Genomic DNA, 72,089 nt, shown 5'->3' with positions numbered 1-72,089 from the left:
TCATACATACCTGAGGTCCATAGGTTTGTTGATGCTGCTAAGAACCATGTTTTGAGAACAAAGACGAAGCACATATATTGTCCATGCATCGACTGCAGAAATATTAATATTTATGAAGATACTGAAGCAATCATTTCTCATCTGGTATGCCAAGGATTTATGAAGGATTACTTGATTTGGACAAAGCATGGAGAGGATAGCTCGGTGTTGACGGTCCTTAAGTACCAAAAATAATCATCAAATAAATAAAGAAAAGGATCCAAATGCAACCAACACCCAGACTTAGGGTTTTATCTGACAGAATTCCACAAGTTTTGGTGTTTGTCTAGTTCTGCAGGGGGTTATCAGGAAATACGGAAGAAAGGCCCACATGTCGGGTTTACATAGAGATATTAACGTGTCACGCAATTTTCTGTCATCTAGAAGACTCCAGAAGCCACGGGAACGAACGGGAAGGCGAACGGGCCCGGGGGCAGGGCGCCCGCCCTGTCGCAGAGTCCAATCAGGACTCGTTTCGGAGATTACGCTCCACCGACTTAAAGAATCAAGGATAACCGTTCAATCAATGTCGGCTTGATCCAACGGCTCATATTCACTTGAAAGGACTATATAACCAGACCCCCTGGTCCCTAGAGGAGAACAAGTTCATCATAGAGTTGAGAGAAGCCTCGAAGGATAACCTCTCCTCTAAATAGACTTAGGGCTTAGCATCCAATGTGAGAGTAGAATTAGTTCTTCTAAGTTATATTAGATTGAGAGAGATAGAGTGGAGGTGTAGATCGGAGGAAGCCCGACATGTCGGTGTCTACTCCGAGGTTGCACCTGCGGGATCAAGTCTCCAAACCCGAGGATTGCTCCTAGGATTCTTCAGTAATTCGACTTCTAAATTCTAGTAAGTTATTGTTTTATTGTTCTTTGGTTTATGAGTTTACTTTAATCTCTTCTGGTTGAGTTTAGAGTAATCATTGCTAGCGTAAACGTGGTGTTTCGGCTAGGGTACTCATAGATATCCCCTGACTAGCTGGACCGTGGTAGTAGCGAGGAACGTGACATTTCTGAGTTACCTTTGCATCCCACATCTCGTTAGTAGGATGAGTAGGGTTTATAGGTGCGGGTCGAACATCCTTTGTGGTGTCTAGATTCCGTAAGCTTCCCCAAAAGAACAGTAGATCATCCTTACCAAGGTTAGAACGAGACTACGGTCGTAGTCTTCTCTATACATCGCTCACATCGAGTCACATTCTTTGTAGCCTAAAGGGTAGTAGCAATAGATTTAATTAGTCAGATGCACGCTTTCTCCCAGTGGTAAAAATATAAATACGATACTCTGGATAATCTCCCGGGTGAAATGCTCACCGATATCCGTGCACTTGCGGATCATTTTCTGATAGCGTTACCAAATATCAACAAGCATTTCTGGCGCCGTTGTCGGGGAGAAAGACGGTTTGCTGAGATAACTTTGAGTCTTGCTATTATCTTGTATTATACTTTTATACTTTTATTCTTTTATCTTTTTATTTTTTCCATCTTTATGGATAACTCAAATTCCATACCTATTATTGAATTCTTTGCACCTTCGGAGACCAGCCATTGACCATGGGAGTCAACAAGTCCTGCCCCTAATTATGATCTGTGTCCGGAGTTGATTGCAATAGGTCAAAACCAACCCTTTCCTATAGCTGAAGTCCTATCTTTTAATCAAGAAGATAATGAACTTTTTGCTACACTTAGGGAATCTTTTAATTTTTCTATAAATTCTAGTTTAAACCTAGCCCTACAAGACCATATTTTTTCTCGAACTTTTCACATTGGTCTTAATCATATAACCTTTGGTAGAGTCTTTCTTTCTTTATCTGTTAGTAAAGGAAGGTATGTCTTCATTCGCGGACATCCTTCTTGCACTAGTCTTCATAAAAAAATCCTAGAGATAGAGAAGGAATCATCTCCCAGATAAGGAAAGGAAGTTTCAATAGCCGATTTCCAAACATTTCAATCCCATGATTCGGCTATCCAACCCATCCTTGAGCTTAATAATTTCTACTATGCTCTTTCTCTTGAACCTCCCGATGATCCTATGAATCTCTCTAGACATCCCATGCATAAGAGTCACCAAGACCATAAGGAGGATCGAGAAGAGCAACATCAATGGCTAGAGGGCATTAAAAATCCATGTGCTATCACCCTTGAATGGATGGATAAAACAAACTTGAGAGACGATCCTAGAGGAATTTTAAGCATTCATGAAGAATCATCCTTGGAGTTTGAGAATGAGAGAAACAACAGTGAGCATGGAAATTATTTCATAAATACCTCACCAAGTCCTTGCTCATATAAAACATCTCCCCAATCAATTGGTCTCTCCAACCTCACCACATTTGAGATCTCCAACCCCCTCTTCCTTTCTATTTATGAAAACTTTAAAAGGGCTGTTGTCGATGCATATGTCTATAATAAATATTGCACATCTCGTTGAGTTGATCTTGATATAGGTCAGCGTTGGAAGGGAAACCACTTCGCTGACATAAATTGATGGTTTCCCAAGGATGAGCTTAGTGTCCTAAAACAAGCACTGATCAGATCGTAACATGAACTTCTAATTACTTGCAACATTACCTTGTGTATTGAGCATATAAGATAATTGTAGAAATATTCCTTCGGGTATTCTTGTCACTAACCTTTCTAGGATTGGAGCAAGAAGATCGGATGAATGACAAGCACAAGGTATGTCCAACCAATCATCATGCAACATTGAATTAAATTCATCCAATCTTGAATTTTGCAAAATTCAAGCTTGGGGGAGTACTTCACATAAAAACATATTTTGCCAAGTTGCTATGTTGGTTGTCCTTACCTTTGAGACATGCTCAATTTGTTAAATACTAGTCACACTACTTCATCTCCACCTGAGTAGATCTCTATAAAAGCCATCATGCTACCTATGTTTATCTTAGTAAGTGTTAGTTTGGAAGTACTGTACATACTTCTATTGGCTTTTAAATTAAGCGTGGTGCTTAGGTTAAATAGCCTTCCTTAATCTGATTAAACATGGAGTCTAGTTTGGTTACTGAACTAAAAACTGCTTGAGTAGGCATTGGTATATTTTGTCGGGCTAACCCCAGCAGGAAAACTTTCAATATCAACCTGGGAAGTCCTGAGATACAAACTCACATTACAGATAAAGGAGACACCTGAAATTTAACGATTTACACAAGGAAGACATAGCTCATTCATCATAGAGAGATGATCCATGGAAGGAGAAAAAGTACATAAACAAGATACACACCCATTACGAATGGGAAGCTTCCACAAGGTGAGATGGTACCATCACTCTTCAATTAAGGTAACATCTTAAGGTACTTGACTATCGCTTTTATAAGCTTCTCCTTGGTTCTGGCATACACATGAATAAAAGAGACAAACATGTATGATTTGTAGCTCCAAATTAACCAACCCAATTAATTCAACATGTTTAGTCCTTTAATCTTTGTTCTTAGTACTACCTTCGTGATCCCACACTTGTAATCATATAAGCTAAAATGTGGCACATTCAATCTTTGGAAGATATAAACAAAACATAAATATAGATAGATTATCTTTCCATTAGGTCGAGCGATCTGATCTGACAAATGTTTTAAATGCTACACTCATGATCTTATTATCCATCAACTTTGTCTTGCTCACTATGCTTAAGGTTAGAGAAGAACAAATACACTTTTGGTTCTGTTGGTGTTTTTCACCAACAGGGCCCATGCACTTGATCTCTGCCTTTTATCTATGAGCAGGTACACTTCGAGCAAAACATGGAGGATTTTACAACTCCCAGATTCCACCAAGTGAAGGACTTGGATCTACGAGCACAAGCACACTGGAGATACTGGACACTCAGGCAATCACTGCCCTGAGGTGCTTGAGGACGTAAACTACATCAACAACAACAACTACTAGTACTACTACAACCGTCCTCAACAAAATCAAGGTTGAAATCAATAGAGGCCTAACTACTCAGAGAGGCGATCTAGGACGCCCCGTCATCCCGATCTCCATCGGCATGGTGGACTTCGTAGAAGCACTCTACAACTTTGGCTCCAGCGTCAACATTATGCCCAGGGTTGCAGATCAGACACTAAGTTTCCCAAAGGGAATATTGAAAAACCTCTACGTCTAAGTTAGTATCTTGTACGCACCAGCAGACTTCGTGGTGATAGAGACTAGTAGTGAGGACCCATCATCCTAAGGAGGCCATTTTTGAACACCTCGGGAGCTGCCATCTACGCTAGTGCTGCCAAGATCAGTTTCTACATCAAGGGGAGGAAGGAGACGTTTTCCTTCAAGAACAAGACTACACAAGTCTCAGAGCAATTCCGACATGAACCAAGGAAGAGGATCAACAGGAGGAACAGGAACAAGCTAATGTGGACCAAGTCAGCTAAGATGGTCACTGCAGTTCAAGGAGGTTATTGACATGGGAGAAGACAAGTACGATCCACCCATCATCCTTGGGAGACCGTTCCTCAGCACTGTTAAAGCAATCATCTACATTGGAACCAGAAAAGTCCACATACACTTCCCCTCTGAGAAGGTACGCCGCTGGTTTACTGACCCTAACTATATAGTTGAAAACTCTAAGTAGGTCAGGACAAGAAGAAGACAACGCAACCGTAACCAGAGGAGGCAAATCTTCAAGGACGGATGGGCAGATTACGAAGGAGAAGTGGTAAGGTCTGAAGACATACAGCTTGAACAGAACTGTCCTAAGGAGACCGTAGCATCAAGTCTGGTGTGGAGAGAGAAGATAGTTATACACGAAGAGGAGGCGCCGCCGGAACCACCGACTACGCAATCCAGCGAATACTAGGACGAGTGAGAAAACGGAGAGTCCCGTTCGGAGGACTTAAAAACACCGAACGCCTTACCAAGATGTAAATTTGGTAGTTATCCTTTTCCTTTCAATTATTTAAAATAGTTTGCTTAGTTAATCAGGTTCATGCTATCTTAAAAAGAAAATAAAAATGTTAAAAATAGTAAGCCCCATGTGAATATACTCATGGCATAAAACCCATAAGTACATTCACTGTGGTGGCATAAAGATAAATTAAATATATTCCTGTCCTATAAAAATGAAAATATAAAAAAAATTATGATCCTACCAAGTAATATTTATTAGGAGGAATCTCAATATGATAAAGGCTAAGAGATTTTATGCTAACACTTAACCAGTTCCACAAAGCTTTGTTGTCTATTTGAGCTCCACAGAATTCAAGGATCAAAGGAGACTAGCTGGCAGAGGACATAGTAATCGCTGTCAAGGTGCTGACGACATTCAAATACACCTCCGTCACTTGCTAGCTACATCAGAAGAAATTACGTCAAAATCCAGCTTGGGGGAGAGCACCCCCATTTATCCAGCTAAGTGTTTCTACTCGTGTTTATACTTTACTCAAATAATAAAAAGATGCATAATCATAAAAAACCCAAATAAAGATTTTGTGCTTTTATATCTTTGTTTAGTTTGCTAAATAAATAAATAAATAAAGTTTGCTATGAACCCTTATGATAAGCTCTCATATGGAAATGATGAATAGTTGCTCTGCCATGACTAGTTCTTAAAATTGAAATCTCTCTCAAGTTTAGACATAACTGTTATAATTTAAACCTGCTCTAAACCTGAACTTGTGGGAAGACTACTTGATCTAAAGTCTAAGTCGTTAACGGATATGATATGGGAAGGTTGAGCTACTGTTTATCTGTTCCTAGAGATGCTAGAATTCTGGGGAATTTTATCTTTGAAAATCTTTAAAATAACACATGATGAGTTCCTATATGATGAGAGTTTAAATTTCTACCACAGCCATATATGCATGCTTGCTAGACTTTGAGCCACACATTTACTTTTTACTGCTTATGAGCATTGAGTGTGGTCAAGCTGTATAGACCCTTAGGAGCTTGTCATGCGGTTAAAATGAAGATTCACTTGCACGTTCACTCACACATGCTGCTTCTACTCCGGAAGTACGCATCCACATATATCCACTCACTTCCATCTCTAGAGCCACCCAAAAGTATTCTACTCCTATCCAGAGAGAATAGCCAAAAACATTCTCCTATTTCTGTTTTCCCCTATGGAATAAATGCTCGAGATATTTTGGTTACTACCACTTGCTATATTATTTCAAGAGATGAGTGATCTAAAAAAAATAGAGGATACGAGGAAATAAAAAGGGGCAAGTGCCCGGAACCTCGAAGAAAAGAAAAAGTGAGACGAGAGGTAAAAATGGACAAGTGTCCGACAGTAGAATTTGGGGTACAAGATACCCACCTAAGAGAAAAGAAAAAGAAAATATAGAGCATCTCATTCTCATCGAAAAGCTTCAAAGTGCAAGAAAGGTATGTATCCCCTTAACAGAGCAAAAGTAGAATTAGATTTTCACCATTGTTATCACCATCATTACCATACACCATTCACTTGCCACACATGCACATCTTGATTTGATTTATTGACTTGTTCTTCTGGATCCATGGTTTGACTATGCAATAAATGTTTTGTAAGTATGTATTAGCTGTCTTCCACCTATGAGCTCTAGATATCAAAACCTTTTTAGAGTAGGGTGAGAGAGAAGGCAATATCACTATGCCTTATACCAAAAATACCACATACTTTGAGAGAAGGCATATACCATTACTGCCTTGGTAAGGATCCAGAAATGCCACAAAAGAGAGATCTAAGAGAGTCATACAAGGAATCTCTAAGTTTTATTTGAAAATCTGCAAAAACTCCAGAGCTATAGTTAATCAAACAACAAGAGACATGGCGCTTAACTTGACCGTTCTATCTTTTAACTGCTCAAGACACAAGTGACGGTTACAAGCCCCATGGTGAAAGGTAAAATGAGTAAGTTTTAAGTCTTAACAGTTTACTCTAACTCAGAGATGAGATCTTACTTTTAAGGCATGAAACCACTGCATGAAACTCTTGAGTGACATTTCCGAGTTACCTTTGCATCCCACATCTCGTTAGCTGGATGGGTAGGGTTTATAGGTGCGGGTCGAACATCCTTTGTAGTGTCTAGATTCCGTAAGCTTCCCCAATAGAACAGTAGATCATCCTTACCAAGGTTAGAACGAGACTACGGTCGTAGTCTTCTCTATACATCACTCACATCGAGTCACATTCTTTGTAGCCTAAAGGGTAGTAGCAATAGATTTAGTTAGTCAGATGCACGCTTTCTCCCAGTGGTAAAAATATAAATACGATACTCTGGATAACCTCCCGGGTGAAATGCTCACCGATATCCGTGCACTTGCGGATCATTTTCTGATAGCGTTACCAAATATCAACACTCGGCACCATATACTATTGGGGACCCTGCGAATATTGACACCGACGGTCCAGGCATGCTTGATGAAGGATTTCAGTTTTTGCACGACACACACCAAAGTGAACATGTTGTGCCAAATGTTACTGCTGGTGGTTTTGCTGGGAGAAATGCTGCTGACAGAACTCATGTCTTACCAAATGATACAGCCGCGGAAGATTTTGAATTCATAGAGGCAATGTTGCATCATCATACTGAACCATCAATGTTATTAATGAAAGGGATGGAGGCCTTGAAGAAGGCGGCTGAAGAGCCTCTATATGATGAGTCCAAGGGTTGTACCAAAGAGTTCACGATGCTGAGATCTGTGCTAAAACTATTGATGGCAAAAGCCAGGTATGGTCTATCTGATGTTGGATTCGATACGTTCTTAAGTATTATCAGAGACATGCTTCCGAAGGAGAACAAATTGCTTGCTAACATGTACCATGCAAAGAAGCTGATCAGTCCGCTCACTATGGCTGTCGAGAAGATCCATGCGTGTAGGAATCATTGTATCCTATATCGCGGTGATGAATACAAGGACTTGGATAAGTGTCCAAAGTGTGGTGCAAGTCGGTATAAGACAAATAAAGACTATCGACATGAGGATTGTGCTGCCTCCATGTGTAAAGCAGGGAAGAAGCGAAAGAAGACCCAGTAGAGTTCAAAACCCACCAGCAAAGATAAAGAAGAGGTTGATTATTATGCGCAGAAAAAGATTCCTGCTTTAGTGATGTGGTACCTTCCAGTGGTAGATCGACTGAGGAGTTTGTTTGCTAACCCTGATGATGCAAAACTTATGAGTTGGCATGCTTCGGATGAGCACAAAAATGATGGCAAGCTTCACCATCCAGCCAATGGAAAGCAGTGGCAAGATTTTAATGAGAACCATCAAGACTTTGCCAGCGAACCAAGAAATGTTACGTTTGCACTGAGTACCGACGGAATGAATCCATTTGCTGAGAGGAGCAGCAAGCACAGCACATGGCCGGTGATTCTCACCATCTACAACCTTCCTCCATAGTTGATGCAGAAGCAAAAATACCTTTTGCTAACCATACTTATCTCTGGACCAATCCAACCTGGAGTTGACATGGATGTTTTCTTGGAGCCCTTAATGGAGGAGATGAAAATGCTATGGATACAAGGTGTTGAAATGATGGACGAGTATCACAAAGATTCATTCACACTAAGAGTAATTATTTTTGTTACGATCAATGATTACCCTGCTCTCTTCACATTGTCAGGGCAATTCAAGGGAAAGGTTGGTTGTGTGGTGTGCATAGATGGAACCCATTATGTGTCCCTTAATGCATCTAAGAAAATAGTGTACATGAGGCATAGATGCTTGTTATCAAAAGGGCACAGGTACCGCCTAAAAAAGATGGATAAGTACTTCGACAATAATGATGAAAGGAACTCAGATGCACCATCAGGTAATAGCAAAGGCCAGAGAGTTTTCAAAATAGTGAGCAACATCAACTTTGTGTTCGGAAAGAAGACAAAGGATGGAAAACCAAGAAAGGATGTCAAACCAACTCCAGGGGCAACATTCAAGAAGAAGTCCATTTTCTTCAAGTATTTGCCATACTGGAAAGAATTGGACATACGACACGTGATCGATGGTATGCACGTCCAGAAGAACCTGTTCGAAAGCCTAATTGGCACATTGCTAGATATCAAGACGAAGACAAAGGAAGGACACAATTCACGCTTTGACATGGTACAGTTAGGTATAAAAAAGAGCTTCATCCTGTTCTTCAAGAAAATGGAAAGTACCATCTCCCAGCAGCAAGCTACAACCTCAGCATCGATGAGAAACATGTGATGTGTGAGTGGTTGAAGAATTTGAAAGTCCCCTCTTGATTCTGCTCTAGTATACGGAGTATTGTGTCAATGAAAGACCTTACACTCACCAACTACAACTCACATGATTGTCATGTAATGCTGACTACTTTCCTCCCTATTGCAATAAGGGCTATAAATCCAGTGTTCTTGGAGATGGCAGTCACACGATTGTGATGAGTTAGAATCCCTTTAGGAATTCGCAGTGGAGACAGTGTCACAGTTTGAGATGTGTTTTCCCCCATCATTCTTTGATATCATGGTGCACCTTGTGGTGCACTTGGTTCCACAAATATAAGCATTGGGTCCCATGTACCTGCATGAAATGTGGACGTACGAGCGTTTTATGGCAATACTAAATGGCTATGTATCAACTCGTGCTCGTCCGGAGGCATCCATGATAGAGGGGTACTGTACCGAAGGGGCAATTGAGTCCGGAGGACCATTCTGCAATAGTGTCCTAAAATACCAGGTCGCAATAGGTTTGCCTCCGTCAAGGCATGAGGGTAGGCTGCATGGAAGTGGGAGGATTGGACGGAAATCATTCATCCCGCCAGATTACAATACAGTCCTTGAGGCACATCACAGCATCTTACATCAGCTCTCGATAATGGAGCATTTGCTCGATCAACACTTGAATGAGCTTCGAGAACATAATCGTGGGCAAACGAATGATTGGGTAATGAAGGAACACAAGAAACAATTGTACACATGGCTAAGGGAGCAGGATATTCCATCTGGGGATACAATTGAGGAACAAACCATCAAGGCTTTGGCATCTGGACCATCACACCAAGTGACAACATGGCAAACCTATGACATAAGTGGATTCACATTTCATACCAAATCCAAGGATAAAAAGAGCATGACACAAAATAGTGGTGTTCGATGCGAGGCCATAGACGACAAAACTGGTGATATTATTATATACTTTGGCTTCATCGAGGACATATGAGAACTAGACTATGGTATATTTCAGATCCTCGTGTTTCGATGTCAATGGGTAGAAGATAAACATGTCACAGTGGATAATTATGGGGTCAGAGTTCTTGATCTAAGTAAAGTGGGATACAAAGATGACCCGTGGATCCTTGGTAACCGTGCTGCACAGGTGTTCTATGCTGAACAGATCCTTTCTAAGAATGAGAAGAAAACTACTGACAAGCTGAAGCATGTAGTTTTTCCAAGAAAGCAACAAGCAATAGGAGTTGACGGTGTAGCGGATCTGGAGGATTTTAACCAGTTCAGCGACATGTCCCTCTTTGTGGACGACTATCCTGCTAAGATAAGAAATGTTGAGCGAAGCATCTCACAAAGTTCTTTGCCTTGGGTGCACGCTGATGGACAAGGAAGAATAGTAACTGCCTAGATTGTATTTGTCATTCATCATGTAAACTCTAGTCATCATGTAATCTCACTCAAATTTATGAAACTATATGTGAGACCTTTCGATTTAGAACTACAGTTTCGTAACGCTTTGTCAAATGCAACATAATTTTGTTACAAATAATGTAGAAACAATATAATTATATTATAATATCAATATACAAATAATATATAACACTAAAAATAAAAAAGAAATTTAGAAACAATATAATCATATTATAATATCAATATACAAATAATATATAACACTAAACATAAAAAAGAAATTTAGAAACAATATAATCATATTATAATATCAATACATAAATAATATATATAAACAACATAATTATTTTACAAATAAAGAATATAGAAAAATTATGTTACAAATAATGTAGAAACAATATAATCATATTATAATATCAATATACAAATAATATATAACATTAAAAATAAAAAAGAAATGTATAAACATTATGTTACAAATAATGTAAAACAATATAATCATATTATGATATATTATAATATGAATATACAAATAATATATAACACTAAAAATAAAAAAGAAATATAACAGAAATTATTTTGTACAGGCGGTTGGCATTGACCACCGCCTGTAGAAACGATTTCTACAGGCGGTGGTAAATGCCAACCGCCTATAGAAATGCCGCGCATATAAAGGCCGCGTCCAGCCCCTGAAATTTTTCAAGTCCGAGACGCCACGAAGTTTCAAATCGACGCCGTCAGGCTGCCCATTTTCGCCACCGCCGCCGCCGAGCTCGCCGCCACTCCGCCTCCGGTCTCCGCCGCCATTCCTCCGCGCCCGACCCCGAGCCCACCAGGTATGCACGCCCCCCTCTCTTCTCCGACCCCGCCCTGACCCCGGCTGTGCGGCCACCGCCACCGTTCCTCCTCGTCCGCGCCTCCTCTGTCCTAACGGCGCCCTCCATCGCCTTCACCACTGCTCCACCAACTCGGTGCGCCCTTTCCTCGCCTATCCAGCCGCCGGAGTAACCCCGACATCGGAGCGTCAAGGGAGCAGCCGCGACTGCTCATGGCCATGGCCACCGGGGGTGTGCTCTTGCCGAGCTGAGCCGCTCCCTACGTGCGCCCGGGCCCCCTAAGGCTCCCCATCAACTTCCCTACCACCGACGAAGTCCCTGCTGGCCGGAACCAGCAATCCCCCTCCACTTCCTCTGTTTTCCTACCGACTAGGGATCTTGGATAGAAATTCGACTAATGGCCGGGGGCTAAGTGCACAGCTTAAGACTCAGATGAATAGTGTCTGCAGGACTTGTTTGCTTAGGTTGATTTAAGTTTCTTCCAGGTCCCCGATGCAAAGTCATTTACCTTTGCTTTTGCAGATTTTCAGTTGAACTTTGATAATTCATTGTAAATGCTAGAAAATTCGTAAAATAGTAAATGAAGGATTTTTGGAACCCTTGTAAAATTGTTTATCCAGTAGATCTATAATATGGCATGTTTTAGTTTGAAATTTTAGTTGTAAAAATAGATTTAGGCAGTTAGGTTTGTATTGCTTGTTGCATTTATCTTTTTCATAACTGTAGTAGTAGTGCTCAAATAAATATGAAATTATTGTGATATGCTTTTCATATGATATTGGAGGTCTGGTAATTGTTTCATGAATTTAGGAATAATATATTAAGAGATATAAAAATAACAAATGCCCTGTGTTGCTTTGCTCTTATTCTTAGTAGATTTACATGTTTATATTGTTTGGCTCAGTTAAGATGTGAATCTTGCCTTAAGGTAAATATATGAGTTGTAGTACTTTTCATAAGCATTCCCAAAAGCTAAACAACACAATTTTTGGTTAAGCACATGTGTAGTTATAATATTTGAAAGTAATATTTAGAACAAAATTGTTCACAATTTAGTAAGCTTTCTAGAAAAGATGTAGCAAATATTTACTTTTAATTTAAGTGTCTATGTATATACATGATGCTTATGCGAGGTTTGTGATGCAATTATTTATAAGTCAACGGTGGACTTAGAGTTTTATCTTCAGTGTTCATACTATACTATATAACATTTCTGATAACATATATGCTTTAGAATCTTGCAATGACGACTTCTCCAAGTGAAAACACAGAGCAGACACAAGGGTCCGGCCCCCTATGGAGCAAGCACCAAGGTCCGGCCCCACGGTGCAAGAAAAAGAGTCAGACCGCACCGAGAAGGCACCAGGGTCCAGCCCCACGGTGCAAGAAAAAGGGTCAGACTGCACCGAGAACGCACCAGGGTCTAGCCCCACCGTGCAAGAAAAAGGGTCCGACCGCACAGAGCAAGAAAAAAGGCCCGAGCACACAGAGAAGGAACAAGGGTCCCACAACACGGAGCAGACAGAAGGGTCACGTGAGTCAACTCCTTCGTACGAGACCTCGGTAAGCGACATTTCTGATCCTCGCATAGAGAGGAACGGCCGTCGTGAGTACGCACGTGACCCCGATTACAACCCAGAGATAGAAGAGGTGAATTACTCATTCATAATTATATGTTTCTATACTTTTATGCGCCTCGGTATATGTAAAGAATAATACATGTATTTATATGAATAAGAGGTGCTATCTCAATTGAAAGAAATGGAGAAAATCCTATCCCAAGAAGAAGTTGCACATGAAAGTGCACCTGAGCCGACGACGGAGACGACCACTGAGACCGGGAACAAAAGGAAACGAGGTGAAAGAGGATTGAATCAGTTCCCAAAAGTAACCTATAGAGTTACAGATGTCAGTGTGACAGGACAACCCTTAGCTCCAGAGGAGACCTTACCTACATGGCGTAACACACTCGGTTTCTTAGTTAGGGACCATCTTGACATCACAGTCAGGGAGTGGAAAAATGTGGACAAAAATGAGATCACAAGAATGTGGAACAGGCTACTTACGAGGTTTGTTTTACCTCAGGGTTCAGAAGACCTCGTAAAAGAGCACACATTGAAGCAATGGGTGATCATATTTAGGAATTACAAGTCTGAGTTGAATTCAAAGTGGGCAAAGAATGGGTTGGACCCGACAAAGAGGTATAAAATCACGGCTGGTCAGTGGGCAGTGTTTCTAGAGCAGAGGAGTTCTGATGACTTCAAAGCTTTGAGCGAATCCAAATCTGAACTCGCAAAAAGGAACAAGTACCACCACCACCTTGGCATAGGTGGTTACCAGCGCAAGCTTGCCCAATGGGAGCAAGAGGATGAAGCGCAGAGGGCTCAGGGTTTGCCGGCGCTCCCTGATCAACTTGGTCGCAGGGGCTCGCGGTGGGTTCATGCTTGGGTATCGGCAAAGAAAGCCAATTCTGGCTTGTCATTTGTTGATCCAATGGTCGAAGAGGCTGCGAAGAATATTTTCAAGGTGGCAGCTAAGCAGCAAGCAGGCGAATTTAAGCCACAAAGGGAGAAGGATGTTCTTACTGTTGCTCTGGGTAACCCAGAGCATCCTGGTCGTATACGAGGTATCTCATCCAAGGAGGATGGAAAGAAGGATTCGGACCAGAGTGGGAAGGAATGTATAGAAAACGCGATCGCTACAAGGAAGAATTGTCTAATTTTTTTAAGGAGGAGGCTAAGAAAGAAGTCGAACAGGTGATGAATAAAATGCTCTCTGATCCTCCTCCTAAGTTGATGCAGCGATTGGCGTCTGCAATGTCTAGCCAATTAAGTGGTCAGCCTCGCCAGATGCAGCTAGTGGTCGCCCCGACAACATCACAACAGGATCCAGTTGTCCCAAGTAGTGTCGCGTCTACTGGAAACAAGGACCGCTATCCAGTTGACGAGATTGAAAGTCCTATTCGTTGCTCTCTAGTCATAAGGTACGGTCTTAACAATAATCGTACAAGGGAAGTAGCCACAGGACTTGTAATCCCGGGGCGCCAGTTTCATGGTAGCGAAATTCCAGAGGACTACTGTAGGGTGGAAGTGCTGACAGTTCTCCAAGGATATGAGGATGACATGCTAGAAATTCCTAGTCCTGAGGGTATTGAGAAGCTAGGACAAGCTATCAAGAATTTCATTCTTTGGCCTCGACAGATGTCTTGTTGTCTGAGCTACCACAACCTTCATCCCAAGAAGTACCACTGACTCAAGAGTTGTCCCTTCCAGATGTCGGTGGTACCATATCTCTTCCGAGTCCACCACCCTCTCCGATCTTCACTCCACCATCCTCACCTATAATGCCTCACCCACCATCCCCACCACCATCACCTAAACCACAACCTTCGCCAGCACCACCAGAATCTTCCACACCACCACCACCCAAAAATGCCGAGACACCACCACAACCAACCAAAGATGACGAGACGACACCACCGCCATGAAAAAAGTTAAAATTTTCGGTGCCCAAATTGATTTCTCCGTACGAGCCAAAGAAGAGGAAGTCTGCTGGTACTGCCATATTCTCGCTAGCTATATACATAGAATACGCATCATGTTGCAACTCACAAATATGCTCTTTTTCTTTATATAGTGTCACAAGCAACCACTAGGATCGGTCTACTGTGGATTTACGTATGTGAGTTCATGAGAGAGGGCGGAAGATATATGACTAACCCTTATAAGGTAATTAATGCTCTAAGTAATTAAGGTTGTTAATTATGTATTATGAACATTAAATATATGATGTTTTCTAACTTCCTATGCAACAAAAAGACTTTGAAAAGGCGAAGAGCATGAGTGAAGCCACTTTATACAACATAGTTGAGGACCTCTGCAAATTCATGTTGCGAGAAGTCATTCCCAGCGAAGGGAAATATCACGATCGGACCAGCGCCCTAGCAAAGCCTGAATACGGAGCGCTAAGGGAGATTAGTAGGCTAAAGCTAACTCGATCCGGTTATTAGAGCAGAGGATTCAGAGGTGAAACCTCTAATGATGTGTGATCATGTTTGTAATTAATGTAACCTTATGTATAAAGTAACAGTATATATATAAATGAATTGCATGTTGCAATGGTTGACATGATCTCTAGGCTTTAGTAGTTTGAATAATACATGTATATATATATATATGTATGTTGTATGTACATATTAAAATATAAAATGAAAAAGGGTCTGGTGGGAAAATTTGGAATTGGGCGGGAGATTTAAATTTTTTAACACAGGCAATTACATAATAAGAACTGCCTGTAGAAAGTTCATTTCTACAGGCGGGTTGCATAGCTGAACCGCCTGTAGAAAGTTCATTTCTACAGGCGGGTGGCATAACTGAACCGTCTGTAGAAATCTATTTCTACAGATAGTTCTAAGTTACCCGCCTGTGGAAACTCTTGATTTCCACAGGCACCCAGCGCAGGCGGTTCTCCAATCCGCCGGTGAAAAGGGGTTGGGAACCGCCTGTATAGTGGTTCTGTATACTAGTGGACGAATTTATTAAGCCTAATAATCCATCATTAGTATATGTAGGTTACGTAGCACTTAAGGCTAATCATGCACTAACTAGGTTTAAAAGATTCGTCTCGTGATTTCTAACCTAACTGTGTAATTAGTTTATTTATATATATATATATATATATTTAATACTTCATGCATGTGTCCAAACATTCGATGTGATGAGTGAAAAGTTTTTGGGTTAGAAACTAAACAAGGCCTAACATGGAAAACACAAAAATACCATGATGCAGCAAATCCAATTGACATCCAAAATGTACCAAGTTAAAAGTAATCCAATTATTCTTGGATAGTCCAAATCCAATCATAGCTCTACCAATAATCATCAAAAAGATTGGTCGTAACGGTGGATGTACTGATCAGTGATTGGTGACTGCGTTGTATCCACCCTACTAATGCATCGACTTTTTCTTAGCTACACTCACACAAAAAAAACTCTCCCCCCTGCGGATAGACGCCGAGTGCGGTTTCTCCTCACCCTCCCAGCAGCTTCCTTTCCCCCCCCCCCCCCCCCGGCGGCGGGCCCTGGTCTCCTCGGGGTCCTCCCCGGCGGGCGGACAGGTGAGCCGGCCCCCTCTCTTCATCTCTTTTCCCCCCTTCTTCTCCTTGGAAAAACCTTTAGCCCAATAAAATCTATATAGTAGAAGTTTTGGAGAAAGATGAGAAGAAGCAGGCCTCCGACGGATTCCACCCCTCCCTCCCCTGCAGCGCCGCCAACCACTGTCGCGTCTCCGCCCGTGCCGTCCTCCATCTCCATGGAGGAGAGGGAGGGCTTCCTCCATGGTCGAGATCTGGGAGCGTTGCGGGACCTCGAGCGGAGGGTCATGGCCGGGGACCCAGATCTCGTCTCCCTGCGCTGCCTGCTCTTCGACCTGTGCAGCGCGGGAGCAGCTGGCTCCGGCTCCCTGTCCCTCTACTCGCGAAGCCGCCGGTGCGCCTCGCGGAACCTGGCGTCTTCCTCCGCGCCCGCCACCCCGTCGCCGCCATCGGTCACCCTGTCTCCACCGTCGACGCCTGCAAGCTCCATTCCAAGACGGTGGTCTCCATCTCGACGTCCAGATCTCGTCCGGAGCTTGCTGCGGGACCCGCGTTCGTCGAAGTGGAACCCACATCCTGTGAGATGGGACCCCCGCCCGCATACTTATGTGTGCAACTCCATCTCTTCTCCTTTCTAGTTTATTTTCTTCTTTTTCTTTATTTATTTCTTTCATTCCACTCTTGCATGGCTTCAGGTCTTCATCCGGATAGAGACGCCCGGTTCTCTTATCCTCTTCCTTTTAGTGCCTGCATAGTGTCTGTGGTCCTTGTTTCCTTTGTTTCTTTTAGACAGCTACTTCTTCGGCGTTGGTTCGACGATGCTGCCTTCATCTGGGATATCGGTTCAAGCTCCTCCTACCTCTGGCAACGTCTTCAACATCATCTTTCGGTTGCCGGAATATGTCTTCTTCGATGGCTTATCCGATTCCCCTTCAACCGTCGCAGTGCGCGGTCAATCCATCGGGGTGCAAGCGTCCTGGACACCTCTGTGTATTCCGCTCGTTGGCACGCTAGTTTACCTCGACGCCTTAGTCGACGCTGCTGTCTTTATTTCTGATCACAGGACCTCGATGTATCATGGTATCCCTTTGGAAACCTCCTTGTATTACGTTTGTTTTAATATACTAGTAGACATGCACGTGCGACACGCACGTGCAAAACCAAAATATAGGTAAGAAAATATTTTGGACTGATACTCAGCCTTTTCAAGTGCTGTAATAATTGTACATAAATGGTTTACATTATAAATATATAAGGAAGGTATTTGACTATCTCTAAATCTGAGTATATTTTATACATCTAATGAGGTCTTGAACTCCAGTTGGTAAGTTATCTTCACATTCATTTTCGTTGATAGTCAATAGCTGTCCCAAAAAATGCTTTCTGATACTGTAGGCATCCTGTTTTGTAATGAAATAATTAACATATAAGCTTCATACAAGTGACAGAATTATAATTATATTATAAAATATTAAAGTAATATTGGTATTAATGTTTTTACCTTTATTTCTGTAATTTCCAGTGCTTCATTTTTCCATGCAGTCATGAACATGGAAACGAGATAACCAGATAGTTCCCTGTTGACACAAAATTTATTTAACTAAAAATCAATCTATATCTATCTATCTATCTATAAACATAATGTTTGTTCAAAATTGAACATGTAAAGTAATAAGTAAGCTTACCTATTGTAAATGGGAATATCAGTTAAAATAATTTGACGCCATAAGAAAATATCTTCTTTCCATTTAGGCTCTGGACATGCTTTTGCCATGGCTTTTTGTAGGTTTTCAGAAATGCATTGAAGTATCTTCACATATTTTGCGTTTGGATTGTACTTGTAAATTGGATTAGGAGGATTAGGGTCCAAAATGTATACTGTTTTTGTCTCTTGGTTCAATATGATCAAAATGAAGGCACCACCTAGTTGCGTTATTGGTATAAAAATCTGCAAAAGGCTAATAGTTAAAACTTATTTAGACCAAGATTATTATAAGGATGATGTAAGTCATCTTACCGATTTGCACCTTGAAACATTGTATTCAATTCCAGGCCATTTATGTATGGACTCTTTTAGTTTTTCCATATCTAACTCTTTACGGAAGTTTGGATGTCGTCCAAAATCAATAATCATCTAAAATATTAAATCAGCATTACAAATTAGTTATAGAAAACACAGAATATAATTTAATGAGTATATTAAAAAGAGCAAATGTTAGATTATCGTACCCAAAACTGCAAGTCTAGAAAATGCTTTGATATTGGTCCTTTGATTTTCTTCATTTGCTGGATGTAATCAGACATGTTTTTTTCGTATGAACAAATTGAAACATTCATGGTCCATGGGCTCATCGTCCATTAATATGTGTTGTAGGTTCTGGAGAGTCAACCTGATAGAATATGGCTTGGAGCTTTCCATCCAAATTTTAAATGCAGGATAGATTCAGGTGAACGACTGGATTGGTTTTTGGTCAGTTTAACGGAGAATATTTTGATTTTGCATTCTGTAGGATAGATTGACAAGCTGGAAAGTTTATGAATAATGAAAAACCAAAACCAATCTTATGAAAGGTTGATCTAACCTTTGGAGCAGTGTTTCCAGCACTATTTGTTTACCAAAACCACTCCCGCAGGAGGTGTGCGGCTCTATCAACACTCTTGCCAGTATCCTCTCCTTCAGCCTTCTCAGGATAGTTTCAGTAGATGACTGTATTTTGATTTTGCATTCTGCAGGATAGATTGACAAGCTGGAAAGTTTGCGTAATACTGAAAAACCAAAACCAATCTTATGAAAGGTTGATCTGACCTTTGGAGCGGTGTTTCCAGCACTGCTTGTTTACCAAAACCACTCCTGCAGAGAATTCCTGTATTTTTTTTTTGCTGGGCAATCATTTTGTCAAAACATCAGTGATGTATTGATGCGGCGTCTAGGATGAATGTACAGGGTTCATTCGCAGAAAAAAAAAAGAAGAGATAGCTTCATTTATAATCTTTTATACAATCCTAGTACTTACTGAAATGTGCTTTACTGACATAAAAGCTTCAAGTCACTAACTGCATCTTAACATGTCACTATCTTTCAATGGTGCTTATGTTTGAAGAACTGAAATGGCAGGTTGGAATTAGTATCTTATTTTTCTGTATATACAAAACTGTTGGAGTAATGGTTTGCTGTCCTAGGAGTCCCTTGGCTGTACAGCTTGTGATGCGGCTGAGTCATAGCAGCAACTTTGCTCTTTCTGCAGAACTTTATTAAATGCTTTATAAAGACTGCTTGCTTTATTAGAAAATAGAGAAACCTCATACTGAAACAATACTCACTCTCATGCAATGTAATGTGTTCACAGGGTTATGGCATGACTGAATCTGCTGCTGTAGGAACTCGTGGCTTCAAAACAAAGCAGAAGAAGTATGCTTCAGTAGGACTCCTGGCTCCAAACATGTATGCAAGAATTGTTCATGTGGAAACTGGTTGCTGCCTGCCTCCAGGCTCTTGTGGGGAGCTCTGGCTCCATGGTCCATCAATAATGAAAGGTACATTCTCTTGAGCTTATCGTTGTTATTCTGTCACTTGATTACTAAAAGTAGTACTCCATTCCAAATTTAAGTTGTTCTGATTTTTTTTGGAGGTATAGATATAGATTTTACTATGTATCTAAACATAATGTATATCTAGGTACATAGCAAAAACAATGTACTTAGAAAAGCCAGAACTACTTACAATTTGGAACGGAGCAAGTAACATTTTGCATGCACTCTATTAAACTGATGTTTAATTGTCAATTAGCATTCAGATGCTTAGTAGTTTCAAAGATAATGGTAAGAATATTGCTAATTTGCTATACAACTTAAACAGATCTGATTGTACTTATTTATGCTGTGAGCTGGTGGCTGAAATCCTAATAAGATTTCACATATGTGTTTGGATTCTGAAGCACGTTTGTTCACAGGTTACTTGAATCATCAGGATTCACGTGCAAGGCCTTGTTTACTTCCAAAATTTTTTGCAAAATAGGAATAGTAGCACTTTCGTTTGTATTTGACAAATATTGTCCAATTATGGACTAACTAGGCTTAAAAGATTCGTCTTGTCAATTCCGACCAAACTGTGCAATTAGTTTTTATTTTCATCTATATTTAATACTTCATGCATACGTCTAAAAATTCGATGTGACGGGGAATTTGAAAAATTTTGCAAATTTTTTTGGGAACTAAACAAGGCCTAAATGATGGCTGGCTGCGAACCGGTGACATTGCTTACTGGGGCCGCTTGAAAGAGGTGATCAAGTACAAAGGATTTCAGGTATGCAGGCTTCCTTTAGCAGGCCCAGCTAAAGTGCACTATTTTCTCCATTTTTATTATTGTAAATATTGTGTGAGGAAAAAGCTTCGTTCTAGTAACAAACTGTTTTTCCATTATTTTTTCTGACCGTCAGATAGCTCCAGCTGACTTGGAAGCAATTTTGATCCAACACCCTGGAATTGTTGATGTGGCTGTGACATCGTGAGTTTTAAAGTAGCTAGTTCCTGATGTGTACTTCATATTTTGCCGTGTGCTTTACCATAGTCCTTAGTATCTTATGGTTCGACTGATAGTACTGAGGATGAAGAAGCTGGAGAGATACCAGTTGCCTTCGTGGTGAGGAAATCTGGAAGTGGCCTTTCATGCACGCAAGTGATGGATTATGTGGCCAAGCAGGTAAGGAAAATACTAAACACCCTGTTCTTTATGCTTGAATTTGCCATGTTGTCACAGTATACACTATCCTGATCTAGATCCTCATTCATTTTATTTCGCAAGAAAAGTTAAAAAAAAAGTAAGGCCACCACCGTTGCTTAATAATAACTAACAAATAGCAACAAATAGCAAATGTCAACCAGAAAGTAGCAGGCACAAATCCAAAAAACTCCATTATTTTACCTAGAAAAGAATCGATGATTGAATCTGGAGACGCCAGCAATGCCTGCAAGAAACAAAAGCAACACGAGATCCGGTCAGGCAGTTGGCTCCTCCTAAGAATAGCAGAAATCGAATCTCCCTCCCAAATCGAATCTCCCTTCCCAGTTGCTTGCCTATGAGTTTGGGACGCCGAGCCTGATGGGGCGCCGCCGTCAGCCGCCTGTGGCCGAACGGAAATTGCTTCGCCGTGATGAACTTTAGGCAGGCGCCGCCGTCGCTGGGAGGTTGTCGCAGGGCAGGGTGATGGAGTCCGAGCGACGGGCGCCGGCGCGCCGCCGTCAGCCGAGAGGTTGTCGCAGGGCAAGGTGATGGAGTCCAGAGCTGCTGGTTGCGAAGGTTTGGGAGCGGAGAAGAGGAAGCGAGCAGGGAGTGGGGCTGTTCCTTCCGCTAGGACAAAAAAACAGGCGCAGACCACACAGCACACGATGGATTCTTTTGCGTACCAAGCGACGCGATGAAGCGCAGTGTCGAGGAAGAGGACACGGGTATCCGGGCGGGTAAGGAAAAGTCACGGTGTGAATTTTTTTATTTTTTAAGGAGAAAATCTCTGCTTTTAAGAAAGCACCAAATGTTTAGGTACAAAGACTGGGGATACCAGTGTCTCAATCAACCGAAAACAGGCTAAACCTATTACACAGATAGGCAAAGAAAAGCTCAGGAGGCACTCAGATCTCAACAATGTCAGTAGCCATCACCAAACTTGGCTCAAAACTTCTCAACCAGCGCAAGAGCATGACATTCGCCTGATCCACTTTTTCCTTGTCGATCGCCTTCAGCAGTAAAGACCACCTCTGCAACAATGACAATGCATCATAAAGGACGTTAGCAGGACCCTTAGGATAGCTCTTCTCAATTGCCATCTTATTTCTTGTTACCCATAAGGTCCAAGCAAAACCTGCGAAAAAGAACATAATATTTTGTTTTGGCAAGGGCCCCTTACCCCACAACCAACCCTCAGACAACTCCTGTATAGAGTTAGGAATATCCCTCGCATAAAACACTTCCTTTATTACAGACCAAACCCATTTAGCAAGGACACATTCAAAAAGAAGATGGTTTATCGTTTCCAACACCCCACAAAGACAACATTTGCCATCTCCTTTCCAACCTCTTCTTAACAGAGCCTGACCCACTGGCAGCTTGTCATTACAGATTTGCCACAGAAAAAACTTTATCTTTAATGGAACTCTACATTTCCAGATTATCCCCGCCACTCTACTAGGCATGCCCCTACTGGATAAAAATCTGTATAACGACTTAGTAGTGAACGTTTTAGTTTTCTCCAGAGCCCAGGACACTCTATCAGAACTGACATTATCTAAACTGATATGTTGGAGTTCGTCATAGAGAAGAGTCCATCTCTGGAATTCAACACTTGAAAGAGCTCTCCTAAACTCAACAAACCAATCTTGATTAACCCAGCAATCAGCTACAGAACAATTGGGGTATCTAACCATTTTGTAAAGGTCTTCATAGTAGATTTTCAGAGGGACACCATGCAACCAGCAATCATGCCAAAACAGACAGTTCATCCCGTTACCAATTGAAAAAGTAGCTCCCCATTTGAATAAAGATTTAACTTTGTGAAGACCCTGCCAAAACTGGGAACCCCCCTTTGACTTAGAAGAGAAAAAACTAGAATTCGACATATACTTGGCCTTCAGCAACTTGAACCAAAGCGCATCAGGTTCCAAAAGGATTTTCCAGATCCACTTGACTAGCAAACAATCATTCATTAACCTGGTATTGATTATACCCAAACCCCCTTGGTCTTTAGGTCTAGAAACCATATCCCATTTTGCCATATGATATCTAAATTTGTCCTCAGTCCCTTACCAAAGAAAGTTGGCTCTAATGCTATCCATCTTTTTGTGTACACTATCCTGAAGCCAATAAAAACCCATGCAGTAAAGAGGGATGCTGCTCAGGCAAGTGTTAGTAAGGATTTGTCTACCCCCAGAGGTTAGAAGTCTGCCCTTCCAAGGATCAAGCCTCTTGTAAAGTTTTTGATGTAAAAAAGAAAAGGCGTTGATATTGAGATGTCTATCACTAATTGGAATTCCCAAGTATTTCATAGGCATCTCACCCAAGACACAATTTAACATATTAGCCATCCTTTCCTTCTCTTCTTGATGAGTTCCAAAAACATAGACTTCACTTTTATGATAGTTAATTCGGAGTCCAGAGAGCCATTCAAAACAATACAAGATAAGTTTAAGATTTCGGATAGATTGATCTGTCCCATCAATCAGAATAACTGTGTCATCTGCATATTGTATATGTGATATGCCCCCCGGTACTAGATGATTCACAACTCCCTGTATGTGACCCTTAGCAACAGCTTTATCCAATAAAATGCCCAACACATCTGCAACTAGGTTGAAAAGAATGGGAGACAAAGGATCTCCTTGTCTTAAACCCCTAAAGGTTTTAAAGTAAGAGCTTCTCTCTCCATTCACATTAATGCACACTTGTCCACCCCTGACAGTGCTCATAACCCAATGTATCCATTTAGCAGGGAAGGCTTTCATCTCCATCACTTGTTCCAAAAAACCCCAATTAACTCTATCATATGCTTTTTCAAAATCAATTTTAAGAACAAGCCCCTTATCCTTAGACGACTGTAACTCAAGTATCACTTCATGTAACACTACTATCCCATCTAAGATATTCCTCCCCTTGATAAAGCCAGTTTGATTTTTCCCTACCACCCGTTGGGCAATCGGAACTAGTCTATTAGTGAGAACTTTAGTAAAGCATTTGAAATCCACATTTAAAAGGCAGATAGGTCTGTATTGTTTGATATTATTGGCTTCTTTAATTTTTGGAATCAAAGTAATAACCCCAAAATTTAATCTCTTGATATCTAGATTGCCTCCCCAAAAGTCCTCAAACATACCCATCATATCTCCACTAATAGTATCCCAAAACTTTTGGAAGAAAACAACACTAAAACCATTCGGGCCAGGAGCCGAATTGGTTTTCATGTCCATGACAACCCCCTTAATTTCCTCTAACTCAAAAGGTTTAACAAGAGTACTACTCTCCTCCCCATTCAGCTTCATTTCTAAAGGCCAGAAACCATTACCCATAGAGATGGAGCAGTTTTCACTGGGGCCAAAGAGATTCTTATAAAAACTTACAATATGTTCAGTTATGTCTTTTTGACCCCTGATATCCCCAGAGTCACATTCTAGAAAGGAAATCATATTCTTCCTTCTTCTCCCATTGGCAAACTGATGGAAAAAATGAGTGTTGGCATCCCCTTCCAACAGCCATTTAATTCCAGCTTTTTGCTTCCAGTATATCTCAGATTTTTGTAAGCTATCTAAGCTATTTTCAATATCAATCCTTTCCTCCCATTCCTGAATAGATAATAATCTCATCTCTGCTATTTTATCTAATTCCATAATTCTTTGTATCATATTAGCTTTTTCTCTCTTTTGTTCTCCCAAAAGCTGTAAGTTCCAGCCTCTCAGATATTTTCTCATGAATTGGAGGCACCCTTGCCACCTATCCAGGGAATATCTGAGATCATCTCTAAAATATAACCATCTATTATGAACCATGCTATGGAAACCCTCCCTTTTTAACCACTGTTCATCAAAGAAAAAATATCTAGGTTTACTATCTCCATCTTCTCCAGTGTTAATGACCAAAGGGCAATGATCAGAACCTACTCTAGCTTTAACCCAGGCAAAACAAGTAGGATAATACATTTCCCAACTGGTAGAGACAAGGATCCTGTCCAATTTTGCTAGAACAGGGTTTTTCTGTTTATTCGACCAGGTGAATTTATTACCATTGCAGAAAATTTCCCTTAGCTGAAAATGACCAATGAAATCATTAAAGAGCTCCATAAGTCTTTGATCCCCGTTCTCTGATTTTTTTCTTTGTTACTCATGATAAGGTTGAAATCCCCCCATCAACACTGGTAAACTTAGATTCGCACAGAAAAAGGATAGGTCCTGAAGGAACTTGTCAGAATAAGTATGTAGAGCAGGACCACGGTGTGAAAAATTTCGGAGCGAAGTAGATCGATTGTCCACAAACACGCGTTTCTGGAGTAAGGATAAGGAAACATCGTGGGCTTAACCGAATGCATATCTAATCAGATGCGTTAAAATAATATCCAAAGGAGGTGATCCTCTGTGGGTAGACTGCTTGTAGGTAACAATTGATTTCCAATTCCTTCGCTCGTTTATAGTATAGATATGATATGTTGTTGTAAAAAAAAATGTCACTCCATCATACACCCTAGAGAATGTACCTAAAAAAAATCACATCTTTCGAACGAAGCATCCAGATTCTATTCTAAGCTTTCTCTCTTCTTGCTCAAATTAAGTGGCCCAGATTTTGTGTATGGTCCTCCTCATCCTCCCGTGCCGCACCAAATCCGGTCGGCCGCTAATCACGCGCGAGATACTGCTCGCGATTGCCCTGTTGCTCATTGAACGCGAGAAAGATCAGGGACAGTGCGCTCATTGGACGCCCTCGCCGCTAGCGTTGTCGTTCGCCGTCGCTGATTGGATGCAAGGAAGATCGGAGACAGGATCGCCGCCCCGCACCAGGTTGCGTTTGCTTGGTCGCCGCCTTGCGCTGGCGCTCGCTGCGTCTCGTGGACGAGGAGGTGGCACTGTGGGCTGCGAGATGGGATGGGTGCGCCGTACCCTACAGCGGATGTGTCAAGATCATCTCACTCCTGGTCTGTCTATACCCATCGTTTTTTAAGTTCCCTCGCTGTGATCCCGTTTTCTTTCCCCATCGTTTCATGAGTTTCTAATTCAGAATGGCACCTCTGTTACTAGGGCGGCTGCGACAAAGAGATCGGCCCGTTCTTGTACAGGGCCGCGTCGACGAGGAGACCATAAGATCGCTTCAGGGGAAGGAAACCGAGTTGCGCGACAACGGTGAACTGATGAAGCTTCGTCTGGTTCCCTGTGCCCTGTACGAGGAGACCAGCTCTAGCGGTTGACTGGGGCCGCGAAGGCACTCTTCGTCATAGCCCTGTGCCCTGTACGAGATGGTCAGGAGGAAAGGCCTGCTGCCCATGGCCGGCCACGAAGCTTTTGCGTTGGTTTCGCTGGAGCGAAGAGGCCGCACTGCGGAATACAGCATGCGCGTTGGGTATCAGGCGCAGCCGGGCGTCGGCAGCGACATGGAGGTATCAGGCGCAGCCGGGCGTCTGAAGGAGATGGTGCTTGAATCCCAAGGAGCAGAAGCCAGGCTAGGACGGCCTTGGATCTTGTATTCTTGTCAGGTACATCAATTCCTCCCATGCTTCTCTGTTTCCCCCCTTTTTGCCTAGGCCTTGTTTAGCCCAAAAAAAATTTGCAAAATTTTTCAGATTTCCCGTCACATCGAATCTTTAGACACATGCATGAAGTACTAAATATAGACAAAAAACGAAAGAGCTACAGTGTTTATTTTGCAAAATATTTTGGAACTAAACAAGGCCCTATATAACTCCACTGATCTGTCTTAAAACATCAAAGGGGTGATTTTCGATCATTAGATTTCAAAACAAAATGCCGTCCTTTCAAGTTAAATATTCACAAAAAAAAAAATCAATTTTGTTTTTTTTAAACTGAACCATCTGATCATATAAATTTACTTTGTACAGTGTGCTGGATGTTCAAATTTAGGCTTTGTTTAGTTCCAAATTTTTTTGTGAAATTGACACTGTAGCACTTTCGTTTGTATTTGACAAATATTGTCTAATCATGTACTAACTAGGCTTAAAAGATTCGTCTCGTCAATTCCGACCAAACTGTGCAATTAGTTTTATTTTTATCTATATTTAATACTCTATGCATACGTCTAAAGATTTGATATGACGAAGAATCTAAAAAATTTTGTAAAATTTTTTGGAAACTAAACAAGGCCTTGAGTTTCGGAATTAGTAGTGCTGAGTAGAATTAAGTAATTAACTGATTTTTTGGTACCCAGACCACAGCTCGTATATTGCGGTGATCACAGTAGCTGTTGTTCTGGCATTGAAGGGTTTGCCTAAAGAAGAGGCCTATTTTTCAAAATCGTCAAAGCATATCTACCATTTCAGTTGTTTAATTTGTGTTGTTTTAAATGTCACCGTAGCATTAGCACGGGAAATATACTAGTGAACACTTAGGGCCTCATTAGAACATAAATGGAATCGGGAATGTGATGAAAACGAAATTATGAAAACCTTCAGATTCTTGGGCCTTGTATAATCAACCAGTTGAAGGCTTCCAAATCTGTTTTGAGTTTGCATTGGAGTCCTGATTGCACACTGCCAAAAATAGAACAACTGAACAAGTCCTAAAAAAAGAATAAATAAACAACAACTGAATAAGCTACGGCGAGTTTGCATTGCATTGCATAAAGTCCTATGTTTAGAACCTAGAAATTTTATGTATACATATACGTATTGGGCGCAGGCAGAAACTTACATTCGTGTTCATACAGCTCAGGAGATGTAAAAAAGAAAAAAAAAATCCATGTAACACAGAGTTTTGCATTGCACATTATCCTTCCCAGGAGGCAACTATTATTTACTTTATTTATGGTTGTTTATTGGAAGGAGACCAAGTGCCTGGATCTTTACGAGAACGACTCAAAGGTGGAGGAGATGGCCCTGAAGAACCAGGAGGGAAGAAAGGTAACGGCGGAAATGTCCACGGGAACGACGGCGGCGGAGGTGGTGGTGGAGGTGGAGGAGGTGGCGGTGAATACAGTGATGGTAGTGGTGGGAAGCGAGGGAGAGGAGGCAGCTGTGGGAGTGGTGGTATACGGAACGGGAATTCTGGCGGCGGCGGTGGCGGAGGCGATGGTGTTGTAAAGATCGGCGGCAGATGAGGAAACGGGAATGACGGTGACGGCGGAGGCGACGGTGGCGACCATGGCCATGGTGGTAGTGGGAAAGGGAACGCCGGTGGTGGAGGCGACGGCGGGGTGAAGAACGGGATCGGCGGCAGCGGGAACGGGAACGCCGGAGGCGGCGGGGTGAAGAACGGAATGGGCGGGAACCACGACCGCGGCGTGCAGAATGGGATAGGCGGCCACGGCCACGGCGGGCAGTAGAACAGCGAAGTGTTCAGCGCCGCAGGCGACACGCCGGCGCCACCGCCGTCGCACTGAGCCGGGCCCCGCTTGCTGGGGCGGTAGTAGAGCGAGTTGAGGCTGTAGAAACAGGCGTTGGGCTCGTGGCTCGGGAAGGAGATGTGGCCGACGGTGGTGGTCACGGCCGGCACGTTGCACAGCGCGGACGGGTTGTCCAGCACGGCCGCCCGGCAGAAGGACTCCGCGGCGGTCGCACCGGGCGCGGCGCACTCGAAGCCGTCGATCGCCGGGATGTCCAGCTGGTAGGCGCCGTAGCTGTTGGTCACCTTCTCGGCCGTGATCTTGATCTCCTCCTTGGAATTCGAGTTCACTTTGATCATGCAGTCCAGTCGAACTTTAACACCTGAACGAAGAGAATAAAAAGGAGTGCTGAAAATTCAGAACAATGGATGGATGGATACACTGGAGATTTATGTCCGTGAATTGATCGATTCTTTATATCACATAATCAGAATGGCTTGAGAAGTACTATTCAAAGTTGTGCTTCATACCTGCTACAGCTAGAACTCAGAATACACAAATGTTATTGTGTCAGTTTAGCATTTCTGTGCCATGTAATTGTGCCAGTAAACGTTCTTGGTTGGGCTGAATTTTCTTGTGTTATGGACATTGATCCTTGAAAATAAACCTTACCATTTCGATTTTTTTGATCCGTGCTACTATCAGTAAATGAAGCAAGTCGTGCATCCTTGGGTTGTGAAAACAGGACAGGGCTTGCCAGTTGTTTTGCGTACGCTTCGTCAACAATTATTGGAAAGATAGAAAGGGAAATTCTTGTTGGCAGCAAAACAATGTGTTAACTGTTCGCAGCAGGAAATTATGAAGCGTGGCAGCAGGAAAACAGAGTATATGTCCACAACCAATTCGCAGACACCGAGTATCGAAAGGATTGAAGTTCTCAAAAATATTGTCACATTTCTGAACGAAGCATTTTCAGAACACGGCAATAAGTAATTGAATTCCGTAATACAAGAAAAAACACGTTTCGCAATTAAAGGTGTTATCATGCTTCATTTCAATAGATAAATGGGGCAGTGGACATTGCAATGGACATGGGCAATCTGAAGGATGATGTACCTGGCAAGAAGTAGCTGCTTTTGGAGAAGGAACTGGAGGAGCAGGCGTCACAGAAGACGGCGCCCACCACCGTGAGGTTAGCGGCGGCGCCACCACCACCACCATCGCCGCCCTGGGAGCTCTGGCATTGCGCACTGCCAAGAAGAGCGGCAAACAACACCAGGATCTCCAACACGAGAGGCAGCCCCAGCTGCAGCTGGTTCTTCATGGCGCAGCAGCGCCTCTTCATCTTCACAGAGAGCCCGTGTGAGAACTGAGAGGAGGATGATAGGCCTGGAGCAGCTCCTGCTTTATATCCAAATTGCGTTAAGTACAGTAGCATCACGTCCGCTTCAGCCTTGTTAGCAGAGGCATCGAGTGTCAATAGGCCAACCACAACTCCGACAGACAGGTGGGCCCTCTGAACATTGAGCAAGGGAAATTTGCGGCCGAGTAGCGAGTAGCATGGCATGGTGAGGTGTGAAAAGAGAGGATGAGGACACATCCCTCCTACTCACAAAGAAACAAGGGCATGTGAAGGGTATCTGGACCCTTTTGCCTGCGCCGCAATTAACAAAGGGCGCCAACTCTGAATTCCGCAGGCATTCTGGGTGTCACGGGCTCGATTCTGGTGTTCTGGAAGCATCACGGTTTTGGAGCGTACATCTTTTTTTTTTTGGCCTTGTTTAACAAGATGCGAACAATTTTGGATTTCGCGACTGTCACACTTTTGTTTGTTTGTGGCAAATATTATTTAATCATGAATCTTGAAAACTTTTTGGATTTTAGGATGAACTAAACAAGGCCCTAACAAAAATTTTGCAAAATTCTTCAGATTCTCCGTCACATCGAATCTTTAGACGTATGCATGAAATATTAAACATAGACGAAAATAAAAACTAATTGCACAGTATGGTTAAAATTGACGAGACGAATTTTTTGAGCCTAGTTAATCCATGATTAGACAATATTTGTAAAATTCAAACGAAAGTGCTACAAGTATCCATTTTCCAAATTTTTTGAAACTAAACAAGGCAACAGTTGGAAAAGAGCGGTCCAAAGACGGACAGCTCAAGTTGATGCGTACTACTCCTACCTTGCAGTTGCAGATGGAAGAGGTGTGGAGTTGCGATTGGGCTGGCAGAAGAGGTGGTGCATGCAGAAGTGAACAAACTGGTCCCGTGACCTTGCCCGTTGTGGCTGTAAAATCAGGAGGTCTGGATCGTCCGTACCCTGAAGGGTCCATGGCGTCAGATGTTTGCAAACGGTGGGCTGTACTTGCATTCGGCAAAAACTCACACACAGTTTCAGGCTACTCAAACATGGCCCAAGGCCTCGTTCTTTGGCTGGGGCTGAGAACTATTCGAGCTAATCTATATCTATGTAAATAAGGTCTTATTTGGTTCCTCTTGCTAAATTTTAGCTACCTAAAATTATTTTAGCTACTCTTGAGTCACTAGTGGAACTAAATTATTCTAACTCCTTTTTAGTCAATATATTTGGAACTTTAGTTACTAAAGTGACTAAAATTTAGTTGGCTAAAATTTAATAAGGGGAACCAAACGGGGCCTAAGTCTAACAATCTAGTTGGAACAGTTTTGGGGCAGCCATTCCAGATTAGCTAAATAAGAGATCCGATGCCAACCCGTCCGCTAGTCATCTAAGAGTAGTTAAAATAATTTTAACTGGCTAAAATTTAGCAAGAGGAACCAAAAAAGGCCTATGAATGAGCCCTAAGAGATCCGATGGCCAAGAATTTAGATTGGCGTGGCTAAATAAGAGGCCATAGTCCATGGTGCGGATTTCGTCTATTAAAAGATGCATCAACTTCCGAAAGTATATTCTCTTCCTTTATATATCCATCATGTAAGTCTTTTGTCCAGAACTAGTTAGTGTATATGTGTGTGGATTTCGTCTATTAAAAGATGCATCAACTTCTGAAAGTATATTATCTTCCTCTATATATCCATCATATAATTCTTTTGACCAGAACTAGTTAGTGTATATGTGTAGTTTAATATCGTCTCAAGTTTGATTCCTAGAAAGATATAGTTTGATCGAGTTGCCAACTACATTTTATCTAAATTTCTAAGTTCAGAGATGCACCTAAGGTCTAGGGAGTGTTAGTGTTTTGTTTGATTGTTTTCCAGATTGGGTTGTGTCCCTCTCTTGTAAGGATGTTACTTAATTCTTAATAAAGTTGTTACGTTCGCAAAAAAAGAAATAGAATGGTCACGTTCTTTGTAGAAGATGTCCTGGCTCGAAAGCTCCTTTCTACACTAAATTTAGAAGCATGTGAACTTTGTGAGGCGATGTATAAGATGTGAACTTGTGCTTACTATGGGTGTGTTTGGTTTGTTGGGCTACTATAGCCAGCCCAGAAATCCTAACCAGGGCAGGCCAGGAATGCACTGAACAGGCCAAGGTGTGAGTGTTTGGTGCCTTCACTTGACTCAGCCTGGCCCGCCTTAGATTATGTTTGGTGGGCTGCACTCACGTCGGGCTGCACTTGCTAAGCCATGGGCTGCAGTGTTTGGTTGGGTGCATAGTTCGTGATCGGGTCACCATTGCTTGTCTTCGGTGTCGTTACCTCCGTCGCCGTATGCCGTCTTATGAGACGAGGCCTGGTCTCAGCTCCAGTCACCCTTCCACTCACCCGGTCCACACACTTCCACTCACCTCCAGTCGCGCCTCGTCTCCGCGCCTCAGTTCCTCGTCTCCGTCGCCCACTCAACCTGCTGCAGCGGCCATGGAGGCTGTTTCTGGTGCTGGGTTCGGCGGAGTCGGAGCGGGTGGCCGCGCTAGCCGCGGGCCCTTGGAGCGCTCATCGGGGTCGTCATCACCAGGTTCCCTCGGCGCTCGCTCTTCTCCCCTCCACCCTGGCGGATCGAACTACAGTACTAGAGGCAGCGCATCAAGTGAGTCCATGGGACTGTTGACGGTTCTTAAGTATCAATTTTACTTATCAAATAAACAAGGGAAAGGACCAATATACAAACAACACCTAGAATTAGGGTTTGATCTGACAGAATTCCACGAGTTTTGTTGTTTATCTGTTTCTGCAGGGGGTTATCAGGAAATAAGGAAGAAAGGCCCACATGTCGGGATTACATATAGATATTAAAGCACCGCGCAATTTTCTACTATCTAGAAGACTCCAGAAGCCACGGGAACAAACGGGAAGGCGATTGGGCCCGGGGGCAGGGCGCCCGCCCTCCCCCCTAGGGCGCCCGCCTTGGTGTTGTGCCCAATCACGTTCAACTTCGCGGATCACGCTCCACCGACCTAAAGGATCAAGGATAACCGTTCAATCAATGTCGGTTTGATCCGACGGCCAACGTTCACCTGAGGGGACTATATAAGCAGACCCCCTGGCTCCAAGAGGAGAACAAGTTTATCATAGAGTTGAGAGGTGCCCTCAAAGGATAACCTTTCCTCTAAATAGACTTAGGGCTTAGCATCCAATGTAAGAGTAGACTAGATCTACTAGATTGAGAGAGATTGAGTGGAGGTGTAGATCGGAGGAAGCCCGGCCTGTCGGTGTCTACTTCGAGGTTGTCCCTGCGGGATCAAGTTCTCCTAACCCGAAGCTTGCTCCTAGGATTCTTCAGTATTTCGACTTCTAAGTACTAGTAAGTTCTTGTTTTATTGTTCTTTGGTTTATGAGTTTACTTTAATCTCTTCACGTAGAGTTTAGGGTAATTATCTCTAGCGTAGACGTGGTGTTTGGGCTAGGATACTCATAGATATCCCCTGACTAGCTGGACCGTGGTAGTAGCGAGGAACGTGACATTTCCGAGTTACCTTTGCAACCCATATCCCGTTAGTAGGATCGATAGGGTTTATAGGTGCGGGTTGAACATCCTCTGTGGTGTCTAGATTCCGTGAGCCTCCCCAACAGAATAGTAGATTATCCTTACCAAGGTTAGAAAGAGATTACGGTTGTAGTCTTCTCTATACATCACTCACATCGAGAAACATTCTTTGTAGCCTAAAGGTTAGTAGTAATAGATCGGGTTAGTCAGATGCACTCTTTCTCCTAGTGGTAAAAATATAAATACGATACTCTAGATAACATCTCGGGTGAAGTGCTCACCGATATCCGTGTGCTTGCGGATTAATTCTGATTACGTTACCAAATATCAACAAGCATTTCTGGCGCCGTTGCCCGGGAGAAAGACGGTTTGCTGAGATAACCTTGAGTCTTACTACTAGCTTGTATCTATACTTTTATCTTTTCTTATCTTTTATATTCTTTTATATTCTTTACTCTTACCTTATGGAAAACCAAGATTCTAAATCAATCTATCAATTCGCAACACCTTCGGAAACTGACCTTTTACCATGGGAGTCATCACAGCCTATCCAAACATCCCAGTATAGGTTAAGTTCCAGGTTGATTGCTATGATTCAAAACCTATCTTTTTCAGGAAAGGAAGACGAAAACCCTTACCTTCACATTAGAGATTTTGAGCAAATATGTGATTGTCTTCGCATTGAAGGCATTTCTGATAAAACTTTACGTTGGAAGCTTTTTCCTTTTTCTTTAAGGGGAGAAGCTAGACAATGGTATAATCAGAAGGTAAGTCAACAACGAGGTGAATGGGGAGTTTTACGAGCCAACTTTTCCCTATATTTTTATTCCCTCGACCGTATCGGCGACCTTAGACTCGAAGTCCTATCTTTTAAACAAAAAGATAATGAAACTTTGGGAAAATCCTGGAAATGTTTTTCTGATCTTTTAGAATCTGGTCCAAACCTTAATCTTGAAGACCCTGTTCTTTTATTTCACTTTTTTCGAGGTCTTTAGAAAGATCATAAACAAATGCTACATACAATGTCTAGAGGTTCTTTCTTTCACATCCCTAGTGATGATGCTAGAGTGATCCTAGATAGAATCCTAGAAGCTGAGATGGATAATACCCTTCATGATGAAACCCACGAAGCCGAAGTAAACACTCTGCCAAATTCTCTATCTAGTTTAGCTATCCCAAGTTCTGAGCCACAAAAGGAAGAAATTCCACCACATGATTTCATGCTGGATATAGAACCTGATCTTTTTGCCGATTTTGGAAACATTTCAAACTACCATTCTATTGACAGACCCTAAAACGGCCATTTTAGCATTTGTTTGCCAACTGAACATCAATTGAGAGAGCTTATCGCAGTCATGAGTAGCGAATGGTTGGAGGAGTCAGAGCTTTCCTCTGATGTGATCCGTTTTGACACACCTCCTATAACTATACGCTTTGCTTATGATTCTGATCAATTTGAGGCTCTCTATAATCCTATTGTGGGGATCGACATCATGTCTGAATCTTTTGCACTTAAATTATTTCAAAGTTTGGTCTTAACCCCCACAACAAAGGTCATAAAGGAATCTTCGGGACGATTAGTCCCCAGTCTTGGAATTATTAATGTCCTACCCATTATGGTAGAAGGCTCCATGGTTCATTTGAACTTTTATATCTTTGATACATGGGACTTCGACCTGTTGATAGGACAACCTTTTAGAAGACTCGTTTATGAAGGTCATACTAGAAAGGTACACATTTCTTTTGGGAAAACTTTTAAATTTCCAATAACAATTTCACACTCCTTAAATAATAAGGCCGAGTCATATCTTTTGCTCGATCCTATGGAGGAGGTAAAGGCTGCATCTCTAAAGCTTTTAGATGAACCAGACTTAGAAGATGAAGCTCCTTTCTTCATAGAAGAAGAAGCTGAACCTTCTGAACCTGAACCCTTAGATGAGTTTGCAAAAACACCTAGACCTCCCATAGAGCTTAAAACTTTACCACCCGGTCTTATCTATGATTTCCTAAACAATAACCCAGAGTTTCCTATGATCATTAGTGATAAACTCACTCAGGAGCAAACTCTGCGATTAATGACCATTCTTGAGAAACATCACTCAGTTTTTGGCTACTCACTCCAAGATCTTACAGGAATGAGTCCTATGATTTGTACCCATCGTATTCCGACAGATCCTTCTGTTTCACCTTCTCGAGAGCCCCAATGTAGACTTAACAACGCGATGAGAGAGGTAGTTAAAAAGGAAGTTATAAAGTTGCTGCATGCAGGGATTATATATCCTATGCCGCACAGTGAGTGGGTGAGCCCGGTTCAAGTTGTGCCTAAACAGGGAGGCATGACTGTCGTTATGAATGAAAAGAACGAGCTAATTCCGCAATGCACCATCATAGGGTGGCAGATGTGCATAGACTATAGAAAACTAAACAAAGCCACGAGAAAGGATCATTTTCCTTTACCTTTCATAGATGAGATGCTAGATCGATTAGAGAACCATTCGTTCTTCTGTTTCTTAGACGGATATTCAGGGTATCCCGATCCATCCCGATGATCAAAGCAAAACCACTTTTACATGCCCAAACGTAACTTATGCTTACCGTAGAATGTCTTTTGGGTTATGTAATGCACCAGCTTCTTTTCAAAGATGCATGATTTCTATATTTTCTGATATGATTGAAGAGATTATTGAAGTTTTCATGGATGATTTCTCTGTATATGGAAAAACTTTTGATAGTTGTCTTGAAAACTTAGACAAGGTTTTGCAAAGATGTGAAGAAAAGCACTTAGTCCTTAATTGGGAAAAATGTCATTTTATGGTTAGGGAAGGAATAGTGCTGGGACACCTAGTGTCTGAAAGAGGTATTGAGGTAGACAAAGCTAAAATTGAAGTAATTGAACAACTACCTCCACCTGTGAATATAAAAGGAATTCGAAACTTTCTTGGCCATGCTGGTTTTTATCATAGATTCATAAGAGATTTTTCATTTATTGCTAGACCACTTACTCTTTTGCTAGCCAAGGATGCTCCTTTCGAATTTGATGATGCATGCCTAACATCTTTCAATTTATTAAAGAATGCACTCATCTCTGCACCAATCATTCAACCCCCTGATTGGTCGTTGCCTTTTGAAATTATGTGTGATGCTAGTGATTATGCTGTGGGGGCAGTTTTGGGACAAACTAAAAATAAGAAGCATCATGCAATTGCTTATGCCAGTAAAACTTTGATAGGAGCTCAACTTAATTATGCAACTACTAAAAAAGAGCTTCTGGCTGTTGTCTTTGCCATTGATAAATTTAGATCTTATTTAGTTGGAGCTAACATAATTGTTTACACTGATCATGCTGCACTAAAATATCTGCTCTCTAAAAAAGATGGTAAACCTCGCCTGATTAGATGGATTTTATTACTCTAAGAATTTGACTTAGATATAAAAGATAAAAAGGGAGTAGAAAATTCTGTTGCTGATCACTTGTCTAGAATGTATTTTAAGAATCCACAGGAAACCCCCATCAATGATTCACTCCGGGACGACATGCTCTACGGGATTAACAGGTCTGACCCCTGGTATGCAGATATTGTTAATTTTATGGTTTCAGGGTATGTACCACCAGGAGCAAACAAGAAAAAACTTATTCAAGAAAGTCGTTCACATATATGGGATGAGCCATACCTCTTCCGAGTATGCTCTGATGGCTTACTCAGGAGGTGTGTGACCACTGAGGAATGATGGAAGATCATTGACAGATGTCATTCATCACCATATGGAGGTCATTATAGAGCATTTTGTACACATTCAAAGATCTAGCAGTGTGGATTCTACTGGCCTACAATGTATGAAGACACGAAGCAATATATCAGAAGATTGAGCTCTTTGACACAAGGGATGCCATGCCACTCACCAACAACCTTTAGATTGAGCTCTTTGATGTTTGGGGAATAGATTACATGGGTCCATTTCCACCATCAAAGAAGTGTGAGTTCATCTTGGTGGCAGTTGACTACGTCTCCAAGTGGGTAGAGGCACTACCCTGCAAGCATGCCGACAACATCAGTTCAAAGAGGATGTTTGAAGAAGTTATATTTCTAAGATTTGGAGTTCCCAGAGTAGTGATAAGTGATGGAGGAGCTCACTTCATTGACAAAAGCTTCAAGCAATATCTATCAAGACTTGGAATCCGTCACAGCGTCGCTACCCCCTACCATCTTCAGACAAGTGGCCAAGCAGAGACTTCCAACAAGCAAATCAAGAATATTCTTCAGAAGACAGTCAATGAGATGGGAATGGCATTGTTGACGGTCCTTAATGCTCACATTTAACCATCAACTAATCATGGAAAAGGATCCAAATGCAACCAACACCTAGACTTATGGTTTTATCTGTCAGAATTCCATGAGTTTTGGTGTTTGTCTATTTCTGCAGGGGGTTATCAGGAAATACGGAGGAAAGGCCCACACGTCGGGTTTACATAGAGATATTAACGTGCCGCGCAATTTTCTACCATCTAGAAGACTCCAGAAGCCACGGGAAGGAAGCGGAGGCCGAACGGGGCCAGGCACTGGGCGCCCGCCCAGTTGACCTGGGCGCCCGCCCCCTCCTAGAGTCCAAACAGGACTCTCTTTCGGGATATTGCTCCACCGACCTAAAGGATCAAGGATAACCGTTCAATCAATGTCGGTTTGATCCAACGACCTAGATTCACTTGAAGGGACTATAAAACCAGACCCCCTGGCCCCTGGAGATCATACCTCTTCTACAGAATCAAAGCTAGGGTTTCAATTCTTCATCCAAGTAGAGAGGATCCCTCTAGTTCTTCTAGTTCTACCTCTAGTTCATCTAGATCTAGTTCTAGTTCATCTAGTTCAAGTTCTAGTTCCTCTAGTTCTAGTTCTAGTTAGTTCTAGTTGTAATCTAGAAAATAGGAAGAGAGAAGAGGAGAGCGGAGGAGGAGCCGGATCTGTCAGATCTTCCTCAACATTGTACTTTTGCAGCATCTGGTTCGTTCTTCATCGTTCTCTAGGTTCTTCAATTCATAATTCCTGAGTTCTTTAATTACTTTTATTTACATTCAAGTTATTTATTAGATTCCCGCTTGCATCAAGTGCTCTAGTCTTTATAACGCTAGAGTAGTAATTAATAGATTAGACGTGGTGTTTAGTCTTGCAATTACCTGGAATTGCACCCAATCCTGCGGATTGTTGTGGTAGCCTTAGTGTAGTGACAGCCCTAACGGTCGACGTATTCCACCTCGTTCGGATCGGTGTTTGTAGGACCGTAGTCAGACCTTCCTAGCCCCCTTCTCATCTCTTTCTGTGGTTAGTGCTCTGATGTCCCGATATAAATAATCTTGAAGTAATTCTTGATTCTTAGATCAACTAGAGAACTCTCAGGAAACTTCCTCTCTTCCCACCAAAAATAATTATATAGTTATCCTTGGGCGATCTTGGATCTTAATTAGTACACTCACGTTCTCTGTGGAAAATCGATACTCTGGAATACTCCCGGGTGAAGGCTACATCGGTATCCGTGTGCTTGCGGATTTTTCTGTTTGCGTTTAAAATACCCAACAAGCTTTCTGGCACCGTTGCCGGGGAACGGTAGCTGTGCTAGTTTCGAACCAAGTCGTTCGTGTATCCTTTTTATTTTCCCTTTTATCACACTCACCTTACCATTTTCACCACACCACATGGATTTCACTCTAAGCATTAATGAGCATGGAATTTATTTCATAGCCACTTCATTTACTCCATGCTCATATGCAACATCTTCACAATCCATTGGTCTCTCCAACATCACCACATTCGAGATCTCCAACCCCCTCTTCCTTTCTATTTATAAAAACTTTAAAAGGGCGGTTGTCGATGCATATGTCTATAATAAATTTTGCAGGTCTCGTTGAGTTGATCTTGATATAGGTTGGTGTTGGAGGGGAAACCACTTCACCGACATAAATTGATGGTTTCTCAAGGACAATCTTAGTGTCCTAAAATAAGCACTGATCAGATCGTAACATGAGCTTTTAATTATTTGCAACATTACCTTGTGTGTTGAGCATATATGGATAATTGTAAAAAAAAAATTCCTTCGGGTATTCTTGTCACTAACCTTTCCAGGATTGGAGAAAGAAGATCGGATGAATGACAAGCACAAGGTATATACAACATTGAATTAAATTCATCCAAACTTGAATTTTGCAAAATTCAAGCTTGGGGGAGTACTTTACATAAAAACATCCTTTGCCATGTTGCTATGTTGGTTGTCCCTACCTTTGAGACATGCTCAATTTGTTAAATACTAATCACACTACTTCATCTCCACTTGAGTAGATCTCTATAATGCTCCCATGCTACCTTTATTTGCTTTAGTATATGTCTAGGTTTGGAGTAGTTTCATTTATCTCTTCATTAAGCATGGTGCTTAGTTTAGGAATGATGATCTTACTTCCAAAGGATTTTAAATTAAGCATGATGCTTAGGTTAAAATTCCCTCCTAAATCAAATTAGACATGGTGTCTAGGTTGATCTTTGAGCCGATAGTATGCTATAGTAGATATTGGATATTTAGTTGGACTAACCCCTGCAGGAAAACTTTCAATATCGACCTGGGAAGTACTGAGACAAACTCACATTGGAGACAAAGAGAGAGACACATGAAGTTTAACAATTTACACAAGGAAGGCATAGCTCACAAGAGATGATCCATAGAGGGTGCCACAAACACGATGCACAACCGCTACGAAAGGAAAGCTTCCACAAGGTAATACTGTACCATCACTCTTCAAGTAAGGTAACATCTTAAGGTACTTGACTATCACTTTTATAAGCTTTTCCTTGGTTTTGGCGTTCACATGAATAAAAGAGACAAACATGTATGATTTACAACTCTAGATTAACCAACCCAATCGATTCAACATGTTTAGTCCTTCCACCTTTGTGATCCCACACTCCTAATCATATGAGCTAAAATGTTGCACACTCAATCTTTGGAAGATATATTTCATAAAAAACAACATAAATATAGATAGATTATCTTTCCATTAGGTTGAGCAATCTGATCTGACAAATGCTTTAAATGCTACACTCATGATCTTATTATCCATCAAATTTGCCTTACTCACTATGCTTAAGGTTAGAGAAGAACAAATACACTTTTGGTCCTGTTGGTGTTTTCCACCAACAGGGCCCATGCACTTGATCTCTGCCTTGTCTCTATGAGCAGGTACACTTCGAGCAAAATATGAAGGACTTTTACAACTCCCAGACTCCACCAAGTGAAGAACCTAGATCTAGGAGCACAAACACACTGGAGATACTGGACACTCAGGCAATCACTGCCCTGAGATGCTTGTGGATGTAACTACTGGAGTAACCCCGTTGTGGAAGTAATTACTGACCTTCTGCCGGTCAAGAGAGACAATCCAAGATGCCCCGTCATCCCGATCTCCATCGGCATGGTGGACTTCCCAGAAGCACTCTGCGACTTTGGCTCCAGCGTCAACATTATACCCAGGGTACTCTATGAAAAATTCTTTACACTTCCTTTACTAGAAGCAACCATGTGTTTGCAGCTTGCAGATCGGACACTAAGTTTCTCAAAGGGAATATTGAGGAACCTCTGCGTCCGAGTTGATACCTTGTACGCCCTAGCAGACTTCATGGTGATAGAGACTGGTACTGATGAGACGGTTCCCATCATCCTAGGGAGGCCATTCCTGAACACCTCGGGAGCTATCATCTACGCTAGTGCTGCCAAGATCAGTTTCTACATCAAAGGGAGGAAGGAGATGTTTTCCTTCAAGAACAAGACTACACAAGTCTCAGAGCAATCCCGACATGAACCAAGGAAGAGGATCAACAGGGGGAACAGGAACAAGCAAATGTAGACTGAGTCAGCTAAGATGGTCACTGCAGCTCAAGGAGGTCGAGATCGTTAACTCAAGTCGCATTTCTTGATCAAGAAGGACGACCCTGGTGTTCCAAGCATCAAGTGCACAATCAACGGATATTCTTTTTAGAAGACACTCTACGACACCGGATCTGACGTCAACATAATGACCGCAGTCACCTATCAACTCCTGTTCGGAACCATGCCACTAAAACCGACATACATTTAGCTCCAGATGATTTTAAGGTTATTGACATGGGAGAAGACGAGTACAATCCACCCATTGCACTTGGAAGACCGTTCTTTAGCACCGTTAAAGCAATCATATACATTGGAACCAGAGAAGTCCACATGCATTTCCCCTCTGAGAAGGTACGCCGCTATTTTACTGACTCTAACTATATAGTTAAAGACTCTAAGCAGGTCAGGACAAGAAGAAGATGACACAACCGCAACCAGAGGAGGCAAATCATCAAGGATGGATGGGCAGACTACGAAGGAGAAGTAGTGAGGTCTGAAGACATACAGCTTGAACAGAACTGTCCTGAGGAGACCATAGCACCGAGTCAGGTGTGTAGAGAGAAGATAGTTATACACGAAGAGCAGGCGTCGCCGGAACCACCGACTACGCCATCCAGCGAATCCCAGGACGACTGAGAAGATGGAGTGTCCCGTTCGAGGACTTAAAAACACCGAACGCCTTGCCAAGAGGTAAACTTGGTAGTTATCCTTTTCCTTTCAATTATTTTAAAATAGTTTGCTTAGTTAATCAAGTTCATATCATCTTGAAAAGAAAATAAAAATGTTAAAAATAGTAAGCCCCATGTGAGTATGCTCATGGCATAAAACCCATAAGTACATTCACTGTGGTGGTGTAAAAATGAAATAAAGATATTCCTATCCTATAAAAATAAAATTATAAAAATAAAATTATGATCCTACTAAAAAGAGTAACATTTATTGAGGATGCTCAACATGATAAAGGCTAGATATTTATGCTAACACTTAACTAGTTCCACAAAGCTTTGTTGTCTATTTGAGCTCCACAGAATTCAAGGATCAAAGAAGACTAGCAGACGGAGGATATCCTAATCGCTGTCAGGGCGCTGCTGACATTCAAATACACCTCCGTCACCTGCTAGCTACATCAGAAGGATTTACGTCAAGATCCAGCTTGGGGAAGAGCACCCCCATTTATCCAGCTAAGTGTTCTACTCACGTTTATATTTTACTCAAATAATAAAAAGATGCATAATCATAAAAACCCAAATAAGGATTTTATGCTTATATATATCTTTGCTTAGTTTGCTAAATAAATAAATAAATAAAATTTGCTATGAACCCTCATGATAAGCTCTCACATGGAAATGATGAGTAGTTGCTCTGCCATGACTAGTTCTCAAAATTGAAATCTCTCTCAAGTTTAGGCATGACTGGTATTAATTAAAATTTACTCTAAACCTGAACTTGTGGGAAGAGTACTTGATCTAAAGTCTAACTCGATAACGGATATGATATGGGAATGTTGAGCTGCTGTTTATCTGTTCCTAGAGATGCTAGAATTCGGGAGAATTTTATCTTTGAAAATCTTTAAAATGTTGCATGATGAGTTCCTGTATGATAAGAGTTTAAATTCCTACCACAGCCATATATACATGCTTGCTAGACTATGAGCCACACATTTACTTTTTACTGCTTATGAGCATTGAGTGTGGTCAAGCTGTGTAGACCCTTAGAAGCTTGTCATGTGGTTAAATCAAGATTCACTTGCACGTTCACTCACACATGCTGCTTCTACTCCGGAAGTACGCATCCAGATATATCTACCCATTTCCATCTCCAGAATCACCTAAAAATATTCTACTCCTAATCTGGGAGAGAATAGCCAAAAACATTTCTGTTTTTCCCTGTGAAATAAATGCTCAAGTTATCTTGGTTACTACCACTTGCTACATTATTTTAAGAGATGAGTGCTCTAAAAAAAGAGAGAAAAAAAAGAAAGAATACGAGGAAATAAAAAAGGGCAAGTGCCCGGAACCTCGAAAGAAAAGAAAAAGTGAGACGAGAGGTAAAAATGGACAAGTGTCCGACAGTAGAATTAGAGGTACAAGATACCCACCTGAGAGGAAAGAAAAAGAAAATATAGAGCATCTCATTCTCCTCAAAAAGTTTCAAAAGAGCAAGAAAGGTATGTACCCCCTCAAAAGAGCAAAAGTAGAATTAGACTTTCACCATTACTTTCACCATTATCACCATTAATTCGCCACACATGCACATCTTGATTTGACTTATTGACTTGTTCTTCTGGATCCATGGTTTGACTATGCAATAAATGTCTTGTAAGTATGTATTAGCTGTCTCCCACCTATGAGCTCCAGATATCAAAACCTTATTAGAGTAGGGTGAGAGAGAAGGCAATGCCACTATGCCTTATACCACAAATACCACATACTTTGAGAGAAGGCATACACCATTACTGCCTTGGTAAGGATCCAGAAATACCACAAAAGAGAGACTAGAGAGAGTCATACAAGGAATCTCTAAGTTTTATTTGAAAATCTGCAAAAACTCCAGAGCTATAGTTAATCGAAGAACAAGATACATGGTGCTTGACTAGACCGTTCTATCTTTTAACTACTCAAGACACAAGTGACGGTTAGAAGCCCCATGGTGGAAGGTAAAATGAGTAAGTCTAAATCTTAACAGTTTACCCTAACCTAGAGATGAGATCTTGTTTGAACGCATGTGTATCTTTAAGGCATGAAACCACTGCAGAAACTCTTGAGTCCATCTTTGCTCAGGGACGAGCAAAGGTTAAGCTTGGGGGAGCTTGTTGACGGTCCTTAATGCTCACATTTAACCATCAACTAATCATGGAAAAGGATCCAAATGCAACCAACACCTAGACTTAGGGTTTTATCTGACAGAATTCCACGAGTTTTGGTGTTTGACTATTTCTGCAGGGGCTTATCAGGAAATACGGAGGAAAGGCCTACACGTCGGGTTTAAATAGAGATATTAACGTGCCGCGCAATTTTCTATCATCTAGAAGACTCCAGAAGCCACGGGAAGGAAGCGGAGGCCGAACGGGGCCAGGCACTGGGCGCCCGCCCAGTTGACCTGGGCGCCCGCCCCCTCCTAGAGTCCAAACAGGACTCTCTTTCGGGATATTGCTCCACCGACCTAAAGGATCAAGGATAACCGTTCAATTAATGTTGGTTTGATCCAACGGCCTAGATTCACTTGAAGGGACTATAAAACCAGACCCCCTGGCCCCTAGAGATCATACCTCTTCTACAGAATCAAAGCTAGGGTTTCAATTCTTCATCCAAGTAGAGAGGATCCCTCTAGTTCTTCTAGTTCTACCTCTAGTTCATCTAGATCTAGTTCTAGTTCATCTAGTTCTAGTTCTAGTTCCTCTAGTTCTAGTTCTAGTTAGTTCTAGTTGTAATCTAGAAAATAGGAAGAGAGAAGAGGAGAGCGGAGGAGGAGCCGGATCTGTCAGATCTTTCTCAACATTGTACTTTTGCAGCATCTGGTTCGTTCTTCATCGTTCTCTAGGTTCTTCAATTCATAATTCCTGAGTTCTTTAATTACTTTTATTTACATTCAAGTTATTTATTAGATTCCCGCTTGCATCAAGTGCTCTAGTCTTTATAACGCTAGAGTAGTAATTAATAGATTAGACGTGGTGTTTAGTCTTGCAATTACCTGGAATTGCACCCAATCCTGTGGATTGTTGTGGTAGCCTTAGGGTAGTGACAGCCCTAATGGTCGACGTATTCCACCTCGTTCGGATCGGTGTTTGTAGGACCGTAGTCAGACCTTCCTAGCCCCCTTCTCATCTCTTTCTGTGGTTAGTGCTCTGATATCCCGATATAAATAATCTTGAAGTAATTCTTGATTCTTAGATCAACTAGAGAACTCTCATGAAACTTCCTCTCTTCCCACCAAAAATAATTATATAGTTATCCTTGGGCGATCTTGGATCTTAATTAGTACACTCACGTTCTCTGTGGAAAATCGATACTCTGGAATACTCCCGGGTGAAGGCTACATCGGTATCCGTGCGCTTGCGGATTTTTCTGTTTGCGTTTAAAATACCCAACAGGCATGGAAAGACAAGTTACCCAATGCACTCTGGGCATATCGGACAGCATACAAGACCCCAATTGGAATGTCCCCATATCAATTGGTGTACGTGAAGACTTGCCACCTACCTGTTGAACTAGAATTCAAAACACACTAGGCCATAAGGAGATGGAATATGGACCTAGATGTCGCTGGAGATCATAGAAGAATGCAACTATCAGAATTGGAAGAATGGCGAGAGAAAGCATATCACAACTCGAAGATCTACAAAGATAGAGTCAAAAGGTGGCATGACAAGAGGATCAAGAAGAAGGAGTTCGCACCCGGAGATAAGGTATTACTTTTTAATTCCAGGGTGAAACTTTTCGGTCATGGAAAACTCCGGAGTAAATGGGAAGGACTGTTGGGTATTTTAAACGCAAACAGAAAAATTCGCAAGCGCACGGATACCGATGTAGCTTTCACCCTGGAGTATTCCAGAGTATCGATTTTCCACAGGGAACGTGAGTGTACTAATTAAGATTCAAGATCGCCCAAGGATAACTATATAATTATTTTTGGTGGGAAGAGAGGAAATTTCCTAAGAGTTCTCTAGTTGATCTAAGAATCAAGAATTACTTCAAAGATTATTTATTTCAAAGATTATTTATTTCGGGACATCAGAACACTAACCACAGAAAGAGATGAGAAGGGATCTCGGAAGCTCTGACTACGGTCCTACAAACACCGATCCGAACGAGGTGGAATACGTCGACCGTTAGGGCTGTCACTACCCTAGGGCTACCACAACAATCCGCAGGATTGGGTGCAATTCCAGGTAATTGCAAGACTAAACACCACATCTAATCCATTAATTACTACTCTAATGTTGCAAAGATTAGAGCACTGGATGCAAGTCGGAATCCAGTAAATAACTTGAATGTAAATAAAAGTAATTAAAGAACTCAGGAATTATGAATTGAAAAACCTGGAGAACGATGAAGAACGAACCAGTTGCTGCAAAAGTACAATGTTGAGGAAGATCCGACAGATCCGGCTCCTCCTCCGCTCTCATCTTCTCTCTCCCTATTTTCTAGATTACAACTAAAACTAACTAGAACTAGAACTAGAGGAACTAGAACTAGAACTAGATGAACTAGAACTAGAACTAGAACTAAATGAACTAGAGGTAGAACTAGATGAACAAGAGGGATCCTCTCTACTTGGATGAATAATTGAAACCCTAGCTTTGATTCTATAGAAGAGGTATGTTCTCCAGGGGCCAGGGGGTCTGCTTATATAGTCCCCTCAAGTGAACCTGGGCCGTCGGATCAAACCGACATTAATCGCATGGTTTTCCTTGATCCCTTAGGTTTGGAGCATGATTCGCGAAGTTGACCCTGATTGGGCACAGAAGGTGGGCGGGTGCCCTGCCTCCGAGCCCGATTGCCTTCCCGTTCGTTCCCGTGGCTTCTGGAGTCTTATAGATGGTAGAAAATTGCACGGCACGTTAATATCTCTATGTAATCCCGACATGTGGGCCTTTCTTCCGTATTTCCTGTTAACCCCTTGCAGAAATAGACAAACACCAAAACTCGTGGAATTCTGTCAGATAAAACCCTAAGTCTAGGTGTTGGTAGCATATAGGTCATTTTCCCTGATTAGTTGACAATTAAATGTGAGCATTAAGGACCGTCAACAAGGACCATTCAAGGTAATCAATTCATCAACCCACAGAGCTATAACACTTCAAAGTGACGAAGGTACGTTACTCAAGGTAAATGGTCAATGTCTTAAATTATTTTTAGAGCCCAATAAAGAATTAGAAGAGATAGACGTGATCCATTTTTACCTTCCCATGGAGATTTGGAGCCCGACCTTTTTAATCTGACGTTTTAGGGCCATGTATATATTTTTCGAATAAAGTCCGCATCTAGAAGCACGCTCGAGGAAGCGAGCCCACAGAGGGGCCAGGCACAGGGCTGGCGCCCTAATGAAGAGGGTGGGCGCCCAGCCCCAGCCCCCTCTCAGTCCCGATTTCCTCCGTCGCGATAAACACATTTATGGTAAACCAAATAATCATACAGATGGAAAGTTTCGCACGCACGGCGGCGGGAGTAGCCCGAGCAAACCCTAGAGACACTTTTTGACCCCTATATAAACAGACCCCTTACGTCAGTTTTCAAACACCAATCTATTCAAGCCTTCTCTCCTTCAATTAGAGCTTGCTTAGTTCCTCGCTGCTCCAATGGCCGAAGAGTTCCACGACGATTGGGAAGTCTTCCCCTTCAACCTCAACATGAAGCCCAAGGAAGATCCCGACGCCCACGCTCTCATCCCGGCCAACACAGAGCGACTGCTAGAAGCCATGCCATTATGCCAGTGCAGCTCCGCCCAATCCTACCATGCTCAACCAGTTCTCACCGCACCGCCACAGCCCCTACTTCTCAAGGGACCATCAGCCAAGAAGGAGACCACCATCAAGGTGCCAGCCGACACAAGGATCCTGCCACCTAGACCCAATGAGAGGGTCGTTGGAGTCAAGACCAACCAGAGCAGTGAGATCAGCAGCATCCGCTACACTACGGAGGAGGAGAGGCCTTACTTTGAGGGGATTAGAGCAGCCAAAGTCCGTTTCATCCCTGCAAAGGCAGCCCCGAAGCACGCTCTCAATGCTCTTGAGACACCTCCTAAGCGTCGCAAGACTATAGTAGATATTGATGAGGACGTTCGCAGGCTAGACAGGGTCATCATAGACCTCCAGTCCTCGGTTAACTCCATCACTAGGCAGCTCTCTAACCACAACACCGTGATACTAGGTCTTAGGCATGATCTTGCTAGTGCCAATAAGAAGATCAGGGAGTTAGAGCGCCACTAAGTTATCTAAATTAGATCTTGAGGCAATGCATCTTAGTTATTTATCTTTAAATTCGGTTTAGATTTACTATTAGCTTCAGTTCATTACTAGTCATTTGTAATAAATGCCTCGAGATTAATAAAGATTATTATTATTATGTCTTGTGTTTCTCTACTTTATTTTTATGCAAGAAAGGAGAAAACAAGTATGGGGGAGATCCCTCGACATGCCAAACACACTTCGACTACACCACTCCATGATCCAGGTACATACTCTGCACACTTTACACACATATATCTTGGATTATGCAGAATATTGTCTTCGACATGATAAATTAAAAGATTAAAATGTTTCTAATCATGATTAATCTCACTCTGTGATATTTCCTGAAAACCTGCAATTATTGAGAAATCATTTTAAAACCCTGTGTTACTTAAGTCATTGTGGAATGTGAGATGGTAGAGTATGAGTATCTTATTCTTGATATCATTGCTGCTTGGAGAATTTATTTCAAAAATTATAGCTACCATGCTCAATGTTTTATATGCCTACTAAACCTAAAAATATTAATAATTATAAAAGCTATCTGCTCTATATTGAGTTTGTTCAAAATGAGTTAGACGCTTGTTGAGAGATTTATCATACTCCTAAGATCAAGACATTTATTCAGATAGATTCACTCTTCCGAAGTATTATTGCGTTAGAGGCATGGGCTATGCAAAAATAAGGATATTTCGAGGAAATAAAAAGGAGCAAGTGCTCGACAACCTCGTAGAAAAAATGGACAAGTGTTCGGCAGTAGAATTAGGGGTACCTCGGTATCCACCTAAAAAAAAATAGAAAAGAAAGAAAATGATAGCCCATGGTCCCTCTAATAAGCAATATGCCAGCAAGAGTTGACAAGTTTTTAACTTCCAAAGTCTTTGATCTAAGAGTATGACATTCCCCTCCTCGGATCCCGTTTTGATCAGGTAATAAATGCATGGTAAGTATGCTTGAGAATTTTTGCAACTTAAAACAACTTCAGTGAGATATAAAAGATAATGAGTGACCTGAGAGAACCTATGAGGATAAAGGTATGCTAAAATTTCTTTTCAAAAATATACAAAAACTCCAAGTGACAGGATTGAGAAGAAAGGACATCTACTCTTAATCATATATTTCCCTGACTACGGTACACAGTGAAATTTTTACAACACCCTGCAGGTATGAAGAAAATGCTTTACAATGTTTTAACCCCAGATATTTTTCTTAACCATCCTTTTCTCGAGGACGAGTAAAAGCCTAAGTATGGGGGTGTTTGTTGACGGTTCTTAAGTATCAATTTTACTTATCAAATAAACAAGGGAAAGGACCATTATACAAACAACACCTAGAATTAGTGTTTGATATGACAGAATTCCACGAGTTTTGTTGTTTATCTGTTTATGTAGGGGGTTATCAGGAAATAAGGAAGAAAGGCCCACATGTCGGGATTACATAGAGATATTAACGCACCGCACAATTTTCTACCATCTAGAAGACTCCAGAAGCCACGGGAACGAACGGAAAGGCGATCGGGCCCGGGGGCAGGGCGCCCACCCTCCCCCCTAGGGCGCCCGCCCTAGTGTTGTGCCCAATCATGTTCAACTTCGCGGATCACGCTCCACCGACCTAAAGGATCAAGAATAACCGTTCAATCAATGTCGGTTTGATCCGACGGCCCACGTTCACCTGAGGGGACTATATAAGCAGACCCTTTGGCCCCTGGAGGAGAACAAGTTCATCATAGAGTTGAGAGGTGCCCTCGAAGGATAACCTTTCCTCTAAATAGACTTAGGGCTTAGCATGCAATGTAAGAGCAGACTAGATCTACTAGATTGAGAGAAATAGAGTGGAGGTGTATATCGGAGGAAGCTCGGCCTGTCGGTGTCTACTCCGAGGTTGTACCTGTGGGATCAAGTTCTCCTAACCCGAAGCTTGCTCCTCGGATTCTTCAGTATTTCGACTTCTAAATACTAGTAAGTTCTTGTTTTATTGTTCTTTGGTTTATGATTTTACTTTAATCTCTTCGCGTAGAGTTTAGGGTAATCATCTCTAGCATAGACGTGGTGTTTGGGCTAGGATACTCATAGATATCCCCTGACTAGCTGGACCGTGGTAGTAGCGAGGAACGTGACATTTTCGAGTTACCTTTGCAGCCCATATCCCGTTAGTAGGATCGATAGGTTTTATAGGTGTGGGTTGAACATTCTCTATGGTGTCTAGATTCCGTGAGCCTCCCCAACAGAACAGTAGATTATCCTTACCAAGGTTAGAAAGAGATTACGGTTATAGTCTTCTCTATACATCACTCATATCGAGAAACATTCTTTGTAGCCTAAAGGTTAGTAGTAATAGATTGGGTTAGTCAGATGCACTCTTTCTCCTAGAGATAAAAATATAAATATGATACTCTGGATAACATCCCGGGTGAAGTGCTCACCGATATCCGCGCGCTTGCGGATTAATTCTGATTGCGTTACCAAATATCAACAGGGACCTCGCTCATCTTCTCAGGCAAGCACCTCATCCCCATTTCTTTCCTTTGATTTCTATTAGGGTTTGGCTGGTTAGGGTTTGGTTCATATCTAGGGATTTCCGCATGGTTTGTATCTAGGGATTTCGTGATACGGTTCGGTTATGGCCTGGTATTCTATTGTTAACAAATGCATAGAGATTTGTACCAAATGAAGCCCAAGATTTATTTTGTATTCTCTAGTTAGCGTTGATTAGGTTCTTGGTGGTCTGATCTGTAGGTTTTGGTAGGTATTGTCTGATTCACTGATCCCTCATGCGGTTGCTGAGGATGACTGGGCCGGAATGGGGACGGTGTATCTCCCCAAGTGCCACTGCGATCGGTTCACCAAGTTAAAGAAGGTCTGGGGTGGGAGGCACACTGGAAGGCGCTTCTTTGGTTGTCCAAATCAGGTGAACTTCTTGTGGCTTGCAATTGTTGTTGCATGTTGTAAGTTCTAAAATGGGATTGCTTGCTGCAAGAACTGGAACACCAATGTCAGTTTGTGCAGTGGATTGATGATGAGTGGCCAAGCCGTGTCGAAGAGAGTTTCAAGATTCTCTGGAAGGAGATGAAGCAAGCCGGGCATGCTGTTGATTGGGCACATGATGCCTTGGAGGATGCTATGATGTACACGGAGCAAATGCTGAATGCCAAGCAAACTATGGAAGAAGAAGTGCGACAGACCAAGCGTCTTGCGCGTCGTGTGGTTCTTGCCTATCAGAATAGGGTCATGTTCGCAAACATGGACAAGAGCAAGCTCCAGTACCTGTTCTAGTGCCTCATCATGCTTGTTGGGCTCCTGATTGCCTTCGCTGTCTTTCTGAAGATGTGAGTTGGCGTCCTGCATAGGCCACTGATGTGCTAGTTAGGTAGTCAGTTAGTCTAACTATGCAACCTAGGCCTCTTTTTGGTAGTGCAGCAGGTTCTGCTAGTGCTAAGTAGTGGTTCTTTTGTTAACCGAAACATGGTAGGGACATGATTGGTAGTCCAGTTCCTTGGGACAAGTGTTTTTGGTTGTCAAGAAACTCAGCAAGTTTCTAGTTATGTAACAGGGTTGGGTAAACCCTCAAACTTCTGTTATATTTTTGGTTATGTAACAGGGTTGGGTGAACCCTTAATGAACTTGTGTTATATCTATGGATGTGAATGTGTTGAAAACTCAATTTCTGTTGTATTTTATTTGTTTCATCCAATTTGAGCTTATCACTAGTGTATAAAATTTGTTTCGAACACAGCACAAAGAAAAGTAGAAAAATAACATATGCGATTGATGATTTATTGTCAAGTGTCATGACTTATTCTCACACATCCAAGGCACATGGCACATTGCAGCCACCAAAAATATACCCGCAACCCAGCTAAAGTTCATAACTACTTCTTTCTACTAATACACCTCAAAATGGGTAAGTTAGCTACAACTACAACATCGTCAGGGGGCTTTGATGTCCTTCCTTCCTTTCACTGAAAGGCCACGTGTCCTCTAATCTTTGCAAGGTGCTGGTTGATCCACAGTTCTTTATCCTCTGGGTTCATCCCAACAAAGACCAAAGCAGGCCCCTTGTGCTCCATCAAGTGATTATGGCATATCATCAAGTTAGATCTTGCATAATTTGTGTAACAGAACCACCCAAGTTATAAGAGATTAAGCCTATTAGCGACCATTTACACTATCAACTTGCCAAGCTTAAGCCCATATAATCTCAGTAGTCCGTGAAATCTCGAAGGATTTCAAACTACAATCGTACATATAGCCAAGATCGTAATAAGTCCAGCGATCACCATCCACAAATGCATCCAGTTCGCAACATTCAAAGGTTACATCAGAGTTCAAATACAGTTATTACAAACCAAGTTCAAGAGTAGCGGAAGCATCATAGTTTTCAAATAACACACACGCTTAGTCTGATACAGTGCCATAGTTCGGTTATTCCCACAACAGCAAAAGAAGAGGTCGAGTGACCATCGCCCTTGGTCTAGTCATCACCCATTGCTGGGTACAAGCAGTGAATGCAATAACCATAGTACATTTGACCATCTTCAAAACAACATGGGAATGGAATCCTGAGTATGAGAATGTACTCAGCTAGACTTACCCGTCATAAACCAAAATAAAAGACTCTTCAAGGATTATGAAGGCTGTATAGTGGGGTAGCTGAAACCTATTTGCGTAAAAGCATTAACCATCTAGAAGTATATCCTGACATCCCCCTTTCTTTTATTTAGCTCAAGTTAGGTATTAATACCTACCATCTAGTTTGCACCTGTACTATTGCAAACAAAATTGTTGTGATATGATAATACCTTATCATAGCATTCGCAGTTCATGACTTGTCATAACCCAAGTGTTTCATTGTCCTTACTACGAGGACAGGGCTCCTGTCAAGTGCTCACTATCCAGCAGCGATGGCGATTCGAATCAATTTCTAACCAGCTGGCGAGTTATTCCCCACACAGACCACACTCACTGATCAAGTGAGCTACAGATCACCATATTACACTATCCAGGACCAATTCGCGGGTTCGGCAGGCACCACCAGTACCCGAGGACCGTTCTAGTGACCGCGGTATCCAAGGTATACCAAGGTTGCGCGCCGCGTCCTCGTCGTTCTCCTCAACCATCACCAATACAACGCATGGTGGCTCAACTCTCGACCCGGATAGTGTTCAGGCTTCGCGGTCGGAACGACTTATCCTTCCAGCTAAGTGTAGGGCATGCGTTCAACATGACAAGAGGGCAGTCAACGGTCGGTCCTTAATCGACACAGGCAGGGGCACTACGGTCAAACACCACCATAAGACCCTTCCCGGTCTTAGTTTCTTTCCCACACTTGGTTACTTTCACCATAGCATTGACAGCTAACATTCAGGTATCCACCTATATCTCGTAGGTGACAGGAAATCACCCGACTTCTACCGTACTAAGCAAGCTAAGCATAGACTCCGAGCCTATCTACATAGGACAAGGTAGATAAACAGGTGGGGATATCATGGAGTAAATATGCATCAACGGTATCAAGCAACTCCTATCACTTAAATACAACATTATGAAGCAATCATGATATAATAAATTAAGTTGGCGAGAATAGGGAGACTTAGAATGCTCTCGGGCTTGCCTCTCTCGAAGGTGCTAGGCCTGTGGTCCGGGCACTCCTGCAGATCTCCTTCCGTCTGTGGTCCTCCTGGAAGTTCCTGTTCCTATGTCTCCTCCTGCTCCTCGGGTCCCACCTCGTTCTCCTGCGAGCCTGTATGATGCATGTGTGCTCATGAGTGGAGTGCAAGATGCCCGAAGTGCAACGCTTATGCAAATTAAGACAAGATGCTCATGACATGGTACATAGATGAAACAGGAAACTATTTCTACAAGGTAGTCAACATCATCCAAGAACATGTAACTAAAGTAAAGCATCTATTGCATTCTCTTCTACAAGTTATTATTAACCAGCAAGCTATCATAGTGCTTCAAAGATACACCAAACACCATTTATTCTATTCTTCTTATGCATAGCAAGGGTTTATTTATTTAATTATTATTAAGCCTACAACAGTAGCATATACTTCTGTGCTTCAATAATTCTACAAAAATTACAGTAGGTCACTGGTTATTTATGGAGTCTATCACCAAATTTTATAGCATTTGAACAGTAACATGGCCCCCACAAAAATCACAAGTTTAATGGACATAATTAAGTGTAAATACCCTACTGGTGACAAGGTGTCAAACAACAGATTTCATATTTTTATAAATTACTTACTAACATAAGAAATATCCACAAAAATTTCTACATTAATTGCATGATCCAATTATTTATTAAAAATCATATACCACTGCCATGCAAGCATTTAAATCACCATAAATTAATTCCTACAGCAAATATTGTGTTACATATTTTTCCCAGAGACTAAACATCCATGCAAAGTTAGCAAAACAAGAATCATATTTTTCCGAGCTATATTTTTTTACTGAACATTTTCTAAATAACAGCAAAATCATGGAATAAATATTTTTACACACAAAAGTTGTACAAACATAACATGCAAAGAAACTAGGTTGTAGATCTTGAATTATGGAAAACATCAAACTTTATTTCACCATTTTTTGAGCTATAGATCTCAAGATATGGATTTAATACTTTTTAATCATTTTCTGAGAAATTATTTTCTGAAAATCAATTTCAAATCCACCCCGGCTCCGGCTAAGTGCACCCAGAGCAGTGCACCCACATCCACTCTCTAAGACAGACAGGTGGGTCCCGACCCCACGCTGTCAGTGGCACAGAGAAGGGAGGAGGAGCTCCGGTAAACCGGAACTCGCCGCCGGTGACATCTCCGAAGACGGCACCGCCACCAGCGCATTCCCCTCACTCTAGCGCATTCAGGGGTACCCTCAATGGCTGCTCGGAGGCTCTGCAGCGCCCCGCTCAGCGCGCATGGCGGAGCGGCGGCACGGCTAACCGCCGACGAGGCGACTCCGGCCAACAGCGTGGCGGCTATGGGGCGAAGGAGGTGCGGGGATGCCAGGCGGTTGCAATGCGCAAGAAAACAAGACAAATGGAGGTCGGAGACGGCCGGACCACGTGAGCAGGGAGCTCGCCGGAGTTCGGCCATGCTTCGGTGAGCGGCCGGGGTTGCTACGGTGCTTACCCTGACGGTTGAGCGTGCGCAGAGGGTGGGGAAGGCGAAGAGGAAGCAAATGGCGCCCTCAGGTGCAAGATTGGATGGAGGATTTGGCTGGCGTCGAGCGGCGGAGCTCGGCCAGTAATGGTAGACGGCGGCGCTAGTCGCTGCTGCGCGAGGGCGAAGGAGAGAGCGAGAGAGAGAGAGAGGAGAGGCGCAAATGGACGAGGAGGGGGAGGCGGGCGTGGCCGGGCGCTCCTGGTGGCTGACCTGGGCGTGTCCAGGCCGACGCATGCACGCCACGCGGCGGCAGAGCCCTGCCGGCTCGCCACGGCGGCACGGCGCGGCCGGCCGTCGCGCGTGGACGCGGGCGCGGGGAGGGGGATGGCGCGTTTGCAGGCTGGGCTGGCTTCGGCCAGCGGGCCAGAAGCGAGGCAGCAGCCTGCTAGCGCCCTCCTTTTCCTTTTTCTATGTTTTTAATTTCTTTTTCCAAAACATTCTCCAACCCCTTTTTGATTTATTTAAAAGCGTTTTCAGACATGGCCCCCAAAACAAAAGTTGACCAAAATAAATTGCTCTACAATTTTGCTTTAAATTGTAACCTCAAATTCCAATTAGAATTTGAATTGCAATTCAAAACTAGTTCTAGGTTTTTAAATAAATTCATTTTGGGGATTTTTGTATAAACTTCATTTATCAAATTCTACAGCTCCAAAAATTCCACAAAACTATTCTTAATTCTTCTAAAACATAGTTCAACTTATTTTGGTCATCACAAATAATTTTGAAGCAAGCATATTAATTTATTACATTTAATTTCATTTAACTCAAGCATATAAAATCACAATTTTAAAAGCCACTATGCTCATGGGATGCAATGCTCATGCTCATGCTCATGCTTGATGAGAATGCTTATGAGTGAGTTTATGAGACTAAGTGCTTGCTTAACACCTAGGGTGTTACAGCCCTTCCCCCTTAGGGAAATCTCGTCCAGAGATTTTGAGTTACTAACCATTTGTTATGAAATTTTGGGTAAACTATTTTTAGGTATTCCTCGGTTTCCCAGGTGGCGTCTCTATCATCGTGATGACTCCACACCACCTTGTAGGTTTTGACAACTCTATTTCTAGTTACTCACTCCTTGGTATCCACGATACCCGCTAGTTGTTCCTTATACTCCAAATCTCCCTTTATCTTGATTCCCCGAGGTTCAATCCTTTGCTTGGATACCTTTAGACACTTTCTTAACTGGGATACATAAAAAACCAGAAAGATTGAGCCCAACTCTTCAGGTAACTGGATCTTGTAGGCCACCAGGCCTTTTCGCTCTATTACCTGATATGGCCCTACGTACCTAGGTGCGAGCTTACTTCGAATCCTGAAGCGTTGGACCTTCTTCATCGGCGTAACCTTGAGGTAAACATAGTCACCCACATCAAACTCAAGCGGTCTTCTTCTCTTGTCGGCATAGCTTTTCTGTCGTGATTGTGCGGATCTCATGTGTTGTTGTATGATTTTCACTTTCTTCTCAGCATCGTTCACAAAGTCGATACCATAGTATCTCCTTTCAACGGGTTCGACCTAGTTTAACGGAGTCCTACACTTCCGACCATACAAAGCTTCAAACGGAGCCACCTTGATACTCTCTTGATAGCTATTGTTGTAAGAGAATTTAGCCAAAGGTAACCATGCTTCCCAAGATCCTTTTGAAGATAACACACAAGCTCTCAGCATATCTTCTAACACTTGATTGAGTCTCTCTGTTTGGCCTGAGGTTTGAGGATGATACGCTGTACTTCTCACGAGACTAGTCCCCAAACTTTTGTGCATTCGTTCCCAAAAGTGAGCGGTGAACTGCGGACCTCTATCTGATGTGATGGTCTTGGGAATACCATGCAACTTGACAATCTTAGCCATGTATAAGTCAGCATACTCGGGAGGTCTGTAGCGAGTCTTAACTGGGATGAAATGAGCCAATTTGGTCAACCGATCTACGATTACCCAAATCAAGTCATTCCCTTTTTGTGTAGTCAGCAGTCCTGTGATGAAGTCCATACTGACCTCTTCCCACTTCCACTCTGGAACTGACAGCGGTTGCAACAACCCTGCGGGTTTCATGTGTATAGCTTTGACTCGGCAACACGTGTCACATCCGGCCACATATGCTGCTATTTCTTTCTTCATTTTGGTCCACCAAAAAGTGAGATTTCAAATCTTGATACATTTTACTACTCCCGGGATGGATGGAAAGTTTTGAAAGGTGTTCTTCATCCATGATTCTAGTCTTTAGCTCTCGATTATTTGGAACTACTAACCGATGTTGAAACCAAAGTACCCCTTTTTCATCCACTCGAAACTAAGTTTTGGGATCATCTTTCATCTTTTCTTTGATGTGTGAAATGCCCTTATCTGTCTTCTGACCCTCGATAACCTGACTCTCGAGTGAACAACTGAGCTGTATATGACATAGGACCTCGGGATGCATTAGATTGAAACCATCTTCAAACAACGGTGGACCACTTGATAGTGTGGTTTATGACTTAAAGCATCTGATACCACATTAGCCTTGCCTGGGTGGTAGTGGACCTCGAGATCATAGTCCTTGATCAGCTCTAACCATCTTCGCTTCCTCATATTCAACTCAGATTGAGTAAAGATGTACTTAAGGCTTTTATGATCCGTGTAGATATGACACTTATTCCCAAGCAGATAATGCCTCCAGATCTTTAGAGCATGCACAACAGCTGCAAGTTCAAAGTCGTGAGTCGGATAGTTGACTTCATGTTTTCTCAACTGTTGTGAAGCATAAGCTATAACTCTACCCTCTTGCATCAGCACACACCCCAAACCACTTTTCGATGCGTCACAGAACACATCAAAAGGCTTCTCAACGTCCGGTTGTGCCAAAACAGGAGCAGTGGTCAGTAGCTTTCGCAAGGTGCAGAAGGCTAGTTCACACCCCTCTATCTAGGCGAACTTGTGATCCTTTTGTAGCAAACTGGTCATTGGCTTAGCAATCTTGGAGAAGTCGGGGATGAAATGACGATAATACCCGGCTAAACCAAGAAAGCTTCGAACTTCCGAGACAGAAGTTGGTGCCTTCCAATCCATAACTTCTTGTACTTTTGATGGATCCACAGCGATCCCTTCTTCTGACAGAATGTGCCCCAGGAATGGAACTTTCTTAAGCCAAAATTCACACTTGCTGAACTTTGCATATAACTGATCCTCTCGTAGTCGTGTTAGCATGACCCTTAGATGCTCAGCATGATCTTGTTCATTCTCCAAATAAACTAGAATGTCACAATGAACACCACATAACTCCGGCATAAAGACTGAGTTCATCAGATACATAAAGTATGTAGGAGCATTTGTCAATCTGAAGGACATGACAAGATACTCATACAACCTATATCTGGTAGAAAAAGCAGTCTTTGGTATGTCTTGCGGGTGGATCTTGATTTGGTGATACCCAGAACTCAAATCTATCTTGGAGAACACTTTTGCCTTTGACAACTGATCGAACAGGATATCAATCCGTGGCAAGAGATACTTATTCTTGATCGTCACAACATTGAGTGGACGGTAGTCCATGCACATGTGCAAAGATTGATCCTTCTTTTTCACAAACAAAGCCGGGCAGCCTCATTCGGACAAACTCGACCGGATGAAACCTTTGTCCACGAGCTCCTTCAACTGAGTCTTGAATTCAGCGAGCTTGTTTGGTGGCATCCGGTACGGTCTCCTCGAGATTGGTGCTGTACCTTGTATCAACTCTATAGCAAACTCTACTTCCCTATCTAGGGGAAGTCCTAGCAACTCTTCTAGAAAAACATCAGGAAACTCACAAACCACGGGGATTTGGGTTAAAGGAATCACTTGCGTAGCACAAGAGATGCTAGCAAAGTCAAACTGATGAGGCAGGGGTACTTGAAAAGAACCACTGCCCTGAGGCTCCCTGAGAGATAACACCCTTTTCCCTGCATCTATAACTGCGTCCCACTCTTTCATCCAATTCATGCCCATGATAACATCGAAGACTAAACCAGGCATGACCACCAAATTCACTCAGAACACACGGTTACTTATATCCAGGGTTGCCCCTCGAACCACTCTTTTTGTCAATACATCTGCCCCTGCTGAGCTGATGCGATAGCCATAACCCAGATCTATAACTGCTTGATCATGCTTTTGTGTGAATGCTTGGCTCATGAATGAATGCGATGATCCAGAATCAAACAAAACAACTGCAAGATGTTGGTTGATAGGGAACATACTAGCTATAACCGGTTCTCATTCCGGGATCTCCTCTATCGAGGTGTGGTGCACACGGGCTAGGTAGGTTGTCTGCTGCTTCTTGGGGTAGTGGCATTTTTTAGCAAAGTGCCCCATCTTTTGGCAGTTGTAGCACGGCCCCTTGGTCATGGTATTGGTAGCTGGTGCTGCAGCTGGATTGGTCCTCGGCTTGGTTGGAGCCACTGCTACGTTGTACGGCTTCTGCTGAGTCAGATGTCCTGTGCTTCTTTTCTACAGGGGCCGGAACCTAGCACCTGGGGCATGAGGACGATACTACTGACGTCCTGCCACTGGTGCCCTAGGCTGAGATGATCCGGCTTCGAAGGCCCTCTTACGTGACTTGGATGCATTATAGTTGTTGTTATTGTTGTCTTGAGTCAGACAGTCACTGATGTAGGCATTGAAAGTAGCGCGGGTCCCTGTACCCATGGTCTTTAGCATCTTTAGGCTCAAGCCCCTCTAGAAACTAGCAATCTTCTTAGCATCTGTGTTAACAAACTCTGGAGCGTATCGAGCAAGATTGTTAAAAGCGTGCAGCTATTCTTTCACAGTCTTGGTTCCCTGAGACAGCTTCATGAATTCTCCAATCTTCATCTCCACCACACCCGGAGGAATATAATTTCCCTGGAAAGAGGTGGTGAAGCGATTCCAGGTGATCGGGGTCCCCTCTGGATCGGTGGTACGATGATGAGACCACCAAATCCTAGCAGGTCCCTGCAACTGATGCGCTGCGTACTCTGCCTTGAGCTCTTCGGTCAGCTAAAGGAGACGAAACTTCTGCTCCATGGTGTTAATCCATTCATCCACTTCAAGCGGTTCCACGGCCTCCTTAAAGACAGGTGGTTTGGTGTCCATGATGTCCTTGAAAGAGCTATACTGATTCACTCCATGGTCGCCCTAGTTATCCCCACGGCGGGTGTTGTTAGTGATGTTGCGTAGGGTAGCTTCCATGTTTCGCTGCATTTGCTCCATGTTTCGTTGGCTCCCCAGAAACTGCGCGAAAAACACGTCCGCAGTGTACGGAGGAGGCGGTGGTGGTGGCGGTGATGGTGCCTTTCCTCATTCCTGCGAGCCCCACCTCTAGAGGAACCTTCTCCAGCACCGGGGTTACAATTACCCCCACCATGCGTTTGCACCATCTACATGCGTCAATGATAAGCAGTCGTTAGGAGTTGTTATCAACCGGTAGACATATGCAAAATCGTGCCATACTGAATTTACTAACGAGAATAAATCCACACCATAAACAGGGGCACAATAATTCATCATCCACACACAACATCACTAACTGATTACTTAACATTTAGCCAACAAGGTTCGCATACATCCAAAATTGCCAGCATACATACACTGGACTTTTAGCGTCAACATAACTCAGCACGTAAAGTCTTACACATCCAAGATCCCAACAAATTACAAGCACATGCCATGCAACAACAACAGCAAAAGAAGGACTAGCTCTAGAGCCCTAGCATCTACTCCCTATGGTCGCTATCCATGCCGGATCCTTCCTCGTCCTCATCTCCACTAGCGGCTGCCTCCATTTCTGGATCCTCATCCATCTCATCCTTAGAGTCCAACTCAGCTGCTCCAGGTTGGTGGTGAGGGTGGAGCTAGTTATGTAGCTAGTGGATCTCCTCATGCAGGTTCTCATTGTACTCCTCAGCATTAGCTAGATGCTGCTCAAGCTCTAGCTGTCGGGCCCTCAGGGTGTTCTCCTCATGCCAGGCTTCATTCCTCTGACCAAGCACATGAACTAGCATGCGCTCGCAGTTCTTGTGAGCTGTGGTCACCCTGTCCCTCTGCTCTCTCACCGCTAGCAGATCCTGACTCAACACACTGTTCTGCTAGACTGCCTAGTCTCTCCCTAGAGTCACACGGGCCAACTCTGCCTACAGCCTCTCAACCTCACTGTCAAACTCACGCTGTAGCTGGCACTTCTCATCCTGAACTGTTAGTAGAGACCCAGACAAGCATCCCAAACAGCGCTTTAGACCCTCATAGGTCTTCATCATGGCAAACATAACACTCATAGCTGTACTATTAGTCTGTCACTGTGTTGATCCTCATCCGCACTCCTCTCTAGAGCATTCTCCTCGGACTGATCCCACACCGAAGTGTAGGGGTCACCCCGGGGAAACACCCCAGCGAAGTTGTGGGCCAGCTCCTGCAGAAACCTCTCCATGATGTCCCTTAGCACTGCAAAAGCAGCCCTGCTAGCACCCTGGAAAGGTGTGCTGCCTCAGGACTCGTACACCCAGCCACCCCAGGTGGGGTCACTGCCACTGATAGGAATCACTGCCTCGATCCCCACTAGGGTCCCGTCACCAAGCTGGTCTCGGTTCCAATAGTAGCGAGGTTCCCTTCATTCAGTATACCCCATCAAACTGAGCACCCTCCACAACAAGGTAGGCATCCCAAACTCTCCTAGGAACTTGCTCTTGTGACGCGAGCTCCTAGGTGCCAACTGATGGCGAGGGGCCCGCCCACCAGTGGACTTGCGAGTGGTGAGCCTAGTGCGTGCCATCTGCTGAAAATAGAATATCTTGGGTAAGACTGAGGATTATATTTTATCATTTTAATTGAAATTGGGATAGATTTAAATAAGGGGAGGAATTAAGTAATGATATGAAATGAACATGATGCATGCACAAAACTTACAATCTCACAAACTTAGAAACAAAGGTCAATACTAAATGGTATATGCGGTGGCACAGAACGTTCCCTCAAAGCATAACTAATGTTCTATGCGAGAATGTGGTTAGTGTACCTGCAGAAAACTCATTTCAGCCCAACCCTAGTATGAGCATGCAGAACAAGAATTTTAAATCTATGCACCCCACACACAGAGGTACCGCACCTATGCATGTGACGTGCCACTACCCACATCATCGCCCTAGTGACGGCATCGCCTCTCAGGACGGAATCTCCTAACATGTGGTACTTTTCCCAGGCACACTGGATATGTATGCATGAGACAGCACCCTAAAGCACTTCCCTAAATCGGCAGTGTATCCGAACATGCTCTCACAGCTGCCACTTACCTAGGCGTAGAGGAAAAAATGATCCATACATTACCACTCAAATGAATGGCACTCATACTATTACACGCTTTATGAGCGACGAAATAGAAATATAATGCATAACCCCCAAGTCAGTACTTAATTAGCCACCTTAGAGTCTTTAACTGGGCATAATGGATATGACCATTGGCACACTGTGTAGTTTTCCAAAAACTTGTTTTAACACATTAATTACCGTTAATAGGTAATTAACTTATATTAATAGATTTAAGTTTGCTTTAGAACGTACTTATGAACAGTAATCCGCTGAACCTTGTTCCGATGCCAGCTGTAACAGAACCGCCCAAATTATAAGAGATTAAGCCTGTTAGCGACCATTTACACAGTCAACTTGCCAAGTTTAAGCCCATATAATCCCGGTAGTCCGTGAAATCTCGAAGGATTTCAAACCACAATCGTACATATAGCCAAGATCATAATAAGTCTAGCGATCACCATCCACAAATGCATCCAGTTCGCAACATTCGAAGGTTACATCGAAGTTCAAATACAGTTATTACAAACCAAGTTCAAGAGTAGCGGAAGCATCATAGTTTTCAAATAACACACACGCTTAGTCTGATACAGTGCCATAGTTCGGTTATTCCCACAACAACAAAAGAAGAGGCAGAGTGACCATCACCCTTGCTCTAGTCATCACCCTTGCTGGGTACAAGTAGTGAATGCAGTAACCATAGTACATCTGACCATCTGCAAAACAACATGGGAATGGAACCCTGAGTACGAGAATGTACTCACCTAGACTTACCCGTCATAAACCAAAATAAAAGACTCTTCGAGGATTGTGAAGGCTGTATAGTGTGGTAGCTGAAATCTTTTTGCATAAAAGCATTAACAACCTAGAAGTATATCCTGACATCCCCCTTTCTTTTATTTAGCTCAAGTTAGGTATTAATACCTACAATCTAGATTTGAACCTGTACTATTGTAAACAAAATTGTTGTGATATGATAATACCTTATCATAGCTTTTGAGGTTCATGACTTATCATAACCCAAGTGTTTCATAGTCCTTACGACGAGGACAGGGCTCATGTCAAGTGCTCACTATCCAGGAGTGATGGCGATTCGAATCGATTTCTAACCAGCTAGCGAGTTATTCCCCACACAAACCACACTGACTGATCAAGTGAGCTACAGATCACCATATTACACTATCCTGGACCAATTCGCAGGTTTGGTAGGCAGCACCAGTACCCGAGGACCGTTCCGGCGACCGAGGTATCCAATGTATACCAAGGTTGCGCGCCACGCCCTCGTCGTTCTCCTCAACCATCACCAATACAGCGCATGGCGGCTCAACTCCTGGCCTGGATAGTGTTCAGGCTTCGTGGTCGGAACGACTTATCCTTCCAGCTAAGTGTGGTGCATGCGTTCAATATGACAAGAGGGCCGTCAACGATCGGTCCTTAATCGACACAGGTAGGGGCACTATGGTCAAACACCACCATAAGACCCTGCCCGTTCTCATTTTGTTTCCAATACTTGGTTACCTTTCACCATAGCATTGACAACTAACATTTAGGTATCCACCTATATCTCGCAGGTGACAGGAAATCACCTGACTTCTACCGTAAGCAAGCTAAGCATAGACTCCGAGCCTATCTACATAGGACAAGGTAGATAAACAGATGGGGATATCAAGGAGTAAATATGCATCAATGGTATCAAGCAACTCCTATCACTTAAATGCAGCATTATGAAACAATCATGATATAATAAATTAATTTAGCGAGAATAGGGAGACTTAGAATGCTCTAGGGCTTGCCTCTCTCGAAGGTGCTAGGCCTGTGGTACGGGCACTCCTGTAGATCTCCTTCCAGCTCTGGTCCTCCCGGAAGTTCCTGTTCCTGTGTCTCCTCCTGCTCCTCGGATCCCACCTTGTTCTCCTGCGAGCCTGTATGATGCATGTGTGCTCATGAGTGGATTGCAAGATGCCCGAAGTGCAATGCTTACGCAAATTAAGATAAGATGCTCATGACATGGTGCATAGATGAAACAGGAAACTATTTCTATAAGGTAGTCAACATCATTGAAGAACATGTAACCAAAGTAAAGGATCTATTGCATTCTCTTCTACAAGTTATTATTAACCAGCAAACTATCATAGTGCTTCAAAGATACACCAAACACCATTTATTCTATTCTTCTTATGCATAGCAAGGGTTTATTTATTTAATTATTATTAAGCCTACAATAGTAGCATATACTTCTGTGCTTCAATAAATTCTACAAAAAAAATTATAGCATTTGAATAGGTAACATGGCCCCCACAAAAATCACAAGTTTAATGGACATAATTAAGTGTAAATACCCTACTAGTGACAAGGTGTCAAACAATAGATTTCATAATTTATAAATTACTTACTAACATAAGAAATATCCACAAAAATTTCCAGATTAATTGAATGATCCAATTATTTATTAAAAATCATAAACCACTACTATGCAAGCATTTAAATCAACATAAATTAATTCCTACAGCAAATATTGTGTTACATATTTTTCCCAAAGACTAAACATCCATGCAAAGTTAGCAAAACAAGAATCGTATTTTTCTGAGCTATATTTTATTTACTACACATTTTCTAAATAACAGCAAATTATGGAATAAATACTTTTACACAGAAAAGTTGTACAAACATAACATGCAAAGACACTAGGTTGTAGATCTTGAATTATGGAACACATCAAACTTTATTTCACCATTTTTGGAGCGATAGATCTCAAGATATGGCTTTAACACTTTTTAATCATTTTTTGAGAAATCATTTTCTGAAAATGAATTTCAAATCCACCCCGGCTCCGGCTAAGTGCACCCGGTGCAGTGCACCCGCATCAACTCTCTGAGACAGACAGGTGGGTCCCGACCCCACGCTGTCAGTGGCACAGAGAAGGGTGGAGGAGCTCCGGTGACCAAAACTCGCCGTCGGTGAAATCTCCGGCGACGGCACCACCACCAGCGCGTTCCCCTCACTCTGGCGCATCGAGGGGTACTCTCAATGGCCGCTCGGAGGCTCCGCAGCGCCCCGCTCACCGCGCATGACGGAGCGGTGGCACGGCTAACCGCCGACGAGGCGACTCTGGCCAACAACGGGGCGGCTATGGGGCAGAGGAGGTGCGGGGATGCGAGGCGGTCGCAATGGGCAAGAAAACGAGATAAATGGAGGTCGGAGACGGCCGGACCACGTGAGCAGGGAGCTCGCCGGAGTTCAGCCATGCTCCGGTGAGTGGCCGGGGTTGCTACGGTGCTTACGCTGACGGTTGAGCGTGCGCAGAGGGTGGGGAAGGCGAAGTGGAAGCGAATGGCGCCCTCGGTTGCGAAATTGGGTGGAGAATTTGGCCGGTGTCGAGCGGCTGAGCTCAGCCAGTAATGGCGGACCGCGGTGCTGGTCGCTGCTGCGCACGGGCGAAGGAGAGAGCAAGAGAGAGAGAGAGAGGAGAGGCTCAAATGGACGAGGAGGGGGAGGCGGGCGCGGCCGGGCGCTCCTGGTGGCCGACCAGGGCGTGTCGAGGCCTGTGCTTGCGCGCCACGCGGTGGCAGAGCCCTGCCGGCTCGCCACGGCAGCACGGCGCGGCCGGCCGTCGTGCGTGGACGCGGGCGCGGGAGCGAGGAGGGGGATGGCGCGCTCGCGGGCTGGGCTGGCTTCGGCCAGCGGGCTAGAAGCGAGGCGGCGGCCTGCTAGCGCCCCCCTTTTCCCTTTTCTATTTTTTTGAATTTCTTTTTCCAAAACATTTTCTAACCCCTTTTTGATTTATTTAAAAGCTTTTTTAGACTTGGCCCCCAAACCAAATGTTGACCAAAATAAATAGCTCTACAACTTTGCTTTAAATTTTAACCTCAAATTCCAATTAGAATTTGAATTGCAATTCAAAACTAGTTCTAGGTTTTTAAATAAATTCATCTTGGGGATTTTTATATAAAATTCATTTCTCAAATTCTAGAGCTCCAAAAATCAAAAAGTTTTCAAGATTGAAAGAATATTTATTAGTAATTGTGTTGTACACCACATTATTTATATTAATCCACGGTTTACCTAGCAACAATTGACATGCTTGCATATGTACTATGGCCTTGTTTAGTTCACCCCAAAAATCAAAAAGTTTTCAAGATTACCAATCACATCGAATCTTGCGTCACATGTATGAAATATTAAATATAGAGGAAAACAAAAACTAATTACACAGTTTGCCTGTAAATCGCGAGACAAATGTTTTGATCCTAGTTAGTCCATGATTGGACAATATTTACCATAAACAAAAGAAAGTGCTACAGTAGCGAAATCCAAAAAATTTTCACATCTAAACAACGCATATGTCAAATTATGCACTATCCTTATAAGAACCAATGAAACTCAATGCATGTGATTTCAGTTACCTTTATCTTATCCCAAGAATTTACTGGGATGTAGTATGGATATGGAAGTGGTTTTATGGTCAGACCAAGCTTCTCGACCATCTCTAAGCTTCCAAGGTGGTTGCAAGTCTCGCCATCAATCATAACACGACAACACCATTCCTTCACAACAGAGTATGTTTAGAACAAGTTGTTGAACTGGTTTTGCTCTGCCTTCTCCATTTGAGAACTAAACACTCCTTGTGCAAACTCAGTATTATATGTGGGAGGTGGCAGTGATGATGTCCCTATAGTAGAAGAAGAAGATGGTCGTGTGCACGCTCTAGTGCCTACTTTTGTAATTATTTCATCTATCCCTGTAGATAGTCGATCGATGATGTCCTAGTGCGAGGTGATTGTGAAATTTTGTTATCCTCCTTTGTTCCTTTTAATAAATACTGTGGAAACAAGAAAACAAGTGAAGGAATAAAAGTCCTATGTGGCTATAACAAGGCACTTACTCTTAACCCGTTCGACAAGTTCTTATCAATTCTTAACTTACTCAACAGGATGAATCAACTAACCAACAAGTCCACAACAATAAAATAAAGTGTATCGGTGCCACAACAACAAGACCTATAAAGCTGTAGAATGTATGGAACTATAGGTGGGCTAAAACAAGGAACAAACTAGCACCACATTAGTTGTAAGAGCAAGTTGAATTAACGTTCAATAGTGGTACTAGCATAGACCATGCTAGAGACGCAAGCCTAGACACAAAGAAAACAACAACACTCCACCGGAAACAAAATTGAGCAACCCTACCGAAAACAATATGAACAACCTATTTTTCTTTTTTTTTTCTTTTTCTTTTTTCGAGGGGACCTCAAAATTCATTATATAAGCAAAAGAGTGTAAATGAGCAATTTTCCACACAAACTTTTTCTGGAAAGAGTAGAGGTATACTCTCTCTAGAGTAAATCAGAACCTTAAAATTCAATATGTCGAGTACAAGTATGAATCACAGCTGATACAACTTCACCATAGATAAAATATAGATGGTATATGGTGATGCACAGCTATGACTTGATGGGGATAAGAACTCGAAACTCTAAAAGACTAGAAGTAAAATCAGCACTTGACACGGCCGAAGCAACCGTTATCAACAAGCCCTAAATAAGCAATACTAGCAATGACTCAAAGGTTTTATAGGATTGCCGGAAATAAATCTACTGTTTTTATTGGCTTTTTTAGACTATAGGAAAAATAAAACAACAAAGGATTGGATACGCTCACCGATAAACCTTGCTCTGATTACCAACTGATGTGAACCTGTTAGAGTTTTTGCCTAATCTTCCGATCAGAGGCGTGTGATAACTCGATTGACGAATGGAGATGACGTTCATGGCCTGACTACATCCTTCCAATACCGCACCTTAGCAACCGATACACCACCCCTAATGGTTGTCACAATCTTGTGGAGCGCGACACCCAGCCACTAGGTCACTCATCTTGCAAGCAATCAAAGAACCAGCAAGAACAAGTAGAATAAGTACTGAATTACTAGATGTAAATGAAGATTTTAATCTCAATCTCCAATAAAGTGGGGTCCTGAAGACAAGAAGACAGGCGGCTGATCCAGCACGTGCACTTACAAGCAAGCAGTAAAAGCAAAACTTGATCTAAACAAAACACAAACCCTAACATAGGCGGCGACTACTAACATAACCTAAGGGACATCCAAGGACGCCCCAACACGCTATAAGGCCTAACGGCCCAAAAGACAGTGACACAACATCAACATCAACTTGTTTTGACTATTCCTGTGGCTTCGGATGGAATTTGGACCTCAAACTAAAGCCATTGGTTAGCTTATGAAATTATTTTTCCATCTATATATGGATTGCCAAAAACGGGTTCGGATGTGTCCTTGGTGTCCATTTTACTACAGACTGGTCCCGCAGCTCGAGATGGACTCAAACTTGACTTGGATTAGGCCTCCAACTTGAGTTGGACAAACTTGCTGACCTCCTAAGGTGGTGGCCAAGGGGAGAACGTCCAAAAGCTTCCTTTGGGTGTTCTCTATCTCATTGGGACATGCTCCAACTTAGGCCAGGATCTCAAGGGTAAATAACAAGCTCCTGATGTTGATGTAGCTCCCGGCAGAAAAAGCGACAACATGTCTTAGATTTGGAGGCCTTGCTGACATGATATTGAGGTCAAACCAGATCCATTTGAAAGCTTATCGAATAAGTTTTCCATCAAGTATCAATGGCCGCGAGCAAACTAAAAATTTAGCACCGATAACCTTGCACTTTGAGAGACATTCATACCTACAAGCAAATAGTGACATGTATATGTGGAACCAATAAATTATACCAAAAATCATTATGCAATTATAAGAATAACCTCATCCTATAATCAATGGCCGTATCCGAAAGTGTCATGTTCTCATCATTATGCCTCCTGCAAGGAGGGAAACAATGAGAGTGATGAATGTCGCTCATCTCTAATCTGAGACAAGGTTTTCACCTAAAGATTAGTAGAAATGAGGGCTACGGAGTGCCATAAAAACACCACTAGGAACAAAACCAGCACCCTCAAAAGCATCATTGTTGTCAAAACCAGTAAAATCATTTGCAAGCTTTCGTTAGCACCTACCCACTACCCACATGGAGTGGTCCGTCAGTAACACTTTGAGAGTACTACACCTTAACTACCTCAAGGCCATGCCACACCACCTTAACTACCTCGTAAGCAAAGATAGCAATTGAAAGCTTAAGTTTGGTTTTAGTAATTAATGACACCAAGTTGCTAATGCCTTTGTGTTTAAGTGGTGTGAGTTAGGAATAGCAACACATGTGATGAAGGAGCAATGTGACATGGAGTGGTGACCATGTGATCACAAAGAGATGAAGCATGAAGTAGAGATCATGGTGATCGACAAGGAGTAAAGAGATCAAGGAAAAGGTATAAACATAGGGTTTTACTTTGTCGGTCTAAGTTGAATACAGAAGTAATGGGCCTATGCATTGAGTCAAGACTTCCTTGATAGGGCCACTGACCCAAGGCCATGCTGCTGCAGCTGCCTCGAGCCAAGGTGGAGGGCGTCGGAGGAGTTCAAGACCTGAGGAATGTCGTGAGGGGCGAGCGGAACCGGCGCCTAACGTTGGTTCGGGGCTACCGCAGGCTTCGACGCGTGGCGGTGCCTCGAGGCCAGCTAGTGTCGCATGTGGGACCGGGAGGAGGGTCGATCTCCCTATGGGGTGAGATTCTCTAAATATCACTATTACCCTTTTTCCTTTTTCGAGCCTATGTGCTAACTTATATGGGCTTCACTTGTCCTTTTCAGGATAAAGAGGCAGTTGGAGGAAGCTCAGCCCTCCACCGTTAAGAGACTTAAGATAAGCACGAGCCCCAAGGTGTCTGATACATCATTGGGTGTTTTCTTGTGTTTTCAATGTTGGTTTTGCTAGGACGGGCCCTTTTGGTGACAGGCGGGTGATCTTGGCTGTCTGCAGGTTCTTTCGACTCGAGCCCCCCCGCTGGTGGTGGTGAAATCCCACCCTAAACACCTAAGGGGGGCGACGCTCTGATGCGTGATCATCCTATCTCTGGTCGGCCCAAGGTTCCTCACCCTCAGGACCTAGGAGGAGCCCCCGAGCCCCCCCAAACTGGGGGTGGAAGATGCCCCGATCACCATTAGCGATGAGTCTGCGGAAGGCTCGCTCCCACTAGGTGATAGTATTGCGGCTGAGGGCGTCGAGGTCCCTCGAACTGAGGGGTGGCCATCATGGCCCACTAGGCTTCATGCCACCGAAGAGGAGAAGATGAGGAAGGAGGAAGAGAAGAAGAGGAAGACAGAGGAGGAGGAGCAAAGGAAGAAGGAGGAAGAGGATGGAGGCAAGGTTGTGTCCCCGCCGTGTGACTTGTCCATGGAAGGGGCACCCGATTCGAGCCTTCCACAGGAATAGCGACAGCAGTAAATGCCACCGTAGGTGCCACAGCAGCACCAGCAAATGCCATCGCCACAACCACAACAATGGTAGCAGCAGAAGCAGCCAAGTCATTAGGAGGATCATCAGACGCAGCAAGGGAACTAGCAGGGGCTTGACCCATAGCTCGAGTGGCGGCAATCACAGTAGAGGGATCAGGAGGGATCCCACCCACAGCCCAACTAGCAGCAGAGGCAAGAGGAGCAAAGGTCGGAGCTTCCTGTTTATGGTCTAGAGACTCCCTCGTGGCTGAAGTCAGGTGCGCCCGTCACTTGCCCGGCCGAGTCAGGCTGAGACAATGATGCCATGGCGCTGGCGCTTCTTACTCGTTCGCCCATTGAAACCGTGTCGGAAATCAAGGGGACTCTTTACGGCATCGAGGGGGTCGCCCTAGGCTGTCTGGAGGGCCGTCGGCCATGGGTCATCGAGGCCGAGACCTCTGGCATCGGTGAGGAAGACCTAAGGTTCCCCACCTTGGTCGACGTGATGGTGCACGGGAGCTCGACCGAAGTTGCAAAGATGCTCCTGTACGGTATTAAGGAGTGCTCAAAAGAGGAGCTCTAGTACTGGGGGCTCGGGAGGATCTAGCTTCGTGACCCCGTGACGCTAGAGGAGCCGCTGCTCAAGATGGACAATCGCGAGGAGGTCAAGAAATGGGAACATGTGGAGGAGTTAAGGCTATGGATGAAGCATGCCCTGGGCTTGACGGTCGACATCGTTGCCAATGATCTAAGCAAAGCTTTCTTCATAAGTGCTTTTTTACTCTTTGTTTCTTTTGTGCCGCACGCTCCGCTTGCATTCTTATTGGTTTATGTTTTTTGTAGGATTTGAAGGAGACCTCCCGAATGAAGTCTGGTTTCATTGATGCGACGAAGGGAGGATGGGAACATGTCCCTGTTCTCTAGGAGAAGCTCCTCGAGTCTCAGGAAAATCTCCTCAAGTCTCACAAGGAGCTGCTCGAGGCTGTGGAGGAGAAATAGAAGA

The 72,089-nt window shown here is 42.9% G+C and overlaps 2 protein-coding genes across 2 annotated transcripts; both read right to left on the bottom strand.

The window, feature by feature from the left end:
* Positions 17,668–22,319, bottom strand: LOC8155435. The gene is made up of 11 exons (XM_021466015.1): positions 22,203–22,319; positions 21,573–21,846; positions 21,421–21,463; positions 19,306–19,379; positions 19,082–19,226; positions 18,890–18,954; positions 18,729–18,785; positions 18,517–18,633; positions 18,185–18,447; positions 18,001–18,076; positions 17,668–17,899 (listed from the first exon to the last, which is right to left on the bottom strand). The coding sequence occupies exons 1-8, from the start codon at positions 22,317–22,319 to the stop codon at positions 18,623–18,625; spliced, it is 786 nt and encodes a 261-aa protein (XP_021321690.1). The 3' UTR covers positions 17,668–17,899; positions 18,001–18,076; positions 18,185–18,447; positions 18,517–18,622.
* Positions 27,669–30,103, bottom strand: LOC8155314 (extensin). The gene is made up of 2 exons (XM_002489228.2): positions 29,638–30,103; positions 27,669–28,903 (listed from the first exon to the last, which is right to left on the bottom strand). Exons 1-2 carry the CDS (start codon positions 30,086–30,088, stop codon positions 28,002–28,004), a joined length of 1,353 nt encoding a protein of 450 aa, XP_002489273.2. The 5' UTR covers positions 30,089–30,103; the 3' UTR covers positions 27,669–28,001.

The sequence above is a fragment of the Sorghum bicolor genome, chromosome 8 (assembly GCF_000003195.3).
Source record: "Sorghum bicolor cultivar BTx623 chromosome 8, Sorghum_bicolor_NCBIv3, whole genome shotgun sequence".
NCBI lineage: Eukaryota > Viridiplantae > Streptophyta > Magnoliopsida > Poales > Poaceae > Sorghum > Sorghum bicolor.
This window is presented reverse-complemented; position numbering and strand designations above follow the sequence as displayed.

What these genes read in the sequence shown, in the direction of transcription:
- LOC8155435 (XM_021466015.1), bottom strand. Translation starts at nt 22,319, where the DNA reads ATGGCAATTGAGAAGAGCTATCCTAAGGGTCCTGCTAACGTCCTTTAT. An exon ending in ACAAGGAAAAAGTGGATCAG is followed by an intron (nt 21,847 to 22,202) that starts GCGAATGTCATG and finishes TTTTTGTCCTAG; the next exon opens with CGGAAGGAACAGCCCCACTC. An exon ending in AATCATCGATTCTTTTCTAG is followed by an intron (nt 19,380 to 21,420) that starts GTAAAATAATGG and finishes ATGATTGCCCAG; the next exon opens with CAAAAAAAAAATACAGGAAT.
- LOC8155314 (XM_002489228.2), bottom strand. Translation starts at nt 30,088, where the DNA reads ATGCCATGCTACTCGCTACTCGGCCGCAAATTTCCCTTGCTCAATGTT. An exon ending in AAGCAGCTACTTCTTGCCAG is followed by an intron (nt 28,904 to 29,637) that starts GTACATCATCCT and finishes CTCTTCGTTCAG; the next exon opens with GTGTTAAAGTTCGACTGGAC.